Consider the following 68196-nt stretch of genomic DNA (forward strand, 5'->3'; position numbering starts at 1 on the left):
GGTTAGGGTTCGGGCTAGGGTTAGGGTTAGGGGACGGGGACGGTTTAGGGTCCAGGTGAGGGTACGACAACGCTTTAGGGGGAGCGTACATGTGAGGGCGCGGGTTAGGGTCAGCGTACGGGTTAGGATTAGGGGACAGGTGAGGGTCAGGCTTCGGGGAAGTGTTAGGGTTAGGGTTCGGGTTAGGGTTAGGGTTAGGGGACGGGGACGGTTTAGGGTCCAGGTGAGGGTACGACAACGCTTTAGGGGGAGCGTACGTGTGAGGGCGCGGGTTAGCGTCAGCGTACGGGTTACGATTAGGGGACGGGAGAGGGTCAGGCTTCGGGGAAGGGTTAGGGTTAGGGTTCGGGCCAGGGTTAGGGTTAGGGGACGGGGACGGTTTAGGGTCCAGGTGAGCGTACGACAACGCTTTAGGGGGAGCGTACGTGTGAGGGCGCGGGTTAGCGTCAGCGTACGCGTTAGGATTAGGGGACGGGTGAGGGTCAGGCTTCGGGGAAGGGTTAGGGTTAGGGTTCGGGCTAGGTTTAGGGTTAGGGGACGGGGACGGTTTAGGGCCCAGGTGAGGGTACGGCAACGCTTTAGGGGGAGCGTACGTGTGAGGGCGCGGGTTAGCGTCAGCGTACAGGTTAGGATTAGGGGACGGATGAGGGTCAGGCTTCGGGGAAGGGTTAGGGTTAGGGTTCGGGCTAGGGTTAGGGTTAGGGGACGGGGACGGTTTAGGGTCCAGATGAGGGTACGACAACGCTTTAGGGGGAGCGTACGTGTGAGGGCGCGGGTTAGCGTCAGCGTACGGGTTACGATTAGGGGACGGGAGAGGGTCAGGCTTCGGGGAAGGGTTAGGGTTAGGGTTCGGGCTAGGGTTTGGGTTAGGGGACGGGGACGGTTTAGGGTCCAGGTGAACGTACGACAACGCTTTAGGGGGAGCGTACGTGTGAGGGCGTGGTTTAGCGTCAGTGTACGGGTTAGGATTAGGGGACGGGTGAGGGTCAGGCTTCGGGGAAGGGTTAGGGTTAGGGTTCGGGCTAGGGTTAGGGTTAGGGGACGGGGACGGTTTAGGGCCCAGGTGAGGGTACGACAACGCTTTAGGGGGAGCGTACGTGTGAGGGCGCGGGTTAGCGTCAGCGTACGGGTTAGGATTAGGGGACGGGTGAGGGTCAGGCTTCGAGGAAGGGTTAGGGTTAGGGTTCGGGCTAGGGTTAGGGTTAGGGGACGGGGACGGTTTAGGGTCCAGGTGAGGGTACGACAACGCTTTAGGGGGAGCGTACGTGTGAGGGCGCGGGTTAGTGTCAGCGTACGGGTTAGGATTAGGGGACGGGTGAGGGTCAGGCTTCGGGGAAGGGTTAGGGTTAGGGTTCGGGCTAGGTTTAGGGTTAGGGGACGGGTGAGGGTCAGGCTTCGGGGAAAGGTTAGGGTTAGGGTTCGGGCTAGGGTTAGGGTTAGGGGACGGGGACGGTTTAGGGTCCAGGTGAGGGTACGACAACGCTTTAGGGGGAGCGTACGTGTGAGGGCGCGGGTTAGCGTCAGCGTACGGGTTAGGATTAGGGGACGGGTGAGGGTCAGGCTTCGGGGAAGGGTTAGGGTTAGGGTTCGGGCTAGGGTTAGGGTTAGGGGACGGGGACGGTTTAGGGTCCAGGTGAGGGTACGACAACGCTTTAGGGGGAGCGTACGTGTGAGGGCGCGGGTTAGTGTCAGCGTACGGGTTAGGATTAGGGGACGGGTGAGGGTCAGGCTTCGGGGAAGGGTTAGGGTTAGGGTTCGGGCTAGAGTTAGGGTTAGGGGACGGGGACGGTTTAGGGTCCAGGTGACGGTACGACAACGCTTTAGGGGGAGAGTACGTGTGAGGGCGCGGCTTAGTGTCAGCGTACGGGTTAGGATTAGGGGACGGGTGAGGGTCAGGCTTCGGGGAAGCGTTAGGGTTAGGGTTCGGGCTAGGGTTAGGGTTAGGGGACGGGGACGGTTTAGGGTCCAGGTGAGGGTACGACAACGCTTTAGGGGGAGCGTACGTGTGAGGGCGCGGGTTAGCGTCAGCGTACGGGTTAGGATTAGGGGATGGGTGAGGGTCAGGCTTCGGGGAAGGGTTAGGGTTAGGGTTCGGGCTAGGGTTAGGGTTAGGGGACGGGGACGGTTTAGGGTCCAGGTGAGGGTACGACAACGCTTTAGGGGGAGCGTTCCTGTGAGGGTGCGGGTTAGTGTCAGCGTCCGGGTTAGGATTAGGAGACGGGTGAGGGTCAGGCTTCGGGGAAGGGTTAGGGTTAGGGTTCGGGCTAGGTTTAGGGTTAGGGGACGGGGACGGTTTAGGGCCCAGGTGAGGGTACGGCAACGCTTTAGGGGGAGCGTACGTGTGAGGGCGCGGGTTAGCGTCAGCGTACAGGTTAGGATTAGGGGACGGATGAGGGTCAGGCTTCGGGGAAGGGTTAGGGTTAGGGTTCGGGCTAGGGTTAGGGTTAGGGGACGGGGACGGTTTAGGGTCCAGATGAGGGTACGACAACGCTTTAGGGGGAGCGTACGTGTGAGGGCGCGGGTTAGCGTCAGCGTACGGGTTACGATTAGGGGACGGGAGAGGGTCAGGCTTCGGGGAAGGGTTAGGGTTAGGGTTCGGGCTAGGGTTTGGGTTAGGGGACGGGGACGGTTTAGGGTCCAGGTGAACGTACGACAACGCTTTAGGGGGAGCGTACGTGTGAGGGCGTGGTTTAGCGTCAGTGTACGGGTTAGGATTAGGGGACGGGTGAGGGTCAGGCTTCGGGGAAGGGTTAGGGTTAGGGTTCGGGCTAGGGTTAGGGTTAGGGGACGGGGACGGTTTAGGGCCCAGGTGAGGGTACGACAACGCTTTAGGGGGAGCGTACGTGTGAGGGCGCGGGTTAGCGTCAGCGTACGGGTTAGGATTAGGGGACGGGTGAGGGTCAGGCTTCGGGGAAGGGTTAGGGTTAGGGTTCGGGCTAGGGTTAGGGTTAGGGGACGGGGACGGTTTAGGGTCCAGGTGAGGGTACGACAACGCTTTAGGGGGAGCGTACGTGTGAGGGCGCGGGTTAGTGTCAGCGTACGGGTTAGGATTAGGGGACGGGTGAGGGTCAGGCTTCGGGGAAGGGTTAGGGTTAGGGTTCGGGCTAGGGTTAGGGTTAGGGGACGGGTGAGGGTCAGGCTTCGGGGAAAGGTTAGGGTTAGGGTTCGGGCTAGGGTTAGGGTTAGGGGACGGGGACGGTTTAGTGTCCAGGTGAGGGTACGACAACGCTTTAGGGGGAGCGTACGTGTGAGGGCGCGGGTTAGCGTCAGCGTACGGGTTAGGATTAGGGGACGGGTGAGGGTCAGGCTTCGGGGAAGGGTTAGGGTTAGGGTTCGGGCTAGGGTTAGGGTTAGGGGACGGGGACGGTTTAGGGTCCAGGTGAGGGTACGACAACGCTTTAGGGGGAGCGTACGTGTGAGGGCGCGGGTTAGTGTCAGCGTACGGGTTAGGATTAGGGGACGGGTGAGGGTCAGGCTTCGGGGAAGGGTTAGGGTTAGGGTTCGGGCTAGAGTTAGGGTTAGGGGACGGGGACGGTTTAGGGTCCAGGTGAGGGTACGACAACGCTTTAGGGGGAGCGTACGTGTGAGGGCGCGGCTTAGTGTCAGCGTACGGGTTAGGATTAGGGGACGGGTGAGGGTCAGGCTTCGGGGAAGCGTTAGGGTTAGGGTTCGGGCTAGGGTTAGGGTTAGGGGACGGGGACGGTTTAGGGTCCAGGTGAGGGTACGACAACGCTTTAGGGGGAGCGTACGTGTGAGGGCGCGGGTTAGCGTCAGCGTACGGGTTAGGATTAGGGGATGGGTGAGGGTCAGGCTTCGGGGAAGGGTTAGGGTTAGGGTTCGGGCTAGGGTTAGGGTTAGGGGACGGGGACGGTTTAGGGTCCAGGTGAGGGTACGACAACGCTTTAGGGGGAGCGTTCCTGTGAGGGTGCGGGTTAGTGTCAGCGTCCGGGTTAGGATTAGGAGACGGGTGAGGGTCAGGCTTCGGGGAAGGGTTAGGGTTAGGGTTCGGGCTAGGGTTAGGGTTAGGGGACGGGGACGGTTTAGGGTCCAGGTGAGGGTACGACAACGCTTTAGGGGGAGCGTACGTGTGAGGGCGCGGGTTAGTGTCAGCGTCCGGGTTAGGATTAGGAGACGTGTGAGGGTCAGGCTTCGGGGAAGTGTTAGGGTTAGGGTTCGGGCTAGGGTTAGGGTTAGGGGACGGGGACGGTTTAGGGTCCAGGTGAGGGTACGACAACGCTTTAGGGGGAGCGTACGTGTGAGGGCGCGGGTTAGTGTCAGCGTACGGGTTAGGATTAGGGGACGGGTGAGGGTCAGGCTTCGGGGAAGGGGTAGGGTTCGGGTTCGGGCTAGGGTTAGGGTTAGGGGACGGGGACGGTTTAGGGTCCAGGTGAGGGTACGACAACGCTTTAGGGGGAGCGTACGTGTGAGGGCGCGGGTTAGTGTCAGCGTACGGGTTAGGATTAGGGGACGGGTGAGGGTCAGGCTTCGCGGAAGCGTTAGGGTTAGGGTTCGGGCTAGGGTTAGGGTTAGGGGACGGGGACGGTTTAGGGTCCAGGTGAGGGTACGACAACGCTTTAGGGGGAGCGTACGTGTGAGGGCGCGGGTTAGTGTCAGCGTACGGGTTAGGATTAGGGGACGGGTGAGGGTCAGGCTTCGGGGAAGGGTTAGGGTTAGGGTTCGGGCTAGGGTTAGGGTTAGGGGACGGGGACGGTTTAGGGTCCAGGTGAGGGTACGACAACGCTTTAGGGGGAGCGTACGTGTGAGGGCGCGGGTTAGCGTCAGCGTACGGGTTAGGAATAGGGGACGGGTGAGGGTCAGGCTTCGGGGAAGGGTTACGGTTAGGGTTCGGGCTAGGGTTAGGGTTAGGGGACGGGGACGGTTTAGGGCCCAGGTGAGGGTACGACAACGCTTTAGGGGGAGCGTACGTGTGAGGGCGCGGGTTAGCGTCAGCGTACGGTTTAGGATTAGGGGACGGGTGAGGGTCAGGCTTCGGGGAAGGGTTAGGGTTAGGGTTCGGGCTAGGGTTAGGGGACGGGGACGGTTTAGGGCCCAGGTGAGGGTACGACAACGCTTTAGAGGGAGCGTACGTGTGACGGCGCGGGTTAGTGTCAGCGTACGGGTTAGGATTAGGGGACGGGTGAGGGTCAGGCTTCGGGGAAGGGTTAGGGTTAGGGTTCGGGCTAGGGTTAGGGTTAGGGGACAGGGACGGTTTAGGGTCCAGGTGAGGGTACGACAACGCTTTAGGGGGAGTGTACGTGTGAGGGCGCGGGTTAGTGTCAGCGTACGGGTTAGGATTAGGTGACGGGTGAGGGTCAGGCTTCGGGGAAGGGTTAGGGTTAGGGTTCGGGCTAGGGTTAGGGTTAGGGGACGGGGACGGTTTAGGGTCCAGGTGAGGGTACGACAACGCTTTAGGGGGAGCGTACGTGTGAGGGCGCGGGTTAGTGTCAGCGAACGGGTTAGGATTAGGGGACGGGTGAGGGTCAGGCTTCGGGGAAGGGTTAGGGTTAGGGTTTGGGCTAGGGTTAGGGTTAGGGTACGGGGACGGTTTAGGGTCCAGGTGAGGGTACGACAATGCTTTAGGGGGAGCGTACGTGTGAGGGCGCGGGTTAGTATCAGCGTACGGGTTAGGATTAGGGGACGGGTGAGGGTCAGGCTTCGGGGAAGGGTTAGGGTTAGGGTTCGGGCTAGGGTTAGGGTTAGGGGACGGGGACGGTTTAGGGTCCAGGTGAGGGTACGACAACGCTTTAGGGGGAGCGTACGTGTGAGGGCGCGGGTTAGGGTCAGCGTACGGGTTAGGATTAGGGGACAGGTGAGGGTCAGGCTTCGGGGAAGTGTTAGGGTTAGGGTTCGGGCTAGGGTTAGGGTTAGGGGACGGGGACGGTTTAGGGTCCAGGTGAGGGTACGACAACGCTTTAGGGGGAGCGTACGTGTGAGGGCGCGGGTTAGCGTCAGCGTACGGGTTACGATTAGGGGACGGGAGAGGGTCAGGCTTCGGGGAAGGGTTAGGGATAGGGTTCGGGCTAGGGTTAGGGTTAGGGGACGGGGACGGTTTAGGGTCCAGGTGAGGGTACGACAACGCTTTAGGGGGAGCGTACGTGTGAGGGCGCGGGTTAGCGTCAGCGTACGCGTTAGGATTAGGGGACGGGTGAGGGTCAGGCTTCGGGGAAGGGTTAGGGTTAGGGTTCGGGCTAGGGTAAGGGTTAGGGGACGGGGACGGTTTAGGGACCAGGTGAGGTTACGGCAACGCTTTAGGGGGAGCGTACGTGTGAGGGCGCGGGTTAGCGTCAGCGTACGGGTTAGGATTAGGGGACGGGTGAGGGTCAGGCTTCGGGGAAGGGTTAGGGTTAGGGTTCGGGCTAGGGTTAGGGTTAGGGGACGGGGACGGTTTAGGGTCCAGATGAGGGTACGACAACGCTTTAGGGGGAGCGTACGTGTGAGGGCGCGGGTTAGCGTCAGCTTACGGGTTACGATTAGGGGACGGGAGAGGGTCAGGCTTCGGGGAAGGGTTAGGGTTAGTGTTCGGGCTAGGGTTAGGGTTAGGGGACGGGGACGGTTTAGGGTCCAGGTGAGGGTACGACAACGCTTTAGGGGGAGCGTACGTGTGAGGGCGTGGTTTAGCGTCAACGTACGGGTTAGGATTAGGGGACGGGTGAGGGTCAGGCTTCGGGGAAGGGTTAGGGTTAGGGTTCGGGCTAGGGTTAGGGTTAGGGGACGGGGACGGTTTAGGGCCCAGGTGAGGGTACGACAACGCTTTAGGGGGAGCGTACGTGTGAGGGCGCGGGTTAGCGTCAGCGTACGGGTTAGGATTAGGGGACGGGTGAGGGTCAGGCTTCGGGGAAGGGTTAGGGTTAGGGTTCGGGCTAGGGTTAGGGTTAGGGGACGGGGACGGTTTAGGGTCCAGGTGAGGGTACGACAACGCTTTAGGGGGAGCGTACGTGTGAGGGCGCGGGTTAGCGTCTGCGTACAGGTTAGGATTAGGGGACGGGTGAGGGTCAGGCTTCGGGGAAGGGTTAGGGTTAGGGTTCGGGCTAGGGTTTGGGTTAAGGGACGGGACGGTTTAGGGCACAGGTGAGGGTACGACAACGCTTTAGGGGGAGAGTACGTGTGAGGGCGCGGGTTAGCGTCAGCGTACGGGTTAGGATTAGGGGACGGGTGAGGGTCAGGCTTCGGGGAAGTGTTAGGGTTAGGGGTCGGGCTAGAGTTAGGGTTAGGGGACGGGGACGGTTTAGGGTCCAGGTGAGGGTACGACAACGCTTTAGGGGGAGCGTACGTGTGAGGGCGCGGGTTAGCGTCAGCGTACTGGTTAGGATTAGGGGACGGGTGAGCGTCAGGCTTCGGGGAAGGGTTAGGGTTAGGGTTCGGGCTAGAGCTAGGGTTAGGGGACGGGGACGGTTTAGGGCCCAGGTGAGGGTACGACAACGCTTTAGGGGGAGCGTACGTGTGAGGGCGCGGGTTAGTGTCAGCGTACGGATTAGGATTAGGGGACGGGTGAGGGTCAGGTTTCGGGGAAGGGTTAGGGTTAGGGTTCGGGCTAGGGTTAAGGTTAGGGGACGGGGACGGTTTAGGGTCCAGGTGAGGGTACAACAACGCTTTAGGGGGAGCGTACGTGTGAGGGCGCGGGTTAGTGTCAGCGTACGGGTTAGGATTAGGGGACGGGTGAGGGTCAGGCTTCGGGGAAGGGTTAGGGTTAGGGTTCGGGCTAGGGTTAGGGTTAGGGGACGGGGACGGTTTAGGGTCCAGGTGAGGGTATGACAACGCTTTAGGGGGAGCGTACGTGTGAGGGCGCGGCTTAGTGTCAGCGTACGGGTTAGGATTAGGGGACGGGTGAGGGTCAGGCTTCGGGGAAGGGTTAGGGTTAGGGTTCGGGCTAGGGTTAGGGTTAGGGGACGGGGACGGTTTAGGGACCAGGTGAGGTTACGGCAACGCTTTAGGGGGAGCGTACGTGTGAGGGCGCGGGTTAGCGTCAGCGTACGGGTTAGGATTAGGGGACGGGTGAGGGTCAGGCTTCGGGGAAGGGTTAGGGTTAGGGTTCGGGCTAGGGTTAGGGTTAGGGGACGGGGACGGTTTAGGGTCCAGATGAGGGTACGACAACGCTTTAGGGGGAGCGTACGTGTGAGGGCGCGGGTTAGCGTCAGCTTACGGGTTACGATTAGGGGACGGGAGAGGGTCAGGCTTCGGGGAAGGGTTAGGGTTAGGGTTCGGGCTAGGGTTAGGGTTAGGGGACGGGGACGGTTTAGGGTCCAGGTGAGGGTACGACAACGCTTTAGGGGGAGCGTACGTGTGAGGGCGTGGTTTAGCGTCAACGTACGGGTTAGGATTAGGGGACGGGTGAGGGTCAGGCTTCGGGGAAGGCTTAGGGTTAGGGTTCGGGCTAGGGTTAGGGTTAGGGGACGGGGACGGTTTAGGGCCCAGGTGAGGGTACGACAACGTTTTAGGGGGAGCGTACGTGTGAGGGCGCGGGTTAGCGTCAGCGTACGGGTTAGGATTAGGGGACGGGTGAGGGTCAGGCTTCGGGGAAGGGTTAGGGTTAGGGTTTGGGCTAGGGTTAGGGTTAGGGGACGGGGACGGTTTAGGGTCCAGGTGAGGGTACGACAACGCTTTAGGGGGAGCGTACGTGTGAGGGCGCGGGTTAGCGTCTGCGTACAGGTTAGGATTAGGGGACGGGTGAGGGTCAGGCTTCGGGGAAGGGTTAGGGTTAGGGTTCGGGCTAGGGTTTGGGTTAAGGGACGGGACGGTTTAGGGCACAGGTGAGGGTACGACAACGCTTTAGGGGGAGAGTACGTGTGAGGGCGCGGGTTAGCGTCAGCGTACGGGTTAGGATTAGGGGACGGGTGAGGGTCAGTCTTCGGGGAAGTGTTAGGGTTAGGGGTCGGGCTAGAGTTAGGGTTAGGGGACTGGGACGGTTTAGGGTCCAGGTGAGGGTACGACAACGCTTTAGGGGGAGCGTACGTGTGAGGGCGCTGGTTAGCGTCAGCGTACTGGTTAGGATTAGGGGACGGGTGAGGGTCAGGCTTCGGGGAAGGGTTAGGGTTAGGGTTCGGGCTAGAGTTAGGGTTAGGGGACGGGGACGGTTTAGGGCCCAGGTGAGGGTACGACAACGCTTTAGGGGGAGCGTACGTGTGAGGGCGCGGGTTAGTGTCAGCGTACGGATTAGGATTAGGGGACGGGTGAGGGTCAGGTTTCGGGGAAGTGTTAGGGTTAGGGTTCGGGCTAGGGTTAGGGTTAGGGGACGGGGACGGTTTAGGGTCCAGGTGAGGGTACAACAACGCTTTAGGGGGAGCGTACGTGTGAGGGCGCGGGTTAGTGTCAGCGTACGGGTTAGGATTAGGGGACGGGTGAGGGTCAGGCTTCGGGGAAGGGTTAGGGTTAGGGTTCGGGCTAGGGTTAGGGTTACGGAACGGGGACGGTTTAGGGTCCAGGTGAGGGTATGACAACGCTTTAGGGGGAGCGTACGTGTGAGGGCGCGGCTTAGTGTCAGCGTACGGGTTAGGATTAGGGGACGGGTGAGGGTCAGGCTTCGGGGAAGGGTTAGGGTTAGGGTTCGGGCTACGGTTAGGGTTAGGTGACGGGGACGCTTTAGGTTCCAGGTGAGGGTACGACAACGCTTTAGGGGGAGCGTACGTGTGAGGGCGCGGGTTAGTGTCAGCGTACGGGTTAGGATTAGGGGACGGGTGAGGGTCAGGCTTCGGGGAAGGGTTAGGGTTAGGGTTCGGGCTAGGGTTAGGGTTAGGGGACGGGGACGGTTTAGGGTCCAGGTGAGGGTACGACAACGCTTTAGGGGGAGCGTACGTGTGAGGGCGCGGGTTAGCGTCAGCGTACTGGTTAGGATTAGGGGACGGGTGAGGGTCAGGCTTCGGGGAAGGGTTAGGGTTAGGGTTCGGGCTAGAGTTAGGGTTAGGGGACGGGGACGGTTTAGGGCCCAGGTGAGGGTACGACAACGCTTTAGGGGGAGCGTACGTGTGAGGGCGCGGCTTAGTGTCAGCGTACGGGTTAGGATTAGGGGACGGGTGAGGGTCAGGCTTCGGGGAAGGGTTAGGGTTAGGGTTCGGGCTAGGGTTAGGGTTAGGTGACGGGGACGCTTTAGGTTCCAGGTGAGGGTACGACAACGCTTTAGGGGGAGCGTACGTGTGAGGGCGCGGGTTAGTGTCAGCGTACGGGTTAGGATTAGGGGACGGGTGAGGGTCAGGCTTCGGGGAAGGGTTAGGGTTAGGGTTCGGGCTAGGGTTAGGGTTAGGGGACGGGGACGGTTTAGGGTCCAGGTGAGGGTACGACAACGCTTTAGGGGGAGCGTACGTGTGAGGGCGCGGGTTAGCGTCAGCGTACGGGTTAGGATTAGGGGACGGGTGAGGGTCAGGATTCGGGGAAGGGTTAGGGTTAGGGTTCGGGCTAGGGTTAGGGTTAGGGGACGGGGACGGTTTAGGGTCCAGGTGAGGGTACGACAACGCTTTAGGGGGAGCGTACGTGTGAGGGCGCGGCTTAGTGTCAGTGTACGGGTTAGGATTAGGGGACGGGTGAGGGTCAGGCTTCGGGGAAGTGTTAGGGTTAGGGTTCGGGGTAGGGTTAGGGTTAGGGGACGGGGACGGTTTAGGGTCCAGGTGAGGGTATGACAACGCTTTAGGGGGAGCGTACGTGTGAGGACGCGGGTTAGGGTCAGCGTACGGGTTAGGATTAGGGGACAGGTGAGGGTCAGGCTTCGGGGAAGTGTTAGGGTTAGGGTTCGGGCTAGGGTTAGGGTTAGGGGACGGGGACGGTTTAGGGTCCAGGTGAGGGTACGACAACGCTTTAGAGGGAGCGTACGTGTGAGGGCGCGGGTTAGCGTCAGCGTACGGGTTACGATTAGGGGACGGGAGAGGGTCAGGTTTCGGGGAAGTGTTAGGGTTAGGGTTCGGGCTAGGGTTAGGGTTAGGGGACGGGGACGGTTTAGGGTCCAGGTGAGGGTACGACAACGCTTTAGGGGGAGCGTACGTGTGAGGACGTGGGTTAGCGTCAGCGTACGTGTTAGGATTAGGGGACGGGTGAGGGTCAGGCTTCGGGGAAGGGTTAGGTTTAGGGTTCGGGCTAGGGTTAGGGTTAGGGGACGGGGACGGTTTAGGGACCAGGTGAGGTTACGGCAACGCTTTAGGGGGAGCGTACGTGTGAGGGCGTGGGTTAGCGTCAGCGTACGGGTTAGGATTAGGGGACGGGTGAGGGTCAGGCTTCGGGGAAGGGTTAGGGTTAGGGTTCGGGCTAGGGTTAGGGTTAGGGGACGGGGACGGTTTAGGGTCCAGATGAGTGTACGACAACGCTTTAGGGGGAGCGTACGTGTGAGGGCGCGGGTTAGCGTCAGCTTACGGGTTACGATTAGGGGACGGGAGAGGGTCAGGCTTCGGGGAAGGGTTAGGGTTAGGGTTCGGGCTAGGGTTAGGGTTAGGGGACGGGGACGGTTTAGGGTCCAGGTGAGGGTACGACAACGCTTTGGGGGAGCGTACGTGTGAGGGCGCGAGTTAGTGTCAGCCTACGGGTTAGGATTAGGGGACGGGTGAGGGTCAGGCTTCGGGGAAGGGTTAGGGTTAGGGTTCGGGCTAGGGTTAGGGTTAGGGGACGGGGACGGTTTAGGGTCCAGGTGAGGGTACGACAACGCTTTAGGGGGAGCGTACGTGTGAGGGCGCGGCTTAGTGTCAGCGTACGGGTTAGGATTAGGGGACGGGTGAGGGTCAGGCTTCGGGGAAGGGTTAGGGTTAGGGTTCGGGCTAGGGTTTGGGTTAAGGGACGGGGACGGTTTAGGGCACAGGTGAGGGTACGACAACGCTTTAGGGGGAGAGTACGTGTGAGGGCGCGGGTTAGCGTCAGCGTACGTGTTAGGATAAGGGGTCGGGTGAGGGTCAGGCTTCGGGGAAGGGTTAGGGTTAGGGGTTGGGCTAGGGTTAGGGTTAGGGGACGGGGACGGTTTAGGGCACAGGTGAGGGTACGACAACGCTTTAGGGGGAGCGTACGTGTGAGGGCGCGGGTTAGTGTCAGCGTACGGATTAGGATTAGGGGACGGGTGAGGGTCAGGCTTCGGGGAAGGGTTAGGGTTAGGGTTCGGGCTAGGGTTAGGGTTAGGGGACGGGGACGGTTTAGGGTCCAGGTGAGGGTACGACAACGCTTTAGGGGGAGCGTACGTGTGAGGGCGCGGGTTAGTGTCAGCGTACGGGTTAGGATTAGGGGACGGGTGCGGGTCAGGCTTCCGGGAAGGGTTAGGGTTAGGGTTCGGGCTAGGGTTAGGGTTAGGGGACGGGGACGGTTTAGGGTCCAGGTGAGGGTACGACAACGCTTTAGGGGGAGCGTACGTGTGAGGGCGCGGCTTAGTGTCAGCGTACGGGTTAGGATAAGGGGACGGTTGAGGGTCAGGCTTCGGGGAAGGGTTAGGGTTAGGGTTCGGGCTACGGTTAGGGTTAGGTGACGGGGACGGATTAGGTTCCAGGTGAGGGTACGACAACGCTTTAGGGGGAGCGTACGTGTGAGGGCGCGGGTTAGTGTCAGCGTACGGGTTAGGATTAGGGGACGGGTGAGGGTCAGGCTTCGGGGAAGGGTTAGGGTTAGGGTTCGGGCTAGGGTTAGGGTTAGGGGACGGGGACGGTTTAGGGTCCAGGTGAGGGTACGACAACGCTTTAGGGGGAGCGTACGTGTGAGGGCGCGGGTTAGCGTCAGCGTACGGGTTAGGATTAGGGGACGGGTGAGGGTCAGGCTTCGGGGAAGGGTTAGGATTAGGGTTCGGGCTAGGGTTAGGGTTACGGAACGGGGACGGTTTAGGGTCCAGGTGAGGGTACGACAACGCTTTAGGGGGAGCGTACGTGTGAGGGCACGGCTTAGTGTCAGCGTACGGGTTAGGATTAGGGGACGGGTGAGGGTCAGGCTTCGGGGAAGGGTTAGGGTTAGGGTTCGGGCTAGGGTTAGGGTTAGGGGACGGGGACGGTATAGGGTCCAGGTGAGGGTACGACAACGCTTTAGGGGGAGCGTACGTGTGAGGGCGCGGGTTAGCGTCAGGGTACAGGTTAGGATTAGGGGACGGGTGAGGGTCAGGCTTCGGGGAAGGGTTAGGGTTAGGGTTCGGGCTAGGGTTAGGGTTAGGGGACGGGGACGGTTTAGGGTCCAGGTGAGGGTACGACAACGCTATACGGGGAGCGTACGTGTGAGGGCGCGGGTTAGTGTCAGCGTACGGGTTAGGATTAGGGGACGGGTGAGGGTCAGGCTTCGGGGAAGGGTTAGGGTTAGGGTTCGGGCTAGGGTTAGGGTTAGGGGACGGGGACGGTTTAGGGTCCAGGTGAGGGTACGACAACGCTTTAGGGGGAGCGTACGTGTGAGGGCGCGGCTTAGTGTCAGCGTACGGGTTAGGATTAGGGGACGGGTGAGGGTCAGGCTTCGGGGAAGGGTTAGGGTTAGGGTTCGGGCTAGGGTTAGGGTTAGGGGATGGGGACGGTTTAGGGTCCAGGTGAGGGTACGACAACGCTTTAGGGGGAGCGTACGTGTGAGGGCGCGGCTTAGTGTCAGCGTACGGGTTAGGATTAGGGGACGGGTGAGGGTCAGGCTTCGGGGAAGGGTTAGGGTTAGGGTTCGGGCTAGGGTTAGGGTTAGGGGACGGGGACGGTTTAGGGTCCAGGTGAGGGTACGACAACGCTTTAGGGGGAGTGTACGTGTGAGAGCGCGGGTTAGTGTCAGCGTACGGGTTAGGATTAGGGGACGGGTGAGGGTCAGGCTTCGGGGAAGGGTTAGGGTTAGGGTTCGGGCTAGGGTTAGGGTTAGGGGACGGGGACAGTTTAGGGTCCAGGTGAGGGTACGACAACGCTTTAGGGTGAGCGTACGTGTGAGGGCGCGGGTTAGCGTCAGCGTACGGGTTAGGATTAGGGGACGGGTGAGGGTCAGGCTTCGGGGAAGGGTTAGGGTTAGGGTTCGGGCTAGGGTTAGGGTTAGGGGACGGGGACGGTTTAGGGTACAGATGAGGGTACGACAACGCTTTAGGGGGAGCGTACGTGTGAGGGCGCGGGTTAGCGTCAGCGTACGGGTTAGGATTAGGGGACGGGTGAGGGTCAGGCTTCGGGGAAGGGTTAGGGTTAGGGTTCGGGCTAGTGTTAGGGTTAGGGGACGGGGACGGTTTAGGGCCCAGGTGAGGGTACGACAACGCTTTAGGGGGAGCGTACGTGTGAGGGCGTGGGTTAGCGTCAGCGTACGGGTTAGGATTAGGGGACGGGTGAGGGTCAGGCTTCGGGGAAGGGTTAGGGTTAGGGTTCGGGCTAGAGTTAGGGTTAGGGGACGGGGACGGTTTAGGGCACAGGTGAGGGTACGACAACGCTTTAGGGGGAGCGTACGTGTGAGGGCGCGGGTTAGCGTCAGCGTACTGGTTAGGATTAGGGGACGGGTGAGGGTCAGGCTTCGGGGAAGGGTTAGTGTTAGGGTTCGGGCTAGGGTTTGGGTTAAGGGACGGGGACGGTTTAGGGCACAGGTGAGGGTACGACAACGCTTTAGTGGGAGCGTACGTGTGAGGGCGTGGGTTAGCGTCAGCGTACGGGTTAGGATTAGGGGACGGGTGAGGGTCAGGTTTCGGGGAAGTGTTAGGGTTAGGGTTCGGGCTAGAGTTAGGGTTAGGGGACGGGGACGGTTTAGGGCCCAGGTGAGGGTACGACAACGCTTTAGGGGGAGCGTGCGTGTGAGGGCGCGGGTTAGCGTCTGCGTACAGGTTAGGATTAGGGGACGGGTGAGGGTCAGGCTTCGGGGAAGGGTTAGGGTTAGGGTTCGGGCTAGGGTTTGGGTTAAGGGACGGGGACGGTTTAGGGCACAGGTGAGGGTACGACAACGCTTTATGGGGAGCGTACGTGTGAGGGCGCGGGTTAGCGTCAGCGTACGGGTTAGGATTAGGGGACGGGTGAGGGTCAGGCTTCGGGGAAGGGTTAGGGTTAGGGGTAGGGCTAGGGTTAGGGTTAGGGGACGGGGACGGTTTAGGGCCCAGGTGAGGGTACGACAACGCTTTAGGGGGAGCGTACGTGTGAGGGCGCGGGTTAGTGTCAGCGTACGGATTAGGATTAGGGGACGGGTGAGGGTCAGGCTTCGGGGAAGGGTTAGGGTTAGGTTTCGGGCTAGGGTTAGGGTTAGGGGACGGGGACGGTTTAGGATCCAGGTGAGGGTACGACAACGCTTTAGGGGGAGCGTACGTGTGAGGGCACGGGTTAGTGTCAGCGTACGGGTTAGGATTAGGGGACGGGTGAGGGTCAGGCTTCGGGGAAGGGTTAGGGTTAGGGTTCGGGCTAGGGTTAGGGTTAGGGGACGGGGACAGTTTAGGCTCCAGGTGAGGGTACGACAACGCTTTAGGGGGAGCGTACGTGTGAGGGCGCGGCTTAGTGTCAGCGTACGGGTTAGGATTAGGGGACGGGTGAGTGTCAGGCTTCGGGGAAGGGTTAGGGTTAGGGTTCGGGCTAGGGTTAGGGTTAGGTGACGGGGACGGTTTAGGGTCCAGGTGAGGGTACGACAACGCTTTAGGGGGAGCGTACGTGTGAGGGCGCGGGTTAGTGTCAGAGTACGGGTTAGGATTAGGGGACGGGTGAGGGTCAGGCTTCGGGGAAGTGTTAGGGTTAGGGTTCGGGCTAGGGTTAGGGTTAGGGGACGGGGACGGTTTAGGGTCCAGGTGAGGGTACGACAACGCTTTAGGGGGAGCGTACGTGTGAGGGCGCGGGTTAGCGTCAGCGTACGGGTTAGGATTAGGGGACGGGTGAGGGTCAGGCTTCGGGGAAGGGTTAGGGTTAGGGTTCGGGCTAGGGTTAGGGTTAGGGGACGGGGACGGTTTAGGGTCCAAGTGAGGGTACGACAACGCTTTAGGGGGAGCGTACGTGTGAGGGCGCGGCTTAGTGTCAGCGTACGGGTTAGGATTATGGGACGGGTGAGGGTCAGGCTTCGGGGAAGGGTTAGGGTTAGGGTTCGGGCTAGGGTTAGGGTTAGGGGACGGGGACGGTATAGGGTCCAGGTGAGGGTACGACAACGCTTTAGGGGGAGCGTACGTGTGAGGGCGCGGGTTAGCGTCAGCGTACAGGTTAGGATTAGGGGACGGGTGAGGGTCAGGCTTCGGGGAAGCGTTAGGGTTAGGGTTCGGGCTAGGGTTAGGGTTAGGGGACGGGGACGGTTTAGGGTCCAGATGAGGGTACGACAACGCTATACGGGGAGCGTACGTGTGAGGGCGCGGGTTAGTGTCAGCGTACGGGTTAGGATTAGGGGACGGGTGAGGGTCAGGCTTCGGGGAAGGGTTAGGGTTAGGGTTCGGGCTAGGGTTAGGGTTAGGGGACGGGGACGGTTTAGGGTCCAGGTGAGGGTACGACAACGCTTTAGGGGGAGCGTACGTGTGAGGGCGCGAGTTAGTGTCAGCCTACTGGTTAGGATTAGGGGACGGGTGAGGGTCAGGCTTCGGGGAAGGGTTAGGGTTAGGGTTCGGGCTAGGGTTAGGGTTAGGGGACGGGGAAGGTTTAGGGTCCAGGTGAGGGTACGACAACGCTTTAGGGGGAGCGTACGTGTGAGGGCGCGGCTTAGTGTCAGCGTACGGGTTAGGATTAGGGGACGGGTGAGGGTCAGGCTTCGGGGAAGGGTTAGGGTTAGGGTTCGGGCTAGGGTTAGGGTTAGGGGACGGGGACGGTTTAGGGTCCAGGTGAGGGTACGACAACGCTTTAGGGGGACCGTACCTGTGAGGGCGCGGGTTAGTGTCAGCGTACGGGTTAGGATTAGGGGACGGGTGAGTGTCAGGCTTTGGGGAAGGGTTAGGGTTAGGGTTCGGGCTAGGGTTAGGGTTAGGGGACGGGGACGGTTTAGGGCCCAGGTGAGGGTACGACAACGCTTTAGGGGGAGCGTACGTGTGAGGGCGTGGGTTAGCGTCAGCGTACGGGTTAGGATTAGGGGACGGGTGAGGGTCAGGCTTCGGGGAAGGGTTAGGGTTAGGGTTCGGGCTAGTGTTAGGGTTAGGGGACGGGGACGGTTTAGGGCCCAGGTGAGGGTACGACAACGCTTTAGGGGGAGCGTACGTGTGAGGGCGTGGGTTAGCGTCAGCGTACGGGTTAGGATTAGGGGACGGGTGAGGGTCAGGCTTCGGGGAAGGGTTAGGGTTAGGGTTCGGGCTAGGGTTAGGGTTAGGGGACGGGGACGGTTTAGGGTCCAGGTGAGGGTACGACAACGCTTTAGGGGGAGCGTACGTGTGAGGGCGCGGGTTAGTGTCAGCGTACGGGTTAGGATTAGGGGCCGGGTGAGTGTCAGGCTTCGGGGAAGGGTTAGGGTTAGGGTTCGGGCTAGGGTTAGGGTTAGGGGACGGGGACGGTTTAGGGTCCAGGTGAGGGTACGACAACGCTTTAGGGGGAGCGTACGTGTGAGGTCGCGGGTTAGCGTCATCGTACGGGTTAGGATTAGGGGACGGGTGAGGGTCAGGCTTCGGGGAAGGGTTAGGGTTAGGGTTCGGGCTAGGGTTAGGGTTAGGGGACGGGGACGGTTTAGGGTCCAGGTGAGGGTACGACAATGCTTTAGGGGGAGCGTACGTGTGAGGGCGCGGGTTAGTGTCAGCGTACGGGTTAGGATTAGGGGACGGGTCAGGGTCAGGCTTCGGGGAAGGGTTAGGGTTAGGGTTCGGGCTAGGGTTAGGGTTAGGGGACGGGGACGGTTTAGGGTCCAGGTGAGGGTACGACAACGCTTTAGGGGGAGCGTACGTGTGAGGGCGCGGGTTAGTGTCAGCGTACGGGTTAGGAATAGGGGACGGGTGAGGGTCAGGCTTCGGGGAAGGGTTAGGGTTAGGGTTCGGGCTAGGGTTAGGGTTAGGGGACGGGGACGGTTTAGGGTCCAGGTGAGGGTACGACAACGCTTTAGGGGGAGCGTACGTGTGAGGGCGCGGGTTAGTGTCAGCGTACGGGTTAGGAATAGGGGACGGGTGAGGGTCAGGCTTCGGGGAAGGGTTAGGGTTAGGGTTCGGGCTAGGGTTAGGGTTAGGGGACGGGGACGGTTTAGGGTCCAGGTGAGGGTACGACAACGCTTTAGGGGGAGCATAGGTGTGAGGGCGCGGGTTAGTGTCAGCGTACGGGTTAGGATTAGGGGACGGGTGAGGGTCAGGCTTCGGGGAAGGGTTAGGGTTAGGGTTCGGGCTAGGGTTAGGGTTAGGGGACGGGGACGGTTTAGGGTCCAGGTGAGGGTACGACAACGCTTTAGGGGGAGTGTACGTGTGAGAGCGCGGGTTAGTGTCAGCGTACGGGTTAGGATTAGGGGACGGGTGAGGGTCAGGCTTCGGGGAAGGGTTAGGTTTAGGGTTCGGGCTAGGGTTAGGGTTAGGGGACGGGGACAGTTTAGGGTCCAGGTGAGTGTACGACAACGCTTTAGAATGAGCGTACGTGTGAGGGCGCGGGTTAGCGTCAGCGTACGGGTTAGGATTAGGGGACGGGTGAGGGTCAGGCTTCGGGGAAGGGTTAGGGTTAGGGTTCGGGCTAGGGTTAGGGTTAGGGGACGGGGACGGTTTAGGGTACAGATGAGGGTACGACAACGCTTTAGGGGGAGCGTACGTGTGAGGGCGCGGGTTAGCGTCAGCGTACGGGTTAGGATTAGGGGACGGGTGAGGGTCAGGCTTCGGGGAAGGGTTAGGGTTAGGGTTCGGGCTAGTGTTAGGGTTAGGGGACGGGGACGGTTTAGGGCCCAGGTGAGGGTACGACAACGCTTTAGGGGGAGCGTACGTGTGAGGGCGTGGGTTAGCGTCAGCGTACGGGTTAGGATTAGGGGACGGGTGAGGGTCAGGCTTCGGGGAAGGGTTAGGGTTAGGGTTCGGGCTAGAGTTAGGGTTAGGGGACGGGGACGATTTAGGGCACAGGTGAGGGTACGACAACGCTTTAGGGGGAGCGTACGTGTGAGGGCGCGGGTTAGCGTCAGCGTACTGGTTAGGATTAGGGGACGGGTGAGGGTCAGGCTTCGGGGAAGGGTTAGTGTTAGTGTTCGGGCTAGGGTTTGGGTTAAGGGACGGGGACGGTTTAGGGCACAGGTGAGGGTACGACAACGCTTTAGAGGGAGCGTACGTGTGAGGGCGTGGGTTAGCGTCAGCGTACGGGTTAGGATTAGGGGACGGGTGAGGGTCAGGCTTTGGGGAAGTGTTAGGGTTAGGGTTCGGGCTAGAGTTAGGGTTAGGGGACGGGGACGGTTTAGGACCCAGATGAGGGTACGACAACGCTTTAGGGGGAGCGTGCATGTGAGGGCGCGGGTTAGCGTCTGCGTACAGGTTAGGATTAGGGGACGGGTGAGGGTCAGGCTTCGGGGAAGGGTTAGGGTTAGGGTTCGGGCTAGGGTTTGGGTTAAGGGACGGGGACGGTTTAGGGCACAGGTGAGGGTACGACAACGCTTTAGGGGGAGCGTACGTGTGAGGGCGCGGGTTAGCGTCAGCGTACGGGTTAGGATTAGGGGACGGGTGAGGGTCAGGCTTCGGGGAAGGGTTAGGGTTAGGGGTCGGGCTAGGGTTAGGGTTAGGGGACGGGGACGGTTTAGGGCCCAGGTGAGGGTACGACAACGCTTTAGGGGGAGCGTACGTGTGAGGGCGCGGGTTAGTGTCAGCGTACAGATTAGGATTAGGGGACGGGTGAGGGTCAGGCTTCGGGGAAGGGTTAGGGTTAGGGTTCGGGCTAGGGTTAGGGTTAGGGGACGGGGACGGTTTAGGGTCCAGGTGAGGGTACGACAACGCTTTAGGGGGAGCGTACGTGTGAGGGCGCGGGTTAGTGTCAGCGTACGGGTTAGGATTAGGGGACGGGTGAGGGTCAGGCTTCGGGGAAGGGTTAGGGTTAGGGTTCGGGCTAGGGTTAGGGTTAGGGGACGGGGACAGTTTAGGGTCCAGGTGAGGGTACGACAACGCTTTAGGGTGAGCGTACGTGTGAGGGCGCGGGTTAGCGTCAGCGTACGGGTTAGGATTAGGGGACGGGTGAGGGTCAGGCTTCGGGGAAGGGTTAGGGTTAGGGTTCGGGCTAGGGTTAGGGTTAGGGGACGGGGACGGTTTAGGGTACAGATGAGGGTACGACAACGCTTTAGGGGGAGCGTACGTGTGAGGGCGCGGGTTACCGTCAGCGTACGGGTTAGGATTAGGGGACGGGTGAGGGTCAGGCTTCGGGGAAGGGTTAGGGTTAGGGTTCGGGCTAGTGTTAGGGTTAGGGGACGGGGACGGTTTAGGGCCCAGGTGAGGGTACGACAACGCTTTAGGGGGAGCGTACGTGTGAGGGCGTGGGTTAGCGTCAGCGTACGTGTTAGGATTAGGGGACGGGTGAGGGTCAGGCTTCGGGGAAGGGTTAGGGTTAGGGTTCGGGCTAGAGTTAGGTTTAGGGGACGGGGACGGTTTAGGGCCCAGGTGAGGGTACGACAACGCTTTAGGGGGAGCGTACGTGTGAGGGCGCGGGTTAGCGTCAGCGTACTGGTTAGGATTAGGGGACGGGTGAGGGTCAGGCTTCGGGGAAGTGTTAGTGTTAGGGTTCGGGCTAGGGTTTGGGTTAAGGGACGAGGACGGTTTAGGGCACAGGTGAGGGTACGACAACGCTTTAGGGGGAGCGTACGTGTGAGGGCGTGGGTTAGCGTCAGCGTACGGGTTAGGATTAGGGGACGGGTGAGTGTCAGGCTTCGGGGAAGTGTTATGGTTAGGGTTCGGGCTAGAGTTAGGGTTAGGGGACGGGGACGGTTTAGGGCCCAGGTGAGGGTACGACAACGCTTTAGGGGGAGCATACGTGTGAGGGCGCGGGTTAGCGTCTGCGTACAGGTTAGGATTAGGGGACGGGTGAGGGTCAGGCTTCGGGGAAGGGTTAGGGTTAGGGTTCGGGCTAGGGTTTGGGTTAAGGGACGGGGACGGTTTAGGGCACAGGTGAGGGTATGACAACGCTTTAGGGGGAGCGTACGTGTGAGGGCGCGGGTTAGCGTCAGCGTACGGGTTAGGATTAGGGGACGGCTGAGGGTCAGGCTTCGGGGAAGGGTTAGGGTTAGGGTTCGGGCTAGAGTTAGGGTTAGGGGACGGGGACGGTTTAGGGCCCAGGTGAGGGTACGACAACGCTTTAGGGGGAGCGTACGTGTGAGGGCGCGGGTTAGAGTCAGCGTACTGGTTAGGATTAGGGGACGGGTGAGGGTCAGGCTTCGGGGAAGGGTTAGGGTTAGGGGTCGGGCTACGGTTAGGGTTAGGGGACGGGGACGGTTTAGGGCCCAGGTGAGGGTACGACAACGCTTTAGGGGGAGCGTACGTGTGAGGGCGCGGGTTAGTGTCAGCGTACGGATTAGGAATAGGGGACGGGTGAGGGTCAGGCTTCGGGGAAGGGTTAGGGTTAGGGTTCGGGCTAGGGTTAGGGTTAGGGGACGGGGACGGTTTAGGGTCCAGGTGAGGGTACGACAACGCTTTAGGGGGAGCGTACGTGTGAGGGCGCGGGTTAGTGTCAGCGTACGGGTTAGGATTAGGGGACGGGTGAGGGTCAGGCTTCGGGAAAGGGTTAGGGTTAGGGTTCGGGCTAGGGTTAGGGTTAGGGGACGGGGATGGTTTAGGGTCCAGGTGAGGGTACGACAACGCTTTAGGGGGAGCGTACGTGTGAGGGCGCGGCTTAGTGTCAGCGTACGGGTTAGGATTAGGGGACGGGTGAGGGTCAGGCTTCGGGAAAGGGTTAGGGTTAGGGTTCGGGCTAGGGTTAGGGTTAGGGGACGGGGACGGTTTAGGGTCCAGGTGAGGGTACGACAACGCTTTAGGGGGAGCGTACGTGTGAGGGCGCGGCTTAGTGTCAGCGTACGGGTTAGGATTAGGGGACGGGTGAGGGTCAGGCTTCGGGGAAGGGTTAGGGTTAGGGTTCGGGCTAGGGTTAGGGTTAGGTGACGGGGACGGTTTAGGGTCCAGGTGAGGGTACGACAACGCTTTAGGGGGAGCGTACGTGTGAGGGCGTGGGTTAGCGTCAGCTTACGGGTTAGGATTAGGGGACGGGTGAGGGTCAGGCTTCGGGGAAGGGTTAGGGTTAGGGTTCGGGCTAGAGTTAGGGTTAGGGGACGGGGACGGTTTAGGGCCCAGGTGAGGGTACGACAACGCTTTAGGGGGAGCGTACGTGTGAGGACGCGGGTTAGCGTCTGCGTACAGGTTAGGATTAGGGGACGGGTGAGGGTCAGGCTTCGGGGAAGGGTTAGGGTTAGGGTTCGGGCTAGGGTTTGGGTTAAGGGACGGGGACGGTTTAGGGCACAGGTGAGGGTACGACAACGCTTTAGGGGGAGCGTACGTGTGAGGGTGCGGGTTAGCGTCAGCGTACGGGTTAGGATTAGGGGACGGGTGAGGGTCAGGCTTCGGGGAAGGGTTAGGGTTAGGGTTCGGGCTAGAGTTAGGGTTAGGGGACGGGGACGGTTTAGGGCCCAGGTGAGGGTACGAGAACGCTTTAGGGGGAGCGTACGTGTGAGGGCGCGGGTTAGCGTCAGCGTACTGGTTAGGATTAGGGGATGGGTGAGGGTCAGGCTTCGGGGAAGGGTTAGTGTTAGGGTTCGGGCTAGGGTTTGGGTTAAGGGACGGGGACGGTTTAGGGCACAGGTGAGGGTACGACAACGCTTTAGGGGGAGCGTACGTGTGAGGGCGTGGGTTAGCGTCAGCGTACGGGTTAGGATTAGGGGACGGGTGAGGGTCAGGCTTCGGGGAAGGGTTAGGGTTAGGGTTCGGGCTAGAGTTAGGGTTAGGGGACGGGGAAGGTTTAGGGCCCAGGTGAGGGTACGACAACGCTTTAGGGGGAGTGTACGTGTGAGGGCGCGGGTTAGCGTCTGCGTACAGGTTAGGATTAGGGGACGGGTGAGGGTCAACCTTTGGGGAAGGGTTAGGGTTAGGGTTCGGGCTAGGGTTTGGGTTAAGGGACGGGGACGGTTTAGGGCACAGGTGAGGGTACGACAACGCTTTAGGGGGAGCGTACGTGTGAGGGCGCGGGTTAGCGTCAGGGTACGGGTTAGGATTAGGGGACGGGTGAGGGTCAGGCTTCGGGGAAGGGTTAGGGTTAGGGGTCGGGCTAGGGTTAGGATTAGGGGACGGGGACGGTTTAGGGCCCAGGTGAGGGTACGACAACGCTTTAGGGGGAGCCTACGTGTGAGGGCGCGGGTTAGTGTCAGCGTACGGATTAGGATTAGGGGACGGGTGAGGGTCAGGCTTCGGGGAAGGGTTAGGGTTAGGTTTCGGGCTAGGGTTAGGGTTAGGGGACGGGGACGGTTTAGGGTCCAGGTGAGGGTACGACAACGCTTTAGGGGGAGCGTACGTGTGAGGGCGCGGGTTAGTGTCAGCGTACGGGTTAGGATTAGGGGACGGGTGAGGGTCAGGCTTCGGGGAAGGGTTAGGGTTAGGGTTCGGGCTAGGGTTAGGGTTAGGGGACGGGGACGGTTTAGGGTCCAGGTGAGGGTACGACAACGCTTTAGGGGGAGCGTACGTGTGAGGGCGCGGGTTAGTGTCAGCGTACGGGTTAGGATTAGGGGACGGGTGAGTGTCAGGCTTCGGGGAAGGGTTAGGGTTAGGGTTCGGGCTAGGGTTAGGGTTAGGGGACGGGGACGGTTTAGGGTCCAGGTGAGGGTACGACAACGCTTTAGGGGGAGCGTACGTGTGAGGTCGCGGGTTAGCGTCATCGTACGGGTTAGGATTAGGGGACGGGTGAGGGTCAGGCTTCGGGGAAGGGTTAGGGTTAGGGTTCAGTCTAGGGTTAGGGTTAGGGGACGGGGACGGTTTAGGGTCCAGGTGAGGGTACGACAATGCTTTAGGGGGAGCGTACGTGTGAGGGCGCGGGATAGTGTCAGCGTACGGGTTAGGATTAGGGGACAGGTCAGGGTCAGGCTTCGGGGAAGGGTTAGGGTTAGGGTTCGGGCTAGGGTTGGGTTTAGGGGACGGGGACGGTTTAGGGTCCAGGTGAGGGTACGACAACGCTTTAGGGGGAGCGTACGTGTGAGGGCGCGGGTTAGGGTCAGCGTACGGGTTAGGATTAGGGGACAGGTGAGGGTCAGGCTTCGGGGAAGTGTTAGGGTTAGGGTTCGGGCTAGGGTTAGGGTTAGGGGACGGGGACGGTTTAGGGTCCAGGTGAGGGTACGACAACGCTTTAGGGGGAGCATACGTGTGAGGGCGCGGGTTAGTGTCAGCGTACGGGTTAGTATTAGGGGACGGGTGAGGGTCAGGCTTCGGGGAAGGGTTAGGGTTAGGGTTCGGGCTAGGGTTAGGGTTAGGGGACGGGGACGGTTTAGGGTCCAGGTGAGGGTACGACAACGCTTTAGGGGGAGTGTACGTGTGAGAGCGCGGGTTAGTGTCAGCGTACGGGTTAGGATTAGGGGACGGGTGAGGGTCAGGCTTCGGGGAAGGGTTAGGGTTAGGGTTCGGGCTAGGGTTAGGGTTAGGGGACGGGGACAGTTTAGGGTCCAGGTGAGGGTACGACAACGCTTTAGGGTGAGCGTACGTGTGAGGGCGCGGGTTAGCGTCAGCGTACGGGTTAGGATTAGGGGACCGGTGAGGGTCAGGCTTCGGGGAAGGGTTAGGGTTAGGGTTCGGGCTAGGGTTAGGGTTAGGGGACGGGGACGGTTTAGGGTACAGATGAGGGTACGACAACGCTTTAGGGGGAGCGTACGTGTGAGGGCGCGGGTTAGCGTCAGCGTACGGGTTAGGATTAGGGGACGGGTGAGTGTCAGGCTTCGGGGAAGGGTTAGGGTTAGGGTTCGGGCTTGTGTTAGGGTTAGGGGACGGGGACGGTTTAGGGCCCAGGTGAGGGTACGACAACGCTTTAGGGGGAGCGTACGTGTGCGGGCGCGGGTTAGCGTCTGCGTACAGGTTAGGATTAGGGGACGGGTGAGGGTCAGGCTTCGGGGAAGGGTTAGGGTTAGGGTTCGGGCTAGGTTTGGGTTAAGGGACGGGGACGGTTTAGGGCACAGGTGAGGGTACGACAACGCTTTAGGGGGAGCGTACGTGTGAGGGCTCGGGTTAGCGTAAGCGTACGGGTTAGGATTAGGGGACGGGTGAGGGTCAGGCTTCGGGGAAGTGTTAGGGTTAGGGTTCGGGCTAGAGTTAGGGTTAGGGGACGGGGACGGTTTAGGGCCCAGGTGAGGGTACGACAACGCTTTAGGGGGAGCGTACGTGTGAGGGCGCGGGTTAGCGTCTGCGTACAGGTTAGGATTAGGGGACGGGTGAGGGTCAGGCTTCGGGGAAGGGTTAGAGTTAGGGTTCGGGCTAGGGTTTGGGTTAAGGGACGGGGACGGTTTAGGGCACAGGTGAGGGTACGACAACGCTTTAGGGGGAGCGTACGTGTGAGGGCGCGGGTTAGCGTCAGCGTACGGGTTAGGATTAGGGGACGGGTGAGGGTCAGGCTTCGGGGAAGGGTTAGGGTTAGGGGTCGGGCTAGGGTTAGGGTTAGGGGACGGGGACGGTTTAGGGCCCAGGTGAGGGTACGACAACGCTTTAGGGGGAGCGTACGTGTGAGGGCGCGGGTTAGTGTCAGCGTACGGATTAGGATTAGGGGACGGGTGAGGGTCAGGCTTCGGGGAAGGGTTAGGGTTAGGGTTCGGGCTAGGGTTAGGGTTAGGGGACGGGGACGGTTTAGGGTCCAGGTGAGGGTACGACAACGCTTTAGGGGGAGCGTACGTGTGAGGGCGCGGGTTAGTGTCAGCGTACGGGTTAGGATTAGGGGACGGGTGAGGGTCAGGCTTCGGGGAAGTGTTAGGGTTAGGGTTCGGGCTAGAGTTAGGGTTAGGGGACGGGGACGGTTTAGGACCCAGATGAGGGTACGACAACGCTTTAGGGGGAGCGTGCGTGTGAGGGCGCGGGTTAGCGTCTGCGTACAGGTTAGGATTAGGGGACGGGTGAGGGTCAGGCTTCGGGGAAGGGTTAGGGTTAGGGTTCGGGCTAGGGTTTGGGTTAAGGGACGGGGACGGTTTAGGGCACAGGTGAGGGTACGACAACGCTTTAGGGGGAGCGTACGTGTGAGGGCGCGGGTTAGCGTCAGCGTACGGGTTAGGATTAGGGGACGGGTGAGGGTCAGGCTTCGGGGAAGGGTTAGGGTTAGGGGTCGGGCTAGGGTTAGGGTTAGGGGACGGGGACGGTTTAGGGCCCAGGTGAGGGTACGACAACGCTTTAGGGGGAGCGTACGTGTGAGGGCGCGGGTTAGTGTCAGCGTACAGATTAGGATTAGGGGACGGGTGAGGGTCAGGCTTCGGGGAAGGGTTAGGGTTAGGGTTCGGGCTAGGGTTAGGGTTAGGGGACGGGGACGGTTTAGGGTCCAGGTGAGGGTACGACAACGCTTTAGGGGGAGCGTACGTGTGAGGGCGCGGGTTAGTGTCAGCGTACGGGTTAGGATTAGGGGACGGGTGAGGGTCAGGCTTCGGGGAAGGGTTAGGGTTAGGGTTCGGGCTAGGGTTAGGGTTAGGGGACGGGGACAGTTTAGGGTCCAGGTGAGGGTACGACAACGCTTTAGGGTGAGCGTACGTGTGAGGGCGCGGGTTAGCGTCAGCGTACGGGTTAGGATTAGGGGACGGGTGAGGGTCAGGCTTCGGGGAAGGGTTAGGGTTAGGGTTCGGGCTAGGGTTAGGGTTAGGGGACGGGGACGGTTTAGGGTCCAGGTGAGGGTACGACAACGCTTTAGGGGGAGCGTACGTGTGAGGGCGCGGGTTACCGTCAGCGTACGGGTTAGGATTAGGGGACGGGTGAGGGTCAGGCTTCGGGGAAGGGTTAGGGTTAGGGTTCGGGCTAGTGTTAGGGTTAGGGGACGGGGACGGTTTAGGGCCCAGGTGAGGGTACGACAACGCTTTAGGGGGAGCGTACGTGTGAGGGCGTGGGTTAGCGTCAGCGTACGTGTTAGGATTAGGGGACGGGTGAGGGTCAGGCTTCGGGGAAGGGTTAGGGTTAGGGTTCGGGCTAGAGTTAGGTTTAGGGGACGGGGACGGTTTAGGGCCCAGGTGAGGGTACGACAACGCTTTAGGGGGAGCGTACGTGTGAGGGCGCGGGTTAGCGTCAGCGTACTGGTTAGGATTAGGGGACGGGTGAGGGTCAGGCTTCGGGGAAGTGTTAGTGTTAGGGTTCGGGCTAGGGTTTGGGTTAAGGGACGGGGACGGTTTAGGGCACAGGTGAGGGTACGACAACGCTTTAGGGGGAGCGTACGTGTGAGGGCGTGGGTTAGCGTCAGCGTACGGGTTAGGATTAGGGGACGGGTGAGTGTCAGGCTTCGGGGAAGTGTTAGGGTTAGGGTTCGGGCTAGAGTTAGGGTTAGGGGACGGGGACGGTTTAGGGTCCAGGTGAGGGTACGACAACGCTTTAGGGGGAGCGTACGTGTGAGGTCGCGGGTTAGCGTCATCGTACGGGTTAGGATTAGGGGACGGGTGAGGGTCAGGCTTCGGGGAAGGGTTAGGGTTAGGGTTCAGTCTAGGGTTAGGGTTAGGGGACGGGGACGGTTTAGGGTCCAGGTGAGGGTACGACAATGCTTTAGGGGGAGCGTACGTGTGAGGGCGCGGGTTAGTGTCAGCGTACGGGTTAGGATTAGGGGACAGGTCAGGGTCAGGCTTCGGGGAAGGGTTAGGGTTAGGGTTCGGGCTAGGGTTGGGTTTAGGGGACGGGGACGGTTTAGGGTCCAGGTGAGGGTACGACAACGCTTTAGGGGGAGCGTACGTGTGAGGGCGCGGGTTAGGGTCAGCGTACGGGTTAGGATTAGGGGACAGGTGAGGGTCAGGCTTCGGGGAAGTGTTAGGGTTAGGGTTCGGGCTAGGGTTAGGGTTAGGGGACGGGGACGGTTTAGGGTCCAGGTGAGGGTACGACAACGCTTTAGGGGGAGCATACGTGTGAGGGCGCGGGTTAGTGTCAGCGTACGGGTTAGTATTAGGGGACGGGTGAGGGTCAGGCTTCGGGGAAGGGTTAGGGTTAGGGTTCGGGCTAGGGTTAGGGTTAGGGGACGGGGACGGTTTAGGGTCCAGGTGAGGGTACGACAACGCTTTAGGGGGAGTGTACGTGTGAGAGCGCGGGTTAGTGTCAGCGTACGGGTTAGGATTAGGGGACGGGTGAGGGTCAGGCTTCGGGGAAGGGTTAGGGTTAGGGTTCGGGCTAGGGTTAGGGTTAGGGGACGGGGACAGTTTAGGGTCCAGGTGAGGGTACGACAACGCTTTAGGGTGAGCGTACGTGTGAGGGCGCGGGTTAGCGTCAGCGTACGGGTTAGGATTAGGGGACCGGTGAGGGTCAGGCTTCGGGGAAGGGTTAGGGTTAGGGTTCGGGCTAGGGTTAGGGTTAGGGGACGGGGACGGTTTAGGGTACAGATGAGGGTACGACAACGCTTTAGGGGGAGCGTACGTGTGAGGGCGCGGGTTAGCGTCAGCGTACGGGTTAGGATTAGGGGACGGGTGAGTGTCAGGCTTCGGGGAAGGGTTAGGGTTAGGGTTCGGGCTTGTGTTAGGGTTAGGGGACGGGGACGGTTTAGGGCCCAGGTGAGGGTACGACAACGCTTTAGGGGGAGCGTACGTGTGCGGGCGCGGGTTAGCGTCTGCGTACAGGTTAGGATTAGGGGACGGGTGAGGGTCAGGCTTCGGGGAAGGGTTAGGGTTAGGGTTCGGGCTAGGTTTGGGTTAAGGGACGGGGACGGTTTAGGGCACAGGTGAGGGTACGACAACGCTTTAGGGGGAGCGTACGTGTGAGGGCTCGGGTTAGCGTAAGCGTACGGGTTAGGATTAGGGGACGGGTGAGGGTCAGGCTTCGGGGAAGTGTTAGGGTTAGGGTTCGGGCTAGAGTTAGGGTTAGGGGACGGGGACGGTTTAGGGCCCAGGTGAGGGTACGACAACGCTTTAGGGGGAGCGTACGTGTGAGGGCGCGGGTTAGCGTCTGCGTACAGGTTAGGATTAGGGGACGGGTGAGGGTCAGGCTTCGGGGAAGGGTTAGGGTTAGGGTTCGGGCTAGGGTTTGGGTTAAGGGACGGGGACGGTTTAGGGCACAGGTGAGGGTACGACAACGCTTTAGGGGGAGCGTACGTGTGAGGGCGCGGGTTAGCGTCAGCGTACGGGTTAGGATTAGGGGACGGGTGAGGGTCAGGCTTCGGGGAAGGGTTAGGGTTAGGGGTCGGGCTAGGGTTAGGGTTAGGGGACGGGGACGGTTTAGGGCCCAGGTGAGGGTACGACAACGCTTTAGGGGGAGCGTACGTGTGAGGGCGCGGGTTAGTGTCAGCGTACGGATTAGGATTAGGGGACGGGTGAGGGTCAGGCTTCGGGGAAGGGTTAGGGTTAGGGTTCGGGCTAGGGTTAGGGTTAGGGGACGGGGACGGTTTAGGGTCCAGGTGAGGGTACGACAACGCTTTAGGGGGAGCGTACGTGTGAGGGCGCGGGTTAGTGTCAGCGTACGGGTTAGGATTAGGGGACGGGTGAGGGTCAGGCTTCGGGGAAGTGTTAGGGTTAGGGTTCGGGCTAGAGTTAGGGTTAGGGGACGGGGACGGTTTAGGACCCAGATGAGGGTACGACAACGCTTTAGGGGGAGCGTGCGTGTGAGGGCGCGGGTTAGCGTCTGCGTACAGGTTAGGATTAGGGGACGGGTGAGGGTCAGGCTTCGGGGAAGGGTTAGGGTTAGGGTTCGGGCTAGGGTTTGGGTTAAGGGACGGGGACGGTTTAGGGCACAGGTGAGGGTACGACAACGCTTTAGGGGGAGCGTACGTGTGAGGGCGCGGGTTAGCGTCAGCGTACGGGTTAGGATTAGGGGACGGGTGAGGGTCAGGCTTCGGGGAAGGGTTAGGGTTAGGGGTCGGGCTAGGGTTAGGGTTAGGGGACGGGGACGGTTTAGGGCCCAGGTGAGGGTACGACAACGCTTTAGGGGGAGCGTACGTGTGAGGGCGCGGGTTAGTGTCAGCGTACAGATTAGGATTAGGGGACGGGTGAGGGTCAGGCTTCGGGGAAGGGTTAGGGTTAGGGTTCGGGCTAGGGTTAGGGTTAGGGGACGGGGACGGTTTAGGGTCCAGGTGAGGGTACGACAACGCTTTAGGGGGAGCGTACGTGTGAGGGCGCGGGTTAGTGTCAGCGTACGGGTTAGGATTAGGGGACGGGTGAGGGTCAGGCTTCGGGGAAGGGTTAGGGTTAGAGTTCGGGCTAGGGTTAGGGTTAGGGGACGGGGACAGTTTAGGGTCCAGGTGAGGGTACGACAACGCTTTAGGGTGAGCGTACGTGTGAGGGCGCGGGTTAGCGTCAGCGTACGGGTTAGGATTAGGGGACGGGTGAGGGTCAGGCTTCGGGGAAGGGTTAGGGTTAGGGTTCTGGCTAGGGTTAGGGTTAGGGGACGGGGACGGTTTAGGGTCCAGGTGAGGGTACGACAACGCTTTAGGGGGAGCGTACGTGTGAGGGCGCGGGTTACCGTCAGCGTACGGGTTAGGATTAGGGGACGGGTGAGGGTCAGGCTTCGGGGAAGGGTTAGGGTTAGGGTTCGGGCTAGTGTTAGGGTTAGGGGACGGGGACGGTTTAGGGCCCAGGTGAGGGTACGACAACGCTTTAGGGGGAGCGTACGTGTGAGGGCGTGGGTTAGCGTCAGCGTACGTGTTAGGATTAGGGGACGGGTGAGGGTCAGGCTTCGGGGAAGGGTTAGGGTTAGGGTTCGGGCTAGAGTTAGGTTTAGGGGACGGGGACGGTTTAGGGCCCAGGTGAGGGTACGACAACGCTTTAGGGGGAGCGTACGTGTGAGGGCGCGGGTTAGCGTCAGCGTACTGGTTAGGATTAGGGGACGGGTGAGGGTCAGGCTTCGGGGAAGTGTTAGTGTTAGGGTTCGGGCTAGGGTTTGGGTTAAGGGACGGGGACGGTTTAGGGCACAGGTGAGGGTACGACAACGCTTTAGGGGGAGCGTACGTGTGAGGGCGTGGGTTAGCGTCAGCGTACGGGTTAGGATTAGGGGACGGGTGAGTGTCAGGCTTCGGGGAAGTGTTAGGGTTAGGGTTCGGGCTAGAGTTAGGGTTAGGGGACGGGGACGGTTTAGGGCCCAGGTGAGGGTACGACAACGCTTTAGGGGGAGCGTACGTGTGAGGGCGCGGGTTAGCGTCTGCGTACAGGTTAGGATTAGGGGACGGGTGAGGGTCAGGCTTCGGGGAAGGGTTAGGGTTAGGGTTCGGGCTAGGGTTTGGGTTAAGGGACGGGGACGGTTTAGGGCACAGGTGAGGGTATGACAACGCTTTAGGGGGAGCGTACGTGTGAGGGCGCGGGTTAGCGTCAGCGTACGGGTTAGGATTAGGGGACGGCTGAGGGTCAGGCTTCGGGGAAGGGTTAGGGTTAGGGTTCGGGCTAGAGTTAGGGTTAGGGGACGGGGACGGTTTAGGGCCCAGGTGAGGGTACGACAACGCTTTAGGGGGAGCGTACGTGTGAGGGCGCGGGTTAGAGTCAGCGTACTGGTTAGGATTAGGGGACGGGTGAGGGTCAGGCTTCGGGGAAGGGTTAGGGTTAGGGGTCGGGCTACGGTTAGGGTTAGGGGACGGGGACGGTTTAGGGCCCAGGTGAGGGTACGACAACGCTTTAGGGGGAGCGTACGTGTGAGGGCGCGGGTTAGTGTCAGCGTACGGATTAGGAATAGGGGACGGGTGAGGGTCAGGCTTCGGGGAAGGGTTAGGGTTAGGGTTCGGGCTAGGGTTAGGGTTAGGGGACGGGGACGGTTTAGGGTCCAGGTGAGGGTACGACAACGCTTTAGGGGGAGCGTACGTGTGAGGGTGCGGGTTAGTGTCAGCGTACGGGTTAGGATTAGGGGACGGGTGAGGGTCAGGCTTCGGGAAAGGGTTAGGGTTAGGGTTCGGGCTAGGGTTAGGGTTAGGGGACGGGGACGGTTTAGGGTCCAGGTGAGGGTACGACAACGCTTTAGGGGGAGCGTACGTGTGAGGGCGCGGCTTAGTGTCAGCGTACGGGTTAGGATTAGGGGACGGGTGAGGGTCAGGCTTCGGGAAAGGGTTAGGGTTAGGGTTCGGGCTAGGGTTAGGGTTAGGGGACGGGGACGGTTTAGGGTCCAGGTGAGGGTACGACAACGCTTTAGGGGGAGCGTACGTGTGAGGGCGCGGCTTAGTGTCAGCGTACGGGTTAGGATTAGGGGACGGGTGAGGGTCAGGCTTCGGGGAATGGTTAGGGTTAGGGTTCGGGCTAGGGTTTGGGTTAAGGGACGGGGACGGTTTAGGGCACAGGTGAGGGTACGACAACGCTTTAGGGGGAGCGTACGTGTGAGGGCGCGGGTTAGCGTCAGCGTACGGGTTAGGATTAGGGGACGGGTGAGGGTCAGGCTTCGGGGAAGTGTTAGGGTTAGGGGTCGGGCTAGGGTTAGGGTTAGGGGACGGGGACGGTTTAGGGCCCAGGTGAGGGTACGACAACGCTTTAGGGGGAGCGTACGTGTGAGGGCGCGGGTTAGTGTCAGCGTACGGATTAGGATTAGGGGACGGGTGAGGGTCAGGCTTCGGGGAAGGGTTAGGGTTAGGGTTCGGGCTAGGGTTAGGGTTAGGGGACGGGGACGGTTTAGGGTCCAGGTGAGGGTACGACAACGCTTTAGGGGGAGCGGACGTGTGAGGGCGCGGGTTAGTGTCAGCGTACGGGTTAGGATTAGGGGACGGGTGAGGGTCAGGCTTCGGGGAAGTGTTAGGGTTAGGGTTCGGGCTAGAGTTAGGGTTAGGGGACGGGGACGGTTTAGGACCCAGATGAGGGTACGACAACGCTTTAGGGGGAGCGTGCGTGTGAGGGCGCAGGTTAGCGTCTGCGTACAGGTTAGGATTAGGGGACGGGTGAGGGTCAGGCTTCGGGGAAGGGTTAGGGTTAGGGTTCGGGCTAGGGTTTGGGTTAAGGGACGGGGACGGTTTAGGGCACAGGTGAGGGTACGACAACGCTTTAGGGGGAGCGTACGTGTGAGGGCGCGGGTTAGCGTCAGCGTACGGGTTAGGATTAGGGGACGGGTGAGGGTCAGGCTTCGGGGAAGGGTTAGGGTTAGGGGTCGGGCTAGGGTTAGGGTTAGGGGACGGGGACGGTTTAGGGCCCAGGTGAGGGTACGACAACGCTTTAGGGGGAGCGTACGTGTGAGGGCGCGGGTTAGTGTCAGCGTACAGATTAGGATTAGGGGACGGGTGAGGGTCAGGCTTCGGGGAAGGGTTAGGGTTAGGGTTCGGGCTAGGGTTAGGGTTAGGGGACGGGGACGGTTTAGGGTCCAGGTGAGGGTACGACAACGCTTTAGGGGGAGCGTACGTGTGAGGGCGCGGGTTAGTGTCAGCGTACGGGTTAGGATTAGGGGACGGGTGAGGGTCAGGCTTCGGGGAAGGGTTAGGGTTAGGGTTCGGGCTAGGGTTAGGGTTAGGGGACGGGGACAGTTTAGGGTCCAGGTGAGGGTACGACAACGCTTTAGGGTGAGCGTACGTGTGAGGGCGCGGGTTAGCGTCAGCGTACGGGTTAGGATTAGGGGACGGGTGAGGGTCAGGCTTCGGGGAAGGGTTAGGGTTAGGGTTCGGGCTAGGGTTAGGGTTAGGGGACGGGGACGGTTTAGGGTCCAGGTGAGGGTACGACAACGCTTTAGGGGGAGCGTACGTGTGAGGGCGCGGGTTACCGTCAGCGTACGGGTTAGGATTAGGGGACGGGTGAGGGTCAGGCTTCGGGGAAGGGTTAGGGTTAGGGTTCGGGCTAGTGTTAGGGTTAGGGGACGGGAACGGTTTAGGGCCCAGGTGAGGGTACGACAACGCTTTAGGGGGAGCGTACGTGTGAGGGCGTGGGTTAGCGTCAGCGTACGTGTTAGGATTAGGGGACGGGTGAGGGTCAGGCTTCGGGGAAGGGTTAGGGTTAGGGTTCGGGCTAGAGTTAGGTTTAGGGGACGGGGACGGTTTAGGGCCCAGGTGAGGGTACGACAACGCTTTAGGGGGAGCGTACGTGTGAGGGCGCGGGTTAGCGTCAGCGTACTGGTTAGGATTAGGGGACGGGTGAGGGTCAGGCTTCGGGGAAGTGTTAGTGTTAGGGTTCGGGCTAGGGTTTGGGTTAAGGGACGGGGACGGTTTAGGGCACAGGTGAGGGTACGACAACGCTTTAGGGGGAGCGTACGTGTGAGGGCGTGGGTTAGCGTCAGCGTACGGGTTAGGATTAGGGGACGGGTGAGTGTCAGGCTTCGGGGAAGTGTTAGGGTTAGGGTTCGGGCTAGAGTTAGGGTTAGGGGACGGGGACGGTTTAGGGCCCAGGTGAGGGTACGACAACGCTTTAGGGGGAGCGTACGTGTGAGGGCGCGGGTTAGCGTCTGCGTACAGGTTAGGATTAGGGGACGGGTGAGGGTCAGGCTTCGGGGAAGCGTTAGGGTTAGGGTTCGGGCTAGGGTTTGGGTTAAGGGACGGGGACGGTTTAGGGCACAGGTGAGGGTATGACAACGCTTTAGGGGGAGCGTACGTGTGAGGGCGCGGGTTAGCGTCAGCGTACGGGTTAGGATTAGGGGACGGCTGAGGGTCAGGCTTCGGGGAAGGGTTAGGGTTAGGGTTCGGGCTAGAGTTAGGGTTAGGGGACGGGTACGGTTTAGGGCCCAGGTGAGGGTACGACAACGCTTTAGGGGGAGCGTACGTGTGAGGGCGCGGGTTAGAGTCAGCGTACTGGTTAGGATTAGGGGACGGGTGAGGGTCAGGCTTCGGGGAAGGGTTAGGGTTAGGGGTCGGGCTACGGTTAGGGTTAGGGGACGGGGACGGTTTAGGGCCCAGGTGAGGGTACGACAACGCTTTAGGGGGAGCGTACGTGTGAGGGCGCGGGTTAGTGTCAGCGTACGGATTAGGTATAGGGGACGGGTGAGGGTCAGGCTTCGGGGAAGGGTTAGGGTTAGGGTTCGGGCTAGGGTTAGGGTTAGGGGACGGGGACGGTTTAGGGTCCAGGTGAGGGTACGACAACGCTTTAGGGGGAGCGTACGTGTGAGGGCGCGGGTTAGTGTCAGCGTACGGGTTAGGATTAGGGGACGGGTGAGGGTCAGGCTTCGGGGAAGGGTTAGGGTTAGGGTTCGGGCTAGGGTTAGGGTTAGGGGACGGGGACGGTTTAGGGTCCAGGTGAGGGTACGACAACGCTTTAGGGGGAGCGTACGTGTGAGGGCGCGGCTTAGTGTCAGCGTACGGGTTAGGATTAGGGGACGGGTGAGGGTCAGGCTTCGGGAAAGGGTTAGGGTTAGGGTTCGGGCTAGGGTTAGGGTTAGGGGACGGGGACGGTTTAGGGTCCAGGTGAGGGTACGACAACGCTTTAGGGGGAGCGTACGTGTGAGGGCGCGGCTTAGTGTCAGCGTACGGGTTAGGATTAGGGGACGGGTGAGGGTCAGGCTTCGGGGAAGGGTTAGGGTTAGGGTTCGGGCTAGGGTTAGGGTTAGGTGACGGGGACGGTTTAGGGTCCAGGTGAGGGTACGACAACGCTTTAGGGGGAGCGTACGTGTGAGGGCGCGGGTTAGCGTCAGCTTACGGGTTAGGAATAGGGGACGGGTGAGGGTCAGGCTTCGGGGAAGGGTTAGGGTTAGGGTTCGGGCTAGAGTTAGGGTTAGGGGACGGGGACGGTTTAGGGCCCAGGTGAGGGTACGACAACGCTTTAGGGGGAGCGTACGTGTGAGGACGCGGGTTAGCGTCTGCGTACAGGTTAGGATTAGGGGACGGGTGAGGGTCAGGCTTCGGGGAAGGGTTAGGGTTAGGGTTCGGGCTAGGGTTTGGGTTAAGGGACGGGGACGGTTTAGGGCACAGGTGAGGGTACGACAACGCTTTAGGGGGAGCGTACGTGTGAGGGCGCGGGTTAGTGTCAGCGTACGGGTTAGGATTAGGGGACGGGTGAGGGTCAGGCTTCGAGGAAGTGTTAGGGTTAGGGTTCGGGCTAGAGTTAGGGTTAGGGGACGGGGACGGTTTAGGACCCAGATGAGGGTACGACAACGCTTTAGGGGGAGCGTGCGTGTGAGGGCGCGGGTTAGCGTCTGCGTACAGGTTAGGATTAGGGGACGGGTGAGGGTCAGGCTTCGGGGAAGGGTTAGGGTTAGGGTTCGGGGTAGGGTTTGGGTTAAGGGACGGGGACGGTTTAGGGCACAGGTGAGGGTACGACAACGCTTTAGGGGGAGCGTACGTGTGAGGGCGCGGGTTAGCGTCAGCGTACGGGTTAGGATTAGGGGACGGGTGAGGGTCAGGCTTCGGGGAAGGGTTAGGGTTAGGGGTCGGGCTAGGGTTAGGGTTAGGGGACGGGGACGGTTTAGGGCCCAGGTGAGGGTACGACAACGCTTTAGGGGGAGCGTACGTGTGAGGGCGCGGGTTAGTGTCAGCGTACAGATTAGGATTAGGGGACGGGTGAGGGTCAGGCTTCGGGGAAGGGTTAGGGTTAGGGTTCGGGCTAGTGTTAGGGTTAGGGGACGGGGACGGTTTAGGGCCCAGGTGAGGGTACGACAACGCTTTAGGGGGAGCGTACGTGTGAGGGCGTGGGTTAGCGTCAGCGTACGTGTTAGGATTAGGGGACGGGTGAGGGTCAGGCTTCGGGGAAGGGTTAGGGTTAGGGTTCGGGCTAGAGTTAGGTTTAGGGGACGGGGACGGTTTAGGGCCCAGGTGAGGGTACGACAACGCTTTAGGGGGAGCGTACGTGTGAGGGCGCGGGTTAGCGTCAGCGTACTGGTTAGGATTAGGGGACGGGTGAGGGTCAGGCTTCGGGGAAGTGTTAGTGTTAGGGTTCGGGCTAGGGTTTGGGTTAAGGGACGGGGACGGTTTAGGGCACAGGTGAGGGTACGACAACGCTTTAGGGGGAGCGTACGTGTGAGGGCGTGGGTTAGCGTCAGCGTATGGGTTAGGATTAGGGGACGGGTGAGTGTCAGGCTTCGGGGAAGTGTTAGGGTTAGGGTTCGGGCTAGAGTTAGGGTTAGGGGACGGGGACGGTTTAGGGCCCAGGTGAGGGTACGACAACGCTTTAGGGGGAGCGTACGTGTGAGGGCGCGGGTTAGCGTCTGCGTACAGGTTAGGATTAGGGGACGGGTGAGGGTCAGGCTTCGGGGAAGGGTTAGGGTTAGGGTTCGGGCTAGGGTTTGGGTTAAGGGACGGGGACGGTTTAGGTCACAGGTGAGGGTATGACAATGCTTTAGGGGGAGCGTACGTGTGAGGGCGCGGGTTAGCGTCAGCGTACGGGTTAGGATTAGGGGACGGCTGAGGGTCAGGCTTCGGGGAAGGGTAGGGTTAGGGTTCGGGCTAGAGTTAGGGTTAGGGGACGGGGACGGTTTAGGGCCCAGGTGAGGGTACGACAACGCTTTAGGGGGAGCGTACGTGTGAGGGCGCGGGTTAGAGTCAGCGTACTGGTTAGGATTAGGGGACGGGTGAGGATCAGGCTTCGGGGAAGGGTTAGGGTTAGGGGTCGGGCTACGGTTAGGGTTAGGGGACGGGGACGGTTTAGGGCCCAGGTGAGGGTACGACAACGCTTTAGGGGGAGCGTACGTGTGAGGGCGCGGGTTAGTGTCAGCGTACGGATTAGGAATAGGGGACGGGTGAGGGTCAGGCTTCGGGGAAGGGTTAGGGTTAGGGTTCGGGCTAGGGTTAGGGTTAGGGGACGGGGACGGTTTAGGGTCCAGGTGAGGGTACGACAACGCTTTAGGGGGAGCGTACGTGTGAGGGCGCGGGTTAGTGTCAGCGTACGGGTTAGGATTAGGGGACGGGTGAGGGTCAGGCTTCGGGAAAGGGTTAGGGTTAGGGTTCGGGCTAGGGTTAGGGTTAGGGGACGGGGACGGTTTAGGGTCCAGGTGAGGGTACGACAACGCTTTAGGGGGAGCGTACGTGTGAGGGCGCGGCTTAGTGTCAGCGTACGGGTTAGGATTAGGGGACGGGTGAGGGTCAGGCTTCGGGAAAGGGTTAGGGTTAGGGTTCGGGCTAGGGTTAGGGTTAGGGGACGGGGACGGTTTAGGGTCCAGGTGAGGGTACGACAACGCTTTAGGGGGAGCGTACGTGTGAGGGCGCGGCTTAGTGTCAGCGTACGGGTTAGGATTAGGGGACGGGTGAGGGTCAGGCTTCGGGGAAGGGTTAGGGTTAGGGTTCGGGCTAGAGTTAGGGTTAGGGGACGGGGAAGGTTTAGGGCCCAGGTGAGGGTACGACAACGCTTTAGGGGGAGCGTACGTGTGAGGGCGCGGGTTAGCGTCTGCGTACAGGTTAGGATTAGGGGACGGGTGAGGGTCAACCTTCGGGGAAGGGTTAGGGTTAGGGTTCGGGCTAGGGTTTGGGTTAAGGGACGGGGACGGTTTAGGGCACAGGTGAGGGTACGACAACGCTTTAGGGGGAGCGTACGTGTGAGGGCGCGGGTTAGCGTCAGCGTACGGTTTAGGATTAGGGGACGGGTGAGGGTCAGGCTTCGGGGAAGGGTTAGGGTTAGGGGTCGGGCTAGGGTTAGGATTAGGGGACGGGGACGGTTTAGGGCCCAGGTGAGGGTACGACAACGCTTTAGGGGGAGCCTACGTGTGAGGGCGCGGGTTAGTGTCAGCGTACGGATTAGGATTAGGGGACGGGTGAGGGTCAGGCTTCGGGGAAGGGTTAGGGTTAGGTTTCGGGCTAGGGTTAGGGTTAGGGGACGGGGACGGTTTAGGGTCCAGGTGAGGGTACGACAATGCTTTAGGGGGAGCGTACGTGTGAGGGCGCGGGTTAGTGTCAGCGTACGGGTTAGGATTAGGGGACGGGTGAGGGTCAGGCTTCGGGGAAGGGTTAGGGTTAGGGTTCGGGCTAGGGTTAGGGTTAGGGGACGGGGACGGTTTAGGGTCCAGTTGAGGGTACGACAACGCTTTAGGGGGAGCGTACGTGTGAGGGCGCGGCTCAGTGTCAGCGTACGGGTTAGGATTAGGGGACGGGTGAGGGTCAGGCTTCGGGGAAGGGTTAGGGTTAGGGTTCGGGCTAGGGTTAGGGTTAGGGGACGGGGACGGTTTAGGGTCCAGGTGAGGGTACGACAACGCTTTAGGGGGAGCGTACGTGTGAGGGCGCGGGTTAGTGTCAGCGTACGGGTTAGGATTAGGGGACGGGTGAGGGTCAGGCTTCGGGGAAGGGTTAGGGTTAGGGTTCGGGCTAGGGTTAGGGTTAGGGGACGGGGACGGTTTAGGGTCCAGGTGAGGGTACGACAACGCTTTAGGGGGAGCGTACGTGTGAGGGCGCGGGTTAGTGTCAGCGTACGGGTTAGGATTAGGGGACGGGTGAGTGTCAGGCTTCGGGGAAGGGTTAGGGTTAGGGTTCGGGCTAGGGTTAGGGTTAGGGGACGGGGACGGTTTAGGGTCCAGGTGAGGGTACGACAATGCTTTAGGGGGAGCGTACGTGTGAGGGCGCGGGTTAGTGTCAGCGTACGGGTTAGGATTAGGGGACAGGTCAGGGTCAGGCTTCGGGGAAGGGTTAGGGTTAGGGTTCGGGCTAGGGTTGGGTTTAGGGGACGGGGACGGTTTAGGGTCCAGGTGAGGGTACGACAACGCTTTAGGGGGAGCGTACGTGTGAGGGCGCGGGTTAGGGTCAGCATACGGGTTAGGATTAGGGGACAGGTGAGGGTCAGGCTTCGGGGAAGTGTTAGGGTTAGGGTTCGGGCTAGGGTTAGGGTTAGGGGACGGGGACGGTTTAGGGTCCAGGTGAGGGTACGACAACGCTTTAGGGGGAGCGTACGTGTGAGGGCGTGGGTTAGTGTCATCGTACGGGTTAGGATTAGGGGACGGGTGAGGGTCAGGCTTCGGGGAAGGGTTAGGGTTAGGGTTCGGGCTAGGGTTAGGGTTAGGGGACGGGGACGGTTTAGGGTCCAGGTGAGGGTACGACAACGCTTTAGGGGGAGCGTACGTGTGAGGGCGCAGGTTAGTGTCAGCGAACGGGTTAGGATTAGGGGACGGGTGAGGGTCAGGCTTCGGGGAAGGGTTAGGGTTAGGGTTCGGGCTAGGGTTAGGGTTAGGGGACGGGGACGGTTTAGGGTCCAGGTGAGGGTAAGACAACGCTTTAGGGGGAGCGTACGTGTGAGGGCGCGGGTTAGTGTCAGCGTACGGGTTAGGAATAGGGGACGGGTGAGGGTCAGGCTTCGGGGAAGGGTTAGGGTTAGGGTTCGGGCTAGGGTTAGGGTTAGGGGACGGGGACGGTTTAGGGTCCAGGTGAGGGTACGACAACGCTTTAGGGGGAGCATACGTGTGAGGGCGCGGGTTAGTGTCAGCGTACGGGTTAGTATTAGGGGACGGGTGAGGGTCAGGCTTCGGGGAAGGGTTAGGGTTAGGGTTCGGGCTAGGGTTAGGGTTAGGGGACGGGGACGGTTTAGGGTCCAGGTGAGGGTACGACAACGCTTTAGGGGGAGTGTACGTGTGAGAGCGCGGGTTAGTGTCAGCGTACGGGTTAGGATTAGGGGACGGGTGAGGGTCAGGCTTCGGGGAAGGGTTAGGGTTAGGGTTCGGGCTAGGGTTAGGGTTAGGGGACGGGGACAGTTTAGGGTCCAGGTGAGGGTACGACAACGCTTTAGGGTGAGCGTACGTGTGAGGGCGCGGGTTAGCGTCAGCGTACGGGTTAGGATTAGGGGACCGGTGAGGGTCAGGCTTCGGGGAAGGGTTAGGGTTAGGATTCGGGCTAGGGTTAGGGTTAGGGGACGGGGACGGTTTAGGGTACAGATGAGGGTACGACAACGCTTTAGGGGGAGCGTACGTGTGAGGGCGCGGGTTAGCGTCAGCGTACGGGTTAGGATTAGGGGACGGGTGAGTGTCAGGCTTCGGGGAAGGGTTAGGGTTAGGGTTCGGGCTTGTGTTAGGGTTAGGGGACGGGGACGGTTTAGGGCCCAGGTGAGGGTACGACAACGCTTTAGGGGGAGCGTACGTGTGCGGGCGCGGGTTAGCGTCTGCGTACAGGTTAGGATTAGGGGACGGGTGAGGGTCAGGCTTCGGGGAAGGGTTAGGGTTAGGGTTCGGGCTAGGTTTGGGTTAAGGGACGGGGACGGTTTAGGGCACAGGTGAGGGTACGACAACGCTTTAGGGGGAGCGTACGTGTGAGGGCGCGGGTTAGCGTCAGCGTACGGGTTAGGATTAGGGGACGGGTGAGGGTCAGGCTTCGGGGAAGTGTTAGGGTTAGGGTTCGGGCTAGAGTTAGGGTTAGGGGACGGGGACGGTTTAGGGCCCAGGTGAGGGTACGACAACGCTTTAGGGGGAGCGTACGTGTGAGGGCGCGGGTTAGCGTCTGCGTACAGGTTAGGATTAGGGGACGGGTGAGGGTCAGGCTTCGGGGAAGGGTTAGGGTTAGGGTTCGGGCTAGGGTTTGGGTTAAGGGACGGGGACGGTTTAGGGCACAGGTGAGGGTACGACAACGCTTTAGGGGGAGCGTACGTGTGAGGGCGCGGGTTAGCGTCAGCGTACGGGTTAGGATTAGGGGACGGGTGAGGGTCAGGCTTCGGGGAAGGGTTAGGGTTAGGGGTCGGGCTAGGGTTAGGGTTAGGGGACGGGGACGGTTTAGGGCCCAGGTGAGGGTACGACAACGCTTTAGGGGGAGCGTACGTGTGAGGGCGCGGGTTAGTGTCAGCGTACGGATTAGGATTAGGGGACGGGTGAGGGTCAGGCTTCGGGGAAGGGTTAGGGTTAGGGTTCGGGCTAGGGTTAGGGTTAGGGGACGGGGACGGTTTAGGGTCCAGGTGAGGGTACGACAACGCTTTAGGGGGAGCGTACGTGTGAGGGCGCGGGTTAGTGTCAGCGTACGGGTTAGGATTAGGGGACGGGTGAGGGTCAGGCTTCGGGGAAGGGTTAGGGTTAGGGTTCGGGCTAGGGTTAGGGTTAGGGGACGGGGACGGTTTAGGGTCCAGGTGAGGGTACGACAACGCTTTAGGGGGAGCGTACGTGTGAGGGCGCGGCTTAGTGTCAGCGTACGGGTTAGGATTAGGGGACGGGTGAGGGTCAGGCTTCGGGGAAGGGTTAGGTTTAGGGTTCGGGCTAGGGTTAGGGTTAGGTGACGGGGACGGTTTAGGGTCCAGGTGAGGGTACGACAACGCTTTAGGGGGAGCGTACGTGTGTGGGCGCGGGTTAGTGTCAGAGTACGGGTTAGGATTAGGGGACGGGTGAGGGTCAGGCTTCGGGGAAGGGTTAAGGTTAGGGTTCGGGCTAGGGTTAGGGTTAGGGGATGGGGACGGTTTAGGGTCCAGGTGAGGGTACGACAACGCTTTAGGGGGAGCGTACGTGTGAGGGCGCGGGTTAGCGTCAGCGTACGGGTTAGGATTAGGGGACGGGTGAGGGTCAGGCTTCGGGGAAGGGTTAGGGTTAGGGTTCGGGCTAGGGTTAGGGTTAGGGGACGGGGACGGTTTAGGGTCCAGGTGAGGGTACGACAACGCTTTAGGGGGAGCGTACGTGTGAGGGCGCGGCTTAGTGTCAGCGTACGGGTTAGGATTAGGGGACGGGTGAGGGTCAGGCTTCGGGGAAGCGTTAGGGTTAGGGTTCGGGCTAGGGTTAGGGTTAGGGGACGGGGACGGTATAGGGTCCGGGTGAGGGTACGACAACGCTTTAGGGGGAGCGTACGTGTGAGGGCGCGGGTTAGCGTCAGCGTACAGGTTAGGATTAGGGGACGGGTGAGGGTCAGGCTTCGGGGAAGCGTTAGGGTTAGGGTTCGGGCTAGGGTTTGGGTTAAGGGACGGGGACGGTTTAGGGCACAGGTGAGGGTACGACAACGCTTTAGGGGGAGCGTACGTGTGAGGGCGCGGGTTAGCGTCAGCGTACGGGTTAGGATTAGGGGACGGGTGAGGGTCATGCTTCGGGGAAGGGTTAGGGTTAGGGTTCGGGCTAGAGTTAGGGTTAGGGGACGGGGACGGTTTAGGGCCCAGGTGAGGGTACGACAACGCTTTAGGGGGAGCGTACGTGTGAGGGCGCGGGTTAGCGTCAGCGTACTGCTTAGGATTAGGGGACGGGTGAGGGTCAGGCTTCGGGGAAGGGTTAGTGTTAGGGTTCGGGCTAGGGTTTGGGTTAAGGGACGGGGACGGTTTAGGGCACAGGTGAGGGTACGACAACGCTTTAGGGGGAGCGTACGTGTGAGGGCGTGGGTTAGCGTCAGCGTACGGGTTAGGATTAGGGGACGGGTGAGGGTCAGGCTTCGGGGAAGGGTTAGGGTTAGGGTTCGGGCTAGAGTTAGGTTTAGGGGACGGGGACGGTTTAGGGCCCAGGTGAGGGTACGACAACGCTTTAGGGGGAGCGTACGTGTGAGGGCGCGGGTTAGCGTCTGCGTACAGGTTAGGATTAGGGGACGGGTGAGGGTCAGGCTTCGGGGAAGTGTTAGGGTTAGGGTTCGGGCTAGGGTTTGTGTTAAGGGACGGGGACGGTTTAGGGCACAGGTGAGGGTACGACAACGCTTTAGGGGGAGCGTACGTGTGAGGGCGCGGGTTAGCGTCAGCGTACGGGTTAGGATTAGGGGACGGGTGAGGGTCAGGCTTCGGGGAATGGTTAGGGTTAGGGGTCGGGCTAGGGTTAGGGTTAGGGGACGGGGACGGTTTAGGGCCCAGGTGAGGGTACGACAACGCTTTAGGGGGAGCGTACGTGTGAGGGCGCGGGTTAGTGTCAGCGTACGGATTAGGATTAGGGGACGGGTGAGGGTCAGGCTTCGGGGAAGGTTTAGGGTTAGGGTTCGGGCTAGGGTTAGGGTTAGGGGACGGGGACGGTTTAGGGTCCAGGTGAGGGTACGACAACGCTTTAGGGGGAGCGTACGTGTGAGGGCGCGGGTTAGTGTCAGCGTACGGGTTAGGATTAGGGGACGGGTGAGGGTCAGGCTTCGGGGAAGGGTTAGGGTTAGGGTTCGGGCTAGGGTTAGGGTTAGGGGACGGGGACGGTTTAGGGTCCAGGTGAGGGTACGACAACGCTTTAGGGGGAGCGTAAGTGTGAGGGCGCGGCTTAGTGTCAGCGTACGGGTTAGGATTAGGGGTCGGGTGAGGGTCAGGCTTCGGGGAAGGGTTAGGGTTAGGGTTCGGGCTAGGGTTAGGGTTAGGTGACGGGGACGGTTTAGGGTCCAGGTGAGGGTACGACAACGCTTTAGGGGGAGCGTACGTGTGAGGGCGCGGGTTAGTGTCAGCGTACGGGTTAGGATTAGGGGACGGGTGAGGGTCAGGCTTCGGGGAAGGGTTAGGGTTAGGGTTCGGGCTAGGGTTAGGTTTAGGGGACGGGGACGGTTTAGGGTCCAGGTGAGGGTACGACAACGCTTTAGGGGGAGCGTACGTGTGAGGGCGCGGGTTAGCGTGTGCGTACAGGTTAGGATTAGGGGACGGGTGCGGGTCAGGCTTCGGGGAAGGGTTAGGGTTAGGGTTCGGGCTAGGGTTTGGGTTAAGGGACGGGGACGGTTTAGGGCACAGGTGAGGGTACGACAACACTTTAGGGGGAGCGTACGTGTGAGGGAGCGGGTTAGCGTCAGCGTACGGGTTAGGATTAGGGGACGGGTGAGGGTCAGGCTTCGGGGAAGGGTTAGGGTTAGGGTTCAGGCTAGAGTTAGGGTTAGGGGACGGGAACGGTTTAGGGCCCAGGTGAGGGTACGACAACGCTTTAGGGGGAGCGTACGTGTGAGGGCGCGGGTTAGCGTCAGCGTACTGGTTAGGATTAGGGGACGGGTGAGGGTCAGGCTTCGGGGAAGGGTTAGGGTTAGGGTTCGGGCTAGAGTTCGGGTTAGGGCACGGGGACGGTTTAGGGCCCAGGTGAGGGTACGACAACGCTTTAGGGGGAGCGTACGTGTGAGGGCGCGGGTCAGCGTCTGCGTACAGGTTAGGATTAGGGGACGGGTGAGGGTCAGGCTTCGGGGAAGGGTTAGGGTTAGGGTTCGGTCTAGGGTTTGGGTTAAGGGACGGGGACGGTTTAGGGCACAGGTGAGGGTACGACAACGCTTTAGGGGGAGCGTACGTGTGAGGGGGCGGGTTAGTGTCAGCGTACGGATTAGGATTAGGGGACGGGTGAGGGTCAGGCTTCGGGGAAGGGTTAGGGTTAGGGTTCGGGCTAGGGTTAGGTTTAGGGGACGGGGACGGTTTAGGGTCCAGGTGAGGGTACGACAACGCTTTAGGGGGAGCGTACGTGTGAGGGCGCGGCTTAGTGTCAGCGTACGGGTTAGGATTAGGGGACGGGTGAGGGTCAGGCTTCGGGGAAGTGTTAGGGTTAGGGTTCGGGCTAGGGCTAGGGTTAGGTGATGGGGACGGTATAGGGTCCAGGTGAGGGTACGACAACGCTTTAGGGGGAGCGTACGTGTGAGGGGGCGGGTTAGCGTCAGCGTACAGGTTAGGATTAGGGGACGGGTGAGGGTCAGGCTTCGGGGAAGTGTTAGGGATAGGGTTCGGGCTAGGGTTTGGGTTAAGGGACGGGGACGGTTTAGGGCACAGGTGAGGGTACGACAACGCTTTAGGGGGAGCGTACGTGTGAGGGCGCGGGTTAGCGTCAGCGTACGGGTTAGGATTAGGGGACGGGTGAGGGTCAGGCTTCGGGGAAGGGTTAGGGTTAGGGTTCGGGCTAGAGTTAGGGTTAGGGGACGGGGACGGTTTAGGGCCCAGGTGAGGGTACGACAACGCTTTAGGGGGAGCGTACGTGTGAGGGCGCGGGTTAGTGTCAGCGTACGGATTAGGATTAGGGGACGGGTGAGGGTCAGGCTTCGGGGAAGGGTTAGGGTTAGGGTTCGGGCTAGGGTTAGGGTTAGGGGACGGGGACGGTTTAGGGTCCAGGTGAGGGTACGACAACGCTTTAGGGGGAGCGTACGTGTGAGGGCGCGGGTTAGTGTCAGCGTACGGGTTAGGATTAGGGGACGGGTGAGGGTCAGGCTTCGGGGAAGTGTTAGGGTTAGGGTTCGGGCTAGGGTTAGGGTTAGGGGACGGGGACGGTTTAGGGTCCAGGTGAGGGTACGACAACGCTTTAGGGGGAGCGTACGTGTGAGGGCGCGGGTTAGCGTCAGCGTACAGGTTAGGATTAGGTGACGGGTGAGGGTCAGGCTTCGGGGAAGCTTTAGGGTTAGGGTTCGGGCTAGGGTTTGGGTTAAGGGACGGGGACGGTTTAGGGCACAGGTGAGGGTACGACAACGCTTTAGGGGGAGCGTACGTGTGAGGGCGCGGGTTAGCGTCAGCGTACGGGTTAGGATTAGGGGACGGGTGAGGGTCAGGCTTCGGGGAAGGGTTAGGGTTAGGGTTCGGGCTAGAGTTAGGGTTAGGGGACGGGGACGGTTTAGGGCCCAGGTGAGGGTACGACAACGCTTTAGGGGGAGCGTACGTGTGAGGGCGCGGGTTAGCGTCAGCGTACTGGTTAGGATTAGGGGACGGGTGAGGGTCAGGCTTCGGGGAAGGGTTAGTGTTAGGGTTCGGGCTAGGGTTTGGGTTAAGGGACGGGGACGGTTTAGGGCACAGGTGAGGGTACGACAACACTTTAGGGGGAGCGTACGTGTGAGGGCGTGGGTTAGCGTCAGCGTACGGGTTAGGATTAGGGGACGGGTGAGGGTCAGGCTTCGGGGAAGGGTTAGGGTTAGGGTTCGGGCTAGAGTTCGGGTTAGGGGACGGGGACGGTTTAGGGCCCAGGTGAGGGTACGACAACGCTTTAGGGGGAGCGTACGTGTGAGGGCGCGGGTTAGCGTCTGCGTACAGGTTAGGATTAGGGGACGGGTGAGGGTCAGGCTTCGGGGAAGGGTTAGGGTTAGGGTTCGGGCTAGGGTTTGGGTTAAGGGACGGGGACGGTTTAGGGCACAGGTGAGGGTACGACAACGCTTTAGGGGGAGCGTACGTGTGAGGGCGCGGGTTAGCGTCAGCGTACGGGTTAGGATTAGGGGACGGGTGAGGGTCAGGCTTCGGGGAAGGGTTAGGCTTAGGGTTCGGGCTAGAGTTAGGGTTAGGGGACGGGGACGGTTTAGGGCCCAGGTGAGGGTACGACAACGCTTTAGGGGGAGCGTACGTGTGAGGGCGCGGGTTAGCGTCAGCGTACTGGTTAGGATTAGGGGACGGGTGAGGGTCAGGCTTCGGGGAAGGGTTAGGGTTAGGGTTCGGGCTAGAGTTAGGGTTACGGGACGGGGACGGTTTAGGGCCCAGGTGAGGGTACGACAACGCTTTAGGGGGAGCGTACGTGTGAGGGCGCAGGTTAGCGTCTGCGTACAGGTTAGGATTCGGGGACGGGTGAGGGTCAGGCTTCGGGGAAGGGTTAGGGTTAGGGTTCGGGCTAGGGTTTGGGTTAAGGGACGGGGACGGTTTAGGGCACAGGTGAGCGTACGACAACGCTTTAGGGGGAGCGTACGTGTGAGGGCGCGGGTTAGTGTCAGCGTACGGGTTAGGATTAGGGGACGGGTGAGGGTCAGGCTTCGGGGAAGGGTTAGGGTTAGGGGTCGGGCTAGGGTTAGGGTTAGGGGACGGGGACGGTTTAGGGCCCAGGTGAGGGTACGACAACGCTTTAGGGGGAGCGTACGTGTGAGGGCGCGGCTTAGTGTCAGCGTACGGGTTAGGATTAGGGGACGGGTGAGGGTCAGGCTTCGGGGAAGGGTTAGGGTTAGGGTTCGGGCTAGGGTTAGGGTTAGGGGACGGGGACGGTTTAGGGTCCAGGTGAGGGTACGACAACGCTTTAGGGGGAGCGTACGTGTGAGGGCGCGGCTTAGTGTCAGCGTACGGGTTAGGATTAGGGGACGGGTGAGGGTCAGGCTTCGGGGAAGGGTTAGGGTTAGGGTTCGGGCTAGGGTTAGGGTTAGGTGACGGGGACGGTTTAGGGTCCAGGTGAGGGTACGACAACGCTTTAGGGGGAGCGTACGTGTGAGGGCGCGGGTTAGTGTCAGAGTACGGGTTAGGATTAGGGGACGGGTGAGGGTCAGGCTTCGGGGAAGGCTTAGGGTTAGGGTTCGGGCTAGAGTTAGGGTTAGGGGACGGGGACGGTTTAGGGCCCAGGTGAGGGTACGACAACGCTTTAGGGGGAGCGTACGTGTGAGGGCGCGGGTTAGCGTCTGCGTACAGGTTAGGATTAGGGGACGGGTGAGGGTCAGGCTTCGGGGAAGGGTTAGGGTTAGGGTTCGGGCTAGGGTTTGGGTTAAGGGACGGGGACAGTTTAGGGCACAGGTGAGGGTACGACAACGCTTTAGGGGGAGCGTACGTGTGAGGGCGCGGGTTAGCGTCAGCGTACGGGTTAGGATTAGGGGACGGGTGAGGGTCAGGCTTCGGGGAAGGGTTAGGGTTAGGGTTTGGGCTAGAGTTAGGGTTAGGGGACGGGGACGGTTTAGGGCCCAGGTGAGGGTACGACAACGCTTTAGGGGGAGCGTACGTGTGAGGGCGCGGGTTAGCGTCAGCGTACTGGTTAGGATTAGGGGACGGGTGAGGGTCAGGCTTCGGGGAAGGGTTAGGGTTAGGGTTCGGGCTAGAGTTAGGGTTAGGGGACGGGGACGGTTTAGGGCCCAGGTGAGGGTACGACAACGCTTTAGGGGGAGCGTACGTGTGAGGGCGCAGGTTAGCGTCTGTGTACAGTTTAGGATTAGGGGACGGGTGAGGGTCAGGCTTCGGGGAAGGGTTAGGGTTAGGGTTCGGGCTAGGGTTTGGGTTAAGGGACAGGGACGGTTTAGGGCACAGGTGAGGGTACGACAACGCTTTAGGGGGAGCGTACGTGTGAGGGCGCGGGTTAGCGTCAGCGTACGGGTTAGGATTAGGGGATGGGTGAGGGTCAGGCTTCGGGGATGGGTTAGGGTTAGGGGTCGGGCTAGGGTTAGGGTTAGGGGACGGGGACGGTTTAGGGCCCAGGTGAGGGTACGACAACGCTTTAGGGGGAGCGTACGTGTGAGGGCGCGGGTTAGTGTCAGCGTACGGATTAGGATTAGGGGACGGGTGAGGGTCAGGCTTCGGGGAAGGGTTAGGGTTAGGGTTCGGGCTAGGGTTAGGGTTAGGTGACGGGGACGGTTTAGGGTCCAGGTGAGGGTACGACAACGCTTTAGGGGGAGCGTACGTGTTAGGGCGCGGGTTAGTGTCAGAGTACGGGTTAGGATTAGGGGACGGGTGAGGGTCAGGCTTCGGGGAAGGGTTAGGGTTAGGGTTCGGGCTAGGGTTAGGGTTAGGGGACGGGGACGGTTTAGGGTCCAGGTGAGGGTACGACAATGCTTTAGGGGGAGCGTACGTGTGAGGGCGCGGGTTAGCGTCAGCGTACGGGTTAGGATTAGGGGACGGGTGAGGGTCAGGCTTCGGGGAAGGGTTAGGGTTAGGGTTCGGGCTAGGGTTAGGGTTAGGGGACGGGGACGGTTTAGGGTCCAGGTGAGGGTACGACAACGCTTTAGGGGGAGCGTACGTGTGAGGGCGCGGCTTAGTGTCAGCGTACGGGTTAGGATTAGGGGACGGGTGAGGGTCAGGCTTCGGGGAAGGGTTAGGGTTAGGGTTCGGGCTAGGGTTAGGGTTAGGGGACGGGGACGGTATAGGGTCCAGGTGAGGGTACGACAACGCTTTAGGGGGAGCGTACGTGTGAGGGCGCGGGTTAGCGTCAGCGTACAGGTTAGGATTAGGGGACGGTTGAGGGTCAGGCTTCGGGGAAGCGTTAGGGTTAGGGTTCGGGCTAGGGTTAGGGTTAGGGGACGGGGACGGTTTAGGGTCCAGGTGAGGGTACGACAACGCTATACGGGGAGCGTACGTGTGAGGGCGTGGGTTAGTGTCAGCGTACGGGTTAGGATTAGGGGACGGGTGAGGGTCAGGCTTCGGGGAAGGGTTAGGGTTAGGGTTCGGGCTAGGGTTAGGGTTAGGGGACGGGGACGGTTTAGGGTCCAGGTGAGGGTACGACAACGCTTTAGGGGGAGCGTACGTGTGAGGGCGCGCGTTAGTGTCAGCGTACGGGTTAGGATTAGGGGACGGGTGAGGGTCAGGCTTCGGGGAAGGGTTAGGGTTAGGTTTCGGGCTAGGGTTAGGGTTAGGGGACGGGGACGGTTTAGGGTCCAGGTGAGGGTACGACAACGCTTTAGGGGGAGCGTACGTGTGAGGGCGCGGCTTAGTGTCAGCGTACGGGTTAGGATTAGGGGACGGGTGAGGGTCAGGCTTCGGGGAAGGGTTAGGGTTAGGGTTCGGGCTAGGGTTAAGGTTAGGGGACGGGGACGGTATAGGGTCCAGGTGAGGGTACGACAACGCTTTAGGGGGAGCGTACGTGTGAGGGCGCGGGTTAGTGTCAGCGAACGGGTTAGGATTAGGGGACGGGTGAGGGTCAGGCTTCGGGGAAGGGTTAGGGTTAGGGTTCGGGCTAGGGTTAGGGTTAGGGGACGGGGACGGTTTAGGGTCCAGGTGAGGGTACGACAACGCTTTAGGGGGAGCGTACGTGTGAGGGCGCGGGTTAGTGTCAGCGTACGGGTTAGGAATAGGGGACGGGTGAGGGTCAGGCTTCGGGGAAGGGTTAGGGTTAGGGTTCGGGCTAGGGTTAGGGTTAGGGGACGGGGACGGTTTAGGGTCCAGGTGAGGGTACGACAACGCTTTAGGGAGTGCGTACGTGTGAGGGCGCGGCTTAGTGTCAGCGTACGGGTTAGGATTAGGGGACGGGTGAGGGTCAGGCTTCGGGGAAGGGTTAGGGTTAGGGTTCGGGCTAGGGTCAGGGTTAGGTGACGGGGACGGTTTAGGGTCCAGGTGAGGGTACGACAACGCTTTAGGGGGAGCGTACGTGTGAGGGCGCGGGTTAGTGTCAGAGTACGGGTTAGGATTAGGGGACGGGTGAGGGTCAGGCTTCGGGGAAGGGTTAGGGTTAGGGTTCGGGCTAGGGTTAGGGTTAGGGGACGGGGACGGTTTAGGGTCCAGGTGAGGGTACGACAATGCTTTAGGGGGAGCGTACGTGTGAGGGCGCGCCTTAGTGTCAGCGTACGGGTTAGGATTAGGGGACGGGTGAGGGTCAGGCTTCGGGGAAGGGTTAGGGTTAGGGTTCGGGCTAGGGTTAGGGTTAGGGGACGGGGACGGTTTAGGGTCCAGGTGAGGGTACGACAACGCTTTAGGGGGAGCGTACGTGTGAGGGCGCGGGTTAGCGTCAGCGTATGGGTTAGGATTAGAGGACGGGTGAGGGTCAGGCTTCGGGGAAGGGTTAGGGTTAGGGTTCGGGCTAGGGTTAGGGTTAGGGGACGGGGACGGTTTAGGGTCCAGGTGAGGGTACGACAACGCTTTAGGGGGAGCGTACGTGTGAGGGCGCGGGTTAGCGTCAGCGTACGGGTTAGGATTAGGGGACGGGTGAGGGTCAGGCTTCGGGGAAGGGTTAGGGTTAAGGTTCGGGCTAGGGTTAGGGTTAGGGGACGGGGACGGTTTAGGGTCCAGGTGAGGGTACGACAACGCTTTAGGGGGAGCGTACGTGTGAGGGCGCGGGTTAGCGTCAGCGTACGGGTTAGGATTAGGGGACGGGTGAGGGTCAGGCTTCGGGGAAGGGTTAGGGTTAGGGTTCGGGCTAGAGTTAGGGTTAGGGGACGGGGACGGTTTAGGGCCCAGGTGAGGGTACGACAACGCTTTAGGGGGAGCGTACGTGTGAGGGCGCGGGTTAGCGTCAGCGTACTGGTTAGGATTAGGGGACGGGTGAGGGTCAGGCTTCGGGGAAGGGTTAGGGTTAGGGTTCGGGCTAGAGTTAGGGTTAGGGGACGGGGACGGTTTAGGGCCCAGGTGAGGGTACGACAACGCTTTAGGGGGAGCGTACGTGTGAGGGCGCAGGTTAGCGTCTGCGTACAGTTTAGGATTAGGGGACGGGTGAGGGTCAGGCTTCGGGGAAGGGTTAGGGTTAGGGTTCGGGCTAGGGTTTGGGTTAAGGGACAGGGACGGTTTAGGGCACAGGTGAGGGTACGACAACGCTTTAGGGGGAGCGTACGTGTGAGGGCGCGGGTTAGCGTCAGCGTACGGGTTAGGATTAGGGGACGGGTGAGGGTCAGGCTTCGGGGAAGGGTTAGGGTTAGGGGTCGGGCTAGGGTTAGGGTTAGGGGACGGGGACGGTTTAGGGCCCAGGTGAGGGTACGACAACGCTTTAGGGGGAGCGTACGTGTGAGGGCGCGGGTTAGTGTCAGCGTACGGATTAGGATTAGGGGACGGGTGAGGGTCAGGCTTCGGGGAAGGGTTAGGGTTAGGGTTCGGGCTAGGGTTAGGGTTAGGGGACGGGGACGGTTTAGGGTCCAGGTGAGGGTACGACAACGCTTTAGGGGGAGCGTACGTGTGAGGTCGAGGGTTAGTGTCAGCGTACGGGTTAGGATTAGGGTACGGGTGAGGGTCAGGCTTCGGGGAAGGGTTAGGGTTAGGGTTCGGGCTAGGGTTAGGGTTAGGGGACGGGGACGGTTTAGGGTCCAGGTGAGGGTACGACAACGCTTTAGGGGGAGCGTACGTGTGAGGGCGCGGCTTAGTGTCAGCGTACGGGTTAGGATTAGGGGACGGGTGAGGGTCAGGCTTCGGGGAAGGGTTAGGGTTAGGGTTCGGGCTAGGGTTAGGGTCAGGTGACGGGGACGGTTTAGGGTCCAGGTGAGGGTACGACAACGCTTTAGGGGGAGCGTACGTGTGAGGGCGCGGGTTAGTGTCAGAGTACGGGTTAGGATTAGGGGACGGGTGAGGGTCAGGCTTCGGGGAAGGGTTAGGGTTAGGGTTCGGGCTAGGGTTAGGGTTAGGGGACGGGGACGGTTTAGGGTCCAGGTGAGGGTACGACAATGCTTTAGGGGGAGCGTACGTGTGAGGGCGCGGTTTAGCGTCAGCGTACGGGTTAGGATTAGGGGACGGGTGAGGGTCAGGCTTCGGGGAAGGGTTAGGGTTAGGGTTCGGGCTAGGGTTAGGGTTAGGGGACGGGGACGGTTTAGGGTCCAGGTGAGGGTACGACAACGCTTTAGGGGGAGCGTACGTGTGAGGGCGCGGCTTAGTGTCAGCGTACGGGTTAGGATTAGGGGACGGGTGAGGGTCAGGCTTCGGGGAAGGGTTAGGGTTAGGGTTCGGGCTAGGGTTAGGGTTAGGGGACGGGGACGGTATAGGGTCCAGGTGAGGGTACGACAACGCTTTAGGGGGAGCGTACGTGTGAGGGCGCGGGTTAGCGTCAGCGTACAGGTTAGGATTAGGGGACGGTTGAGGGTCAGGCTTCGGGGAAGCGTTAGGGTTAGGGTTCGGGCTAGGGTTAGGGTTAGGGGACGGGGACGGTTTAGGGTCCAGGTGAGGGTACGACAATGCTTTAGGGGGAGCGTACGTGTGAGGGCGCGCCTTAGTGTCAGCGTACGGGTTAGGAATAGGGGACGGGTGAGGGTCAGGCTTCGGGGAAGGGTTAGGGTTAGGGTTCGGGCTAGGGTTAGGGTTAGGGGACGGGGACGGTTTAGGGTCCAGGTGAGGGTACGACAACGCTTTAGGGGGAGCGTACGTGTGAGGGCGCGGGTTAGCGTCAGCGTACGGGTTAGGATTAGGGGACGGGTGAGGGTCAGGCTTCGGGGAAGGGTTAGGGTTAGGGTTCGGGCTAGGGTTAGGGTTAGGGGACGGGGACGGTTTAGGGTCCAGGTGAGGGTACGACAACGCTTTAGGGGGAGCGTACGTGTGAGGGCGCGGGTTAGCGTCAGCGTACGGGTTAGGATTAGGGGACGGGTGAGGGTCAGGCTTCGGGGAAGGGTTAGGGTTAGGGTTCGGGCTAGGGTTAGGGTTAGGGGACGGGGACGGTTTAGGGTCCAGGTGAGGGTACGACAACGCTTTAGGGGGAGCGTACGTGTGAGGGCGCGGCTTAGTGTCAGCGTACGGGTTAGGATTAGGGGACGGGTGAGGGTCAGGCTTCGGGGAAGGGTTAGGGTTAGGGTTCGGGCTAGGGTTAAGGTTAGGGGACGGGGACGGTATAGGGTCCAGGTGAGGGTACGACAACGCTTTAGGGGGAGCGTACGTGTGAGGGCGCGGGTTAGCGTCAGCGTACAGGTTAGGATTAGGGGACGGTTGAGGGTCAGGCTTCGGGGAAGCGTTAGGGTTAGGGTTCGGGCTAGGGTTAGGGTTAGGGGACGGGGACGGTTTAGGGTCCAGGTGAGGGTACGACAACGCTATACGGGGAGCGTACGTGTGAGGGCGCGGGTTAGTGTCAGCGTACGGGTTAGGATTAGGGGACGGGTGAGGGTCAGGCTTTGGGGAAGGGTTAGGGTTAGGGTTCGGGCTAGGGTTAGGGTTAGGGGACGGGGACGGTTTAGGGTCCAGGTGAGGGTACGAAAACGCTTTAGGGGGAGCGTACGTGTGAGGGCGCGGGTTAGCGTCAGCGTATGGGTTAGGATTAGGGGACGGGTGAGGGTCAGGCTTCGGGGAAGGGTTAGGGTTAGGGTTCGGGCTAGGGTTAGGGTTAGGGGACGGGGACGGTTTAGGGTCCAGGTGAGGGTACGACAACGCTTTAGGGGGAGCGTACGTGTGAGGGCGCGGGTTAGCGTCAGCGTACGGGTTAGGATTAGGGGACGGGTGAGGGTCAGGCTTCGGGGAAGGGTTAGGGTTAGGGTTCGGGCTAGGGTTAGGGTTAGGGGACGGGGACGGTTTAGGGTCCAGGTGAGGGTACGACAACGCTTTAGGGGGAGCGTACGTGTGAGGGCGCGGGTTAGCGTCAGCGTACGGGTTAGGATTAGGGGACGGGTGAGGGTCAGGCTTCGGGGAAGGGTTAGGGTTAGGGTTCGGGCTAGAGTTAGGGTTAGGGGACGGGGACGGTTTAGGGCCCAGGTGAGGGTACGACAACGCTTTAGGGGGAGCGTACGTGTGAGGGCGCGGGTTAGCGTCAGCGTACTGGTTAGGATTAGGGGACGGGTGAGGGTCAGGCTTCGGGGAAGGGTTAGGGTTAGGGTTCGGGCTAGAGTTAGGGTTAGGGGACGGGGACGGTTTAGGGCCCAGGTGAGGGTACGACAACGCTTTAGGGGGAGCGTACGTGTGAGGGCGCAGGTTAGCGTCTGCGTACAGTTTAGGATTAGGAGACGGGTGAGGGTCAGGCTTCGGGGAAGGGTTAGGGTTAGGGTTCGGGCTAGGGTTTGGGTTAAGGGACAGGGACGGTTTAGGGCACAGGTGAGGGTACGACAACGCTTTAGGGGGAGCGTACGTGTGAGGGCGCGGGTTAGCGTCAGCGTACGGGTTAGGATTAGGGGATGGGTGAGGGTCAGGCTTCGGGGAAGGGTTAGGGTTAGGGGTCGGGCTAGGGTTAGGGTTAGGGGACGGGGACGGTTTAGGGCCCAGGTGAGGGTACGACAACGCTTTAGGGGGAGCGTACGTGTGAGGGCGCGGGTTAGTGTCAGCGTACGGATTAGGATTAGGGGACGGGTGAGGGTCAGGCTTCGGGGAAGGGTTAGGGTTAGGGTTCGGGCTAGGGTTAGGGTTAGGGGACGGGGACGGTTTAGGGTCCAGGTGAGGGTACGACAACGCTTTAGGGGGAGCGTACGTGTGAGGTCGAGGGTTAGTGTCAGCGTACGGGTTAGGATTAGGGTACGGGTGAGGGTCAGGATTCGGGGAAGGGTTAGGGTTAGGGTTCGGGCTAGGGTTAGGGTTAGGGGACGGGGACGGTTTAGGGTCCAGGTGAGGGTACGACAACGCTTTAGGGGGAGCGTACGTGTGAGGGCGCGGCTTAGTGTCAGCGTACGGGTTAGGATTAGGGGACGGGTGAGGGTCAGGCTTCGGGGAAGGGTTAGGGTTAGGGTTCGGGCTAGGGTTAGGGTTAGGTGACGGGGACGGTTTAGGGTCCAGGTGAGGGTACGACAACGCTTTAGGGGGAGCGTACGTGTGAGGGCGCGGGTTAGTGTCAGAGTACGGGTTAGGATTAGGGGACGGGTGAGGGTCAGGCTTCGGGGAAGGGTTAGGGTTAGGGTTCGGGCTAGGGTTAGGGTTAGGGGACGGGGACGGTTTAGGGTCCAGGTGAGGGTACGACAATGCTTTAGGGGGAGCGTACGTGTGAGGGCGCGGTTTAGCGTCAGCGTACGGGTTAGGATTAGGGGACGGGTGAGGGTCAGGCTTCGGGGAAGGGTTAGGGTTAGGGTTCGGGCTAGGGTTAGGGTTAGGGGACGGGGACGGTTTAGGGTCCAGGTGAGGGTACGACAACGCTTTAGGGGGAGCGTACGTGTGAGGGCGCGGCTTAGTGTCAGCGTACGGGTTAGGATTAGGGGACGGGTGAGGGTCAGGCTTCGGGGAAGGGTTAGGGTTAGGGTTCGGGCTAGGGTTAGGGTTAGGGGACGGGGACGGTATAGGGTCCAGGTGAGGGTACGACAACGCTTTAGGGGGAGCGTACGTGTGAGGGCGCGGGTTAGCGTCAGCGTACAGGTTAGGATTAGGGGACGGTTGAGGGTCAGGCTTCGGGGAAGCGTTAGGGTTAGGGTTCGGGCTAGGGTTAGGGTTAGGGGACGGGGACGGTTTAGGGTCCAGGTGAGGGTACGACAATGCTTTAGGGGGAGCGTACGTGTGAGGGCGCGCCTTAGTGTCAGCGTACGGGTTAGGAATAGGGGACGGGTGAGGGTCAGGCTTCGGGGAAGGGTTAGGGTTAGGGTTCGGGCTAGGGTTAGGGTTAGGGGACGGGGACGGTTTAGGGTCCAGGTGAGGGTACGACAACGCTTTAGGGGGAGCGTACGTGTGAGGGCGCGGGTTAGCGTCAGCGTACGGGTTAGGATTAGGGGACGGGTGAGGGTCAGGCTTCGGGGAAGGGTTAGGGTTAGGGTTCGGGCTAGGGTTAGGGTTAGGGGACGGGGACGGTTTAGGGTCCAGGTGAGGGTACGACAACGCTTTAGGGGGAGCGTACGTGTGAGGGCGCGGGTTAGCGTCAGCGTACGGGTTAGGATTAGGGGACGGGTGAGGGTCAGGCTTCGGGGAAGGGTTAGGGTTAGGGTTCGGGCTAGGGTTAGGGTTAGGGGACGGGGACGGTTTAGGGTCCAGGTGAGGGTACGACAACGCTTTAGGGGGAGCGTACGTGTGAGGGCGCGGCTTAGTGTCAGCGTACGGGTTAGGATTAGGGGACGGGTGAGGGTCAGGCTTCGGGGAAGGGTTAGGGTTAGGGTTCGGGCTAGGGTTAAGGTTAGGGGACGGGGACGGTATAGGGTCCAGGTGAGGGTACGACAACGCTTTAGGGGGAGCGTACGTGTGAGGGCGCGGGTTAGCGTCAGCGTACAGGTTAGGATTAGGGGACGGTTGAGGGTCAGGCTTCGGGGAAGCGTTAGGGTTAGGGTTCGGGCTAGGGTTAGGGTTAGGGGACGGGGACGGTTTAGGGTCCAGGTGAGGGTACGACAACGCTATACGGGGAGCGTACGTGTGAGGGCGCGGGTTAGTGTCAGCGTACGGGTTAGGATTAGGGGACGGGTGAGGGTCAGGCTTTGGGGAAGGGTTAGGGTTAGGGTTCGGGCTAGGGTTAGGGTTAGGGGACGGGGACGGTTTAGGGTCCAGGTGAGGGTACGACAACGCTTTAGGGGGAGCGTACGTGTGAGGGCGCGGTTTAGTGTCAGCGTACGGGTTAGGATTAGGGGACGGGTGAGGGTCAGGCTTCGGGGAAGGGTTAGGGTTAGGGTTCGGGCTAGGGTTAGGGTTAGGGGACGGGGACGGTTTAGGGTCCAGGTGAGGGTACGACAATGCTTTAGGGGGAGCGTACGTGTGAGGGCGCGCCTTAGTGTCAGCGTACGGGTTAGGATTAGGGGACGGGTGAGGGTCAGGCTTCGGGGAAGGGTTAGGGTTAGGGTTCGGGCTAGGGTTAGTGTTAGGGGACGGGGAAGGTTTAGGGTCCAGGTGAGGGTACGACAACGCTTTAGGGGGAGCGTACGTGTGAGGGCGCGGGTTAGTGTCAGCGAACGGGTTAGGATTAGGGGACGGGTGAGGGTCAGGCTTCGGGGAAGGGTTAGGGTTAGGGTTCGGGCTAGGGTTAGGGTTAGGGGACGGGGACGGTTTAGGGTCCAGGTGAGGGTACGACAACGCTTTAGGGGGAGCGTACGTGTGAGGGCGCGGGTTAGTGTCAGCGTACGGGTTAGGAATAGGGGACGGGTGAGGGTCAGGCTTCGGGGAAGGGTTAGGGTTAGGGTTCGGGCTAGGGTTAGGGTTAGGGGACGGGGACGGTTTAGGGTCCAGGTGAGGGTACGACAACGCTTTAGGGGGTGCGTACGTGTGAGGGCGCGGCTTAGTGTCAGCGTACGGGTTAGGATTAGGGGACGGGTGAGGGTCAGGCTTCGGGGAAGGGTTAGGGTTAGGGTTTGGGCTAGGGTTAGGGTTAGGTGACGGGGACGGTTTAGGGTCCAGGTGAGGGTACGACAACGCTTTAGGGGGAGCGTACGTGTGAGGGCGCTGGTTAGTGTCAGAGTACGGGTTAGGATTAGGGGACGGGTGAGGGTCAGGCTTCGGGGAAGGGTTAGGGTTAGGGTTCGGGCTAGGGTTAGGGTTAGGGGACGGGGACGGTTTAGGGTCCAGGTGAGGGTACGACAATGCTTTAGGGGGAGCGTACGTGTGAGGGCGCGCCTTAGTGTCAGCGTACGGGTTAGGATTAGGGGACGGGTGAGGGTCAGGCTTCGGGGAAGGGTTAGGTTTAGGGTTCGGGCTAGGGTTAGGGTTAGGGGACGGGGACGGTTTAGGGTCCAGGTGAGGGTACGACAACGCTTTAGGGGGAGCGTACGTGTGAGGGCGCGGGTTAGCGTCAGCGTATGGGTTAGGATTAGGGGACGGGTGAGGGTCAGGCTTCGGGGAAGGGTTAGGGTTAGGGTTCGGGCTAGGGTTAGGGTTAGGGGACGGGGACGGTTTAGGGTCCAGGTGAGGGTACGACAACGCTTTAGGGGGAGCGTACGTGTGAGGGCGCGGGTTAGCGTCAGCGTACGGGTTAGGATTAGGGGACGGGTGAGGGTCAGGCTTCGGTGAAGGGTTAGGGTTAGGGTTCGGGCTAGGGTTAGGGTTAGGGGACGGGGACGGTTTAGGGTCCAGGTGAGGGTACGACAACGCTTTAGGGGGAGCGTACGTGTGAGGGCGCGGGTTAGCGTCAGCGTACGGGTTAGGATTAGGGGACGGGTGAGGGTCAGGCTTCGGGGAAGGGTTAGGGTTAGGGTTCGGGCTAGGGTTAGGGTTAGGGGACGGGGACGGTTTAGGGTCCAGGTGAGGGTACGACAACGCTTTAGGGGGAGCGTATGTGTGAGGGCGCGGGTTAGCGTCAGCGTACCGGTTAGGATTAGGGGACGGGTGAGGGTCAGGCTTCGGGGAAGGGTTAGGGTTAGGGTTCGGGCTAAGGTTAGGGTTAGGGGACGGGGACGGTTTAGGGTCCAGGTGAGGGTACGACAACGCTTTAAGGGGAGCGTACGTGTGAGGGCGCGAGTTAGTGTCAGCCTACGGGTTAGGATTAGGGGACGGGTGAGGGTCAGGCTTCGGGGAAGGGTTAGGGTTAGGGTTCGGGCTACGGTTAGGGTTAGCGGACGGGGACGGTTTAGGGTCCAGGTGAGGGTACGACAACGCTTTAGGGGGAGCGTACGTGTGAGGGCGCGGCTTAGCGTCAGCGTACGGGTTAGGATTAGGGGACGGGTGAGGGTCAGGCTTCGGGGAAAGGTTAGGGTTAGGGTTCGGGCTAGGGTTAGGGTTAGGGGACGGGGACGGTTTAGGGTCCAGGTGAGGGTACGACAACGCTTTAGGGGGAGCGTACGTGTGAGGGCGTGGGTTAGCGTCAGCGTACGGGTTAGGATTAGGGGATGGGTGAGGGTCAGGCTTCGGGGAAGGGTTAGGGTTAGGGTTCGGGCTAGGGTTAGGGTTAGGGGACGGGGACAGTTTAGGGTCCAGGTGAGGGTACGACAACGCTTTAGGGGGAGCGTACGTGTGAGGGCGCGAGTTAGTGTCAGCCTACGGGTTAGGATTAGGGGACGGTTGAGGGTCAGGCTTCGGGGAAGGGTTAGGGTTAGGGTTCGGGCTAGGGTTAGGGTTAGGGGACGGGGACGGTTTAGGGTCCAGGTGAGGGTACGACAACGCTTTAGGGGGAGCGTACGTGTGAGGGCACGGCTTAGTGTCAGCGTACGGGTTAGGATTAGGGGACGGGTGAGGGTCAGGCTTCGGGGAAGGGTTAGGGTTAGGGTTCGGGCTAGGGTTAGGGTTAGGGGATGGGGACGGTTTAGGGTCCAGGTGAGGGTACGACAACGCTTTAGGGGGAGCGTACGTGTGAGGGCGCGGGTTAGTGTCAGCGTACGGGTTAGGATTAGGGGACGGGTGAGTGTCAGGCTTCGGGGAAGGTTTAGGGTTAGGGTTCGGGCTAGGGTTAGGGTTAGGGGACGGGGACGGTTTAGGGTCCAGGTGAGGGTACGACAACGCTTTGGGGGAGCGTACGTGTGAGGGCGCGGGTTAGCGTCAGCGTACGGGTTAGGATTAGGGGACGGGTGAGGGTCAGGCTTCGGGGAAGGGTTAGGGTTAGGCTTCGGGCTAGGGTTAGGGTTAGGGGACGGGGACGGTTTAGGGTCCAGGTGAGGGTACGACAACGCTTTAGGGGGAGCGTACGTGTGAGGGCGCGGCTTAGTGTCAGCGTACGGGTTAGGATTAGGGGACGGGTGAGGGTCAGGCTTCGGGGAAGGGTTAGGGTTAGGGTTCGGGCTAGGGTTAGGGTTAGGGGACGGGGACGGTTTAGGGTCCAGGTGAGGGTACGACAACGCTTTAGGGGGAGCGTACGTGTGAGGTCGAGGGTTAGTGTCAGCGTACGAGTTAGGATTAAGGGACGGGTGAGGGTCAGGCTTCGGGGAAGGGTTAGGGTTAGGGTTCGGGCTAGGGTTAGGATTAGGGGACGGGGACGGTTTAGGGTCCAGGTGAGGGTACGACAATGCTTTAGGGGGAGCGTACGTGTGAGGGCGCGGCTTAGTGTCAGCGTACGGGTTAGGATTAGGGGACGGGTGAGGGTCAGGCTTCGGGGAAGGCTTATGGTTAGGGTTCGGGCTAGGGTTAGGGTTAGGGGACGGGGACGGTTTAGGGTCCAGGTGAGGGTATGACAACGCTTTAGGGGGAGCGTACGTGTGAGGGTGCGGCTTAGCGTCAGCGTACGGGTTAGGATTAGGGGACGGGTGAGGGTCAGGCTTCGGGGAAGGGTTATGGTTAGGGTTCGGGCTAGGGTTAGGATTAGGGGACGGGGACGGTTTAGGGTCCAGGTGAGGGTACGACAACGCTTTAGGGGGAGCGTACGTGTGAGGGCGCGGTTTAGTGTCAGCGTACGGGTTACGATTAGGGGACGGGTGGGGTCAGGCTTCGGGGAAGCGTTAGGGTTAGCGTTCGGGCTAGGGTTAGGTTTAGGGGACGGGGACGGTTTAGGGTCTAGGTGAGGGTACGACAACGCTTTAGGGGGAGCGTACGTGTGAGGGCGCGGGTTAGCGTCAGCGTACGGGTTAGGATTAGGGGACGGGTGAGGGTCAGGCTTCGGGGAAGGGTTAGGGTTAGTGTTCGGCCTAGGGTTAGGGTTAGCGGACGGGGACGGTTTAGGGTCCAGGTGAGGGTACGACAACGCTTTAGGGGGAGTGTTCCTGTGAGGGCGCGGGTTAGTGTCAGCGTACGGGTTAGGATTAGGGGACGGAGGAATGTCAGGCTTCGGGGAAGGGTTAGGGTTAGGGTTCGGGCTAGGGTTAGGGTTAGGGGACGGGGACGGTTTAGGGTCCAGGTGAGGGTACGACAACGCTTTAGGGGGAGCGTACGTGTGAGGGCGCGGGTTAGTGTCAGCGTACGGGTTAGGATTAGGGGACGGGTGAGGGTCAGGCTTCGGGGAAGGGTTAGGGTTAGGGTTCAGGCTAGGGTTAGGGTTAGGGGACGGGGACGGTTTAGGGTCCAGGTGAGGGTACGACAACGCTTTAGGGGGAGCGTACGTGTGAGGGCGCGGGTTAGTGTCAGCGTACGGGTTAGGATTAGGGGACGGGTGAGGGTCAGGCTTCGGGGAAGGGTTAGGGTTAGGGTTCGGGCTAGGGTTAGGGTTAGGGGACGGGGACGGTTTAGGGTCCAGGTGAGGGTACGACAACGCTTTAGGGGGAGCGTACGTGTGAGGGCGCGGGTTAGCGTCAGCGTACGGGTTATGATTAGGGGACGGGTGAGGGTCAGGCTTCGGGGAAGGGTTAGTGTTAGGGTTCGGGCTAGGGTTAGGGTTAGCGGACGGGGACGGTTTACGGTCCAGGTGAGTGTACGACAACGATTTAGGGGGAGCGTTCCTGTGAGGGGGCGGGTTAGTGTCAGCGTACGGGTTAGGATTAGGGGACGGGTGAGGGTCAGGCTTCGTGGAAGGTTTAGGGTTAGGGTTCGGGCTAGGGTTAGGTTTAGGGGACGGGGACGGTTTAGGGTCCAGGTGAGGGTACGACAACGCTTTAGGGGGAGCGTACGTGTGAGGGCGCGGGTTAGCGTCAGCGTACGGGTTAGGATTAGGGGACGGGTGAGGGTCAGGCTTCGGGGAAGCGTTAGGGTTAGGGTTCGGGCTAGGGTTAGGGTTAGGGGACGGGGACGGTTTAGGGTCCAGGTGAGGGTACGACAACGCTTTAGGGGGAGCGTACGTGTGAGGGCGCGGGTTAGTGTCAGCGTACGGGTTAGGATTAGGGGACGGGTGAGGGTCAGGCTTCGGGGAAGGGTTAGGGTTAGGGTTCGGGCTAGGGTTAGGGTTAGGGGACGGGGACAGTTTAGGGTCCAGGTGAGGGTACGACAATGCTTTAGGGGGAGCGTACGTGTGAGGGCGTGGGTTAGTGTCAGCGTACGGGTTAGGATTAGGGGACGGGTCAGGGTCAGGCTTCGGGGAAGGGTTAGGGTTAGGGTTCGGGCTAGGGTTAGGGTTAGGGGACGGGGACGGTTTAGGGTCCAGGTGAGGGTACGACAACGCTTTAGGGGGAGCGTACGTGTGAGGGCGCGGGTTAGCGTCAGCGTACGGGTTAGGATTAGGGGACGGGTGAGGGTCAGGCTTCGGGGAAGGGTTAGGGTTAGGGTTCGGGCTAGGGTTAGGGTTAGGGGACGGGGACGGTTTAGGGTCCAGGTGAGGGTACGACAACGATTTAGGGGGAGCATATGTGTGAGGGCGCGGGTTAGCGTCAGCGTACGGGTTAGGATTAGGGGACGGGTGAGGGTCAGGCTTCGGGGAAGTGTTAGGGTTAGGGTTCGGGCTAGGGTTAGGGTTAGGGGACGGGGACGGTTTAGGGTCCAGGTGAGGGTACGACAACGCTTTAGGGGGAGCGTACGTGTGAGGGCGCGTGTTAGTGTCAGCGTACGGGTTATGATTAGGTGACGGGTGAGGGTCAGGCTTCGGGGAAGGGTTAGGGTTCGGATTCGGGCTAGGGTTAGGGGTAGGGGACGGGGACGGTTTAGGGTCCAGGTGAGGGTACGACAACGCTTTAGGGGGAGCGTACGTGTGAGGGCGTGGGTTAGTGTCAGCGTACGGGTTAGGATTAGGGGACGGGTGAGGGTCAGGCTTCGGGGAAGGGTTAGGGTTAGGGTTTGGGCTAGGGTTAGGGTTAGGGGACGGGGATGGTTTAGGGTCCAGGTGAGGGTAAGACAACGCTTTAGGGGGAGCGTACGTGTGAGGGCGCGGCTTAGTGTCAGCGTACGGGTTATGATTAGGGGACGGGTGAGGGTCAGGCTTCGGGGAAGGGTTAGGGTTAGGGTTCGGGCTAGGGTTAGGGTTAGGGGACGGGGACGGTTTAGGGTCCAGGTGAGGGTACGACAACGCTTTAGGGGGAGCGTACGTGTGAGGGCGCGGGTTAGTGTCAGCGTACGGGTTAGGATTAGGGGACGGGTGAGGGTCAGGCTTCGGGGAAGGGTTAGGGTTAGGGTTCGGGCTAGGGTTAGGGTTAGGGGACGGGGACAGTTTAGGGTCCAGGTGAGGGTACGACAATGCTTTAGGGGGAGCGTACGTGTGAGGGCGTGGGTTAGTGTCAGCGTACGGGTTAGGATTAGGGGACGGGTCAGGGTCAGGCTTCGGGGAAGGGTTAGGGTTAGGGTTCGGGCTAGGGTTAGGGTTAGGGGACGGGGACGGTTTAGGGTCCAGGTGAGGGTACGACAACGCTTTAGGGGGAGCGTACGTGTGAGGGCGCGGGTTAGCGTCAGCGTACGGGTTAGGATTAGGGGACGGGTGAGGGTCAGGCTTCGGGGAAGGGTTAGGGTTAGGGTTCGGGCTAGGGTTAGGGTTAGGGGACGGGGACGGTTTAGGGTCCAGGTGAGGGTACGACAACGATTTAGGGGGAGCATATGTGTGAGGGCGCGGGTTAGCGTCAGCGTACGGGTTAGGATTAGGGGACGGGTGAGGGTCAGGCTTCGGGGAAGTGTTAGGGTTAGGGTTCGGGCTAGGGTTAGGGTTAGGGGACGGGGACGGTTTAGGGTCCAGGTGAGGGTACGACAACGCTTTAGGGGGAGCGTACGTGTGAGGGCGCGTGTTAGTGTCAGCGTACGGGTTATGATTAGGTGACGGGTGAGGGTCAGGCTTCGGGGAAGGGTTAGGGTTCGGATTCGGGCTAGGGTTAGGGGTAGGGGACGGGGACGGTTTAGGGTCCAGGTGAGGGTACGACAACGCTTTAGGGGGAGCGTACGTGTGAGGGCGTGGGTTAGTGTCAGCGTACGGGTTAGGATTAGGGGACGGGTGAGGGTCAGGCTTCGGGGAAGGGTTAGGGTTAGGGTTTGGGCTAGGGTTAGGGTTAGGGGACGGGGATGGTTTAGGGTCCAGGTGAGGGTAAGACAACGCTTTAGGGGGAGCGTACGTGTGAGGGCGCGGCTTAGTGTCAGCGTACGGGTTATGATTAGGGGACGGGTGAGGGTCAGGCTTCGGGGAAGGGTTAGGGTTAGGGTTCGGGCTAGGGTTAGGGTTAGGGGACGGGGACGGTTTAGGGTCCAGGTGAGGGTACGACAACGCTTTAGGGGGAGCGTACGTGTGAGGGCGCAGCTTAGTGTCAGCGTACGGGTTAGGATTAGGGGACGGGTGAGGGTCAGGCTTCGGGGAAGGGTTAGGGTTAGGGTTAGGGCTAGGGTTAGGGTTAGGGGACGGGGACGGTTTAGGGTCCAGGTGAGGGTACGACAACGCTTTAGGGGGAGCGTACGTGTGAGGGCGTGGCTTAGTGTCAGCGTACGGGTTAGGATTAGGGGACGGGTGAGGGTCAGGCTTCGGGGAAGGGTTAGGGTTAGGGTTCGGGCTAGGGTTAGGGTTAGGGGACGGGGACGGTTTAGGGTCCAGGTGAGGGTACGACAATGCTTTAGGGGGAGCGTACGTGTGAGGGCGTGGGTTAGTGTCAGCGTACGGGTTAGGATTAGGGGACGGGTGAGGGTCAGGCTTCGGGGAAGGGTTAGGGTTAGGGTTCGGGCTAGGGTTAGGGTTAGGGGACGGGGACGGTTTAGGGTCCAGGTGAGGGTACGACAACGCTTTAGGGGGAGCGTACGTGTGAGGGCGTGGGTTAGTGTCAGCGTACGGGTTAGGATTAGGGGACGGGTGAGGGTCAGGCTTCGGGGAAGGGTTAGGGTTAGGGTTCGGGCTAGGGTTAGGGTTAGGGGACGGGGACGGTTTAGGGTCCAGGTGAGGGTACGACAAAGCTTTAGGGGGAGCGTACGTGTGAGGGCGCGGTTTAGTGTCAGCGTACGGGTTAGGATTAGGGGAAGGGTGAGGGTCAGGCTTCGGGGAAGCGTTAGGGTTAGGGTTCGGGCTAGGGTTAGGTTTAGGGGACGGGGACGGTTTAGGGTCCAGGTGAGGGTACGACAACGCTTTAGGGAGAGTGTACGTGTGAGAGCGCGGGTTAGTGTCAGCGTACGGGTTAGGATTATGGGACGGGTGAGGGTCAGGCTTCGGGGAAGTGTTAGGGTTAGGGTTCGGGCTAGGGTTAGGGTTAGGGGACGGGGACGGTTTAGGGTCCAGGTGAGGGTACGACAACGCTTTAGGGGGAGCGTACGTGTGAGGGCGCGGGTTAGCGTCAGCGTACGGGTTAGGATTAGGGGACGGGTGAGGGTCAGGCTTCGGGGAAGGGTTAGGGTTAGGGTTCGGGCTAGGGTTAGGGTTAGGGGACGGGGACGGTTTAGGGTCCAGGTGAGGGTACGACAACGATTTAGGGGGAGCATACGTGTGAGGGCGCGGGTTAGTGTCAGCGTACGGGTTAGGATTAGGGGACGGGTGAGGGTCAGGCTTCGGGGAAGGGTTAGGGTTAGGGTTCGGGCTATGGTTAGGGTTAGGGGACGGGGACGGTTTAGGGTCCAGGTGAGGGTACGACAACGCTTTAGGGGGAGCGTACGTGTGAGGGCGCGGGTTAGTGTCAGCGTAAGGGTTATGATTAGGTGACGGGTGAGGGTCAGGCTTCGGGGAAGGGTTAGGGTTCGGGTTCGGGCTAGGGTTAGGGTTAGGGGACGGGGACGGTTTAGGGTCCAGGTGAGGGTACGACAACGCTTTAGGGGGAGCGTACGTGTGAGGGCGTGGGTTAGTGTCAGCGTACGGGTTAGGATTAGGGGACGGATGAGGGTCAGGCTTCGGGGAAGGGTTAGGGTTAGGGTTCGGGCTAGGGTCAGGGTTAGGGGACGGGGACGGTTTAGGGTCCAGGTGAGGGTACGACAACGCTTTAGGGGGAGCGTACGTGTGAGGGCGTGGCTTAGTGTCAGCGTACGGGTTAGGATTACGGGACGGGTGAGGGTCAGGCTTCGGGGAAGGGTTAGGGTTAGGGTTCGGGCTAGGGTTAGGGTTAGGGGACGGGGACGGTTTAGGGTCCAGGTGAGGGTACGACAACGCTTTAGGGGGAGCGTACGTGTGAGGGCGCGGGTTAGTGTCAGCGAACGGGTTAGGATTAGGGGACGGGTGAGGGTCAGGCTTCGGGGAAGGGTTAGGGTTAGGGTTCGGGCTAGGGTTAGGGTTAGGGGACGGGGACGGTTTAGGGTCCAGGTGAGGGTACGACAACGCTTTAGGGGGAGCGTACGTGTGAGGGCGCGGGTTAGTGTCAGCGTACGGGTTAGGATTAGGGGACGGGTGAGGGTCAGGCTTCGGGGAAGGGTTAGGGTTAGGGTTCGGGCTAGGGTTAGGGTTAGGGGACGGGGACGGTTTAGGGTCCAGGTGAGGGTACGACAATGATTTAGGGGGAGCGTACGTGTGAGGGCGCGGGTTAGTGTCAGCGTACGGGTTAGGATTAGGGGACGGGTCAGGGTCAGGCTTCGGGGAAGGGTTAGGGTTAGGGTTCGGGCTAGGGTTAGGGTTAGGGGACGGGGACGGTTTAGGGTCCAGGTGAGGGTACGACAACGCTTTAGGGGGAGCGTACGTGTGAGGGCGCGGGTTAGGGTCAGCGTACGGGTTAGGATTAGGGGACGGGTGAGGGTCAGGCTTCGGGGAAGGGTTAGGGTTAGGGTTCGAGCTAGGGTTAGGGTTAGGGGACGGGGACGGTTTAGGGTCCAGGTGAGGGTACGACAACGCTTTAGGGGGAGCGTACGTGTGAGGGCGCAGCTTAGTGTCAGCGTACGGGTTAGGATTAGGGGACGGGTGAGGGTCAGGCTTCGGGGAAGGTTTAGGGTTAGGGTTCGGGCTAGGGTTAGGGTTAGGGGACGGCGACGGTTTAGGGTCCAGGTGAGGGTACGACAACGCTTTAGGGGGAGCGTACGTGTGATGGCGAGGGTTAGTGTCAGCGTACGGTTTAGGATTAAGGGACGGGTGAGGGTCAGGCTTCGGGGAAGGGTTAGGGTTAGGGTTCGGGCTAGGGTTAGGGTTAGGGGACGGGGACGGTTTAGGGTCCAGGTGAGGGTACGACAACGCTTTAGGGGGAGCGTACGTGTGAGGGCGCGGCTTAGTGTCAGCGTACGGGTTAGGATTAGGGGACGGGTGAGGGTCAGGCTTCGGGGAAGGGTTAGGGTTAGGGTTCGGGCTAGGGTTAGGGTTAGGGGACGGGGACGGTTTAGGGTCCAGGTGAGGGTACGACAACGCTTTAGGGGTAGCGTACGTGTGAGGGCGCGGCTTAGTGTCAGCGTACGGGTTAGGATTAGGGGACGGGTGAGGGTCAGGCTTCGGGGAAAGGTTAGGGTTAGGGTTCGGGCTAGGGTTAGGGTTAGGGGACGGGGACGGTTTAGGGTCCAGGTGAGGATACGACAACGCTTTAGGGGGAGCGTACGTGTGAGGGCGCGGCGTAGTGTCAGCGTACGGGTTAGGATTAGGGGACGGGTGAGGGTCAGGCTTCGGGGAAGTGTTAGGGTTAGGGTTCGGGCTAGGGTTAGGGTTAGGGGACGGGGACGGTTTAGGGTCCAGGTGAGGGTACGACAACGCTTTAGGGGGAGCATACGTGTGAGGGCGTGGGTTAGCGTAAGCGTACGGGTTAGGATTAGGGGACGGGTGAGGGTCAGGCTTCGGGAAAGGGTTAGGGTTAGGGTTCGGGCTAGGGTTAGGGTTAGGGGACGGGGACGGTTTAGGGTCCAGGTGAGGGTACGACAACGCTTTAGGGGGAGCGTACCTTTGAGGGCGCGGGTTAGCGTCAGCGTACGGGTTACGATTAGGGGACGGGAGAGGGTCAGGCTTCGGGGAAGGGTTAGGGTTAGGGTTCGGGCTAGGGTTAGGGTTAGGGGACGGGG

This window comes from Globicephala melas, chromosome 10 (assembly GCF_963455315.2).
Source record: "Globicephala melas chromosome 10, mGloMel1.2, whole genome shotgun sequence".
NCBI classification, from domain to species: domain Eukaryota; kingdom Metazoa; phylum Chordata; class Mammalia; order Artiodactyla; family Delphinidae; genus Globicephala; species Globicephala melas.